General features: G+C 45.5%; 1 protein-coding gene across 1 annotated transcript; it reads left to right on the top strand.

Moving 5' to 3' along the window:
• The first annotated feature begins 11822 nt into the window (after positions 1 to 11822).
• Positions 11823 to 37773, top strand: LOC144114628 (cytochrome P450 4V2-like). Its single transcript, XM_077648489.1, has 11 exons — positions 11823 to 12202; positions 19653 to 19765; positions 22791 to 22876; positions 24322 to 24512; positions 30066 to 30135; positions 30454 to 30580; positions 30841 to 31056; positions 32497 to 32670; positions 32748 to 32814; positions 33634 to 33813; positions 35201 to 37773. The coding sequence occupies exons 1-11, from the start codon at positions 12004 to 12006 to the stop codon at positions 35368 to 35370; spliced, it is 1593 nt and encodes a 530-aa protein (XP_077504615.1). The 5' UTR covers positions 11823 to 12003; the 3' UTR covers positions 35371 to 37773.
• The last annotated feature ends 16570 nt before the right edge of the window (positions 37774 to 54343 follow it).

The following is a 54343-nucleotide window of genomic DNA, read 5'->3' as shown; positions in this document are numbered from 1 at the left end:
AGGATATTTCTATAGCTGCAAGAGAAAAAAATTAGGTAGCGATGGATCGGCGCTCAACGAGAGTGATCGCATCTTTGACGCCACTGCAGTGTGACGAGCATGCTCTTGTGCGCTAAGTGCTTGTGGCAAGAGCAACGACGACCGGCTACGAAGTACAGTTGATTACAGTTGCTTGGATCTAAAGCTTCTCAACAGCGCACATATGCTGCATGTGCTTTGAAGCCCCGACACATCAAGCCATTGTCGAATACTAGTTTGCTCTTCGTATAGCTCAGCAACCAAGCGTCACGGAGCGCCAGCTATGAATGCCGGCATGCAGCGCTCCTGACAGCAATTGAATGCCTTACCACTGAATTATCACTCCAATGCAGGAAACGAACCTTTCGGCGCAGTTCCTCAAGAGTTTTAACATAACGGTCTGATGCTCGATGAAATCGTATTCTGTGGTACCAGCGGCATAGCCAGAAATTTTGTTCGGGGGTTGGGGAGGGAGCTCATGTTGCAGGGCGGCATTCTGATAGAATTTGTGGAGTAATGAAACGCAAGAATTATAACTAGATTACCGTTGACAATGCCATTGTGTATTAGACAGTGCTATGCACTGTCTAGACGAGTGAAACATGTCTGCGCACTGCCTAGACGAGTGAAACATGTATCATTTAAATAAAAGAATGTATTCGTATGTCTTAAAAATCGTGGCAGATATAACTGATACCAAAGGTTCCATATTTGTGCGTATTTAATTTGTAAATAAAATATCACTCGAAATGTAAAACTATATCAGTCCGAAACCTGCAAAGCAGTTCATGGTGCTGATGTGAAAAACGCAAAGGACATCAAATGAGCAAGCAGGGGAAAAACATTCTAATAAACCTTCACCGTTCAAGAACCCTAAAATCTTTGTACATATCCAAATGCCAGGGAAAAATCTCAATGACGCTGTCCTTCGTTCCAGTGTACTGCGTAGCAGCAGCTGTCACCGGTCATGTATTACGAGTAATTTCACCGAAATTTTATTTGCAACAGCGAGCACGTGTATAAACGAGGAGTTCTGCAAAACATACATTAGAAGTGCGAAGATAAAATGGAGTATTAGAAATGCGAAGACACAACTTGATAAAGGACAAGAAAGTGTCTCTGGAAACAAAGTCACTGTAGGTATGCAGAAAACCTCGCAACAAGGTATTTAAAAACAAGTATGTCTCCATTAAATCTACGTATCTAAGCAAAAGTCACTGTATACAATGCGTCAAATAGAGCAAATGAACATTTTGCGCAATTGCAGATAGTAAACTTTTCACACGGAAAGACAGATGATCCAGGCAAGAACAAAACTATGATAGCAGAAGTCGCGATATATACTTGGGCCATGCTGAGGTCGCGACATCACCATATGGTTAGAATAATAGAGGATCAATGCAGAAATCAATACGAAAGTATGTATTTTGTAACTGCCTGCACGGCGGCAATTATTCTACACCCATCATTACAGAAGGTTATTCCTTTGATTCATAGAAAAAGTAAAAGCAGTTAGATAAAACGGAAAGAAAAGAACAAACGAAAGCCACGAATGATGTCGCAAGTTGAAATAAGCAATATCCGAGTGTGTAGGTTGGGAAACACCGCGTGGGCAGGGGTTTCAGTGTGCAAGGTCAATCAAAATCAGATACTGATGTCCTCAAAATCTTCGTATTCGCATAGTAATTTTTATCATGATGCTAACTGTTACAATGAACGGCACAAATTTCTGCGGTATGAACACTCATACATATTCGTAATTTCCAGTTCACGCCAGAATGTCTTTTCTAGTCTGAAAAAGGCATTGTAGGTGACAAAATCCAGAATGACTTCCGGCGCCGGTGGTTGTTTTGGTCAGCGTGGTGCGTGACAGTTAGAAAAAATTCCGGATCCCTTGGAATAAGTAGACACTTGCTCTCACCCAGACTTTAGCCCGTTATACCCAGTGGTACTGGCAGGGACCCTTTTTTCTTACTTTTTTCTGTCCCAAAGTAATTTTTGTCCCCCAGGCTTTTGGCAGGATGAGGAGGACGAAAAACTTTCATTATTAAACTATAGCGTGCTTGTCTTCTTGAATGGAACCCTCAGTATAGGGCTCCAGGTGCCACCGCGATCCTGCAGGCACGCCATAGCAGCTATCGCTGCCTTTTGCGGGTTCGTGCCGGTCAGAGCGGTCTCAAGAAGAAGGGCTATCGCTCCATGATCCCGTTTGCTACCGCTATCTTGGCTGGTCGGTCGGCTCCGTGCTTATCAGGGCATCTTGCCAAGAGGAAGGTGTGGGGAAGGTTATGAATGGGACGCCGCCATGTGTTGTTGTGCAGTTCCAAACTGAATGGCACAGTGTAGGTCGGCGTTCTTGGCAGCTCGGGCATTTGTCCGGGTACATGCACATCAGGAATGGTGTACATGAGGAATTCTAGAGAGCAGCGGGGGAAGGCCAGCCATCGGCACGTTGAACAACGTGGGCGACAGCAATGAGCGTTGTGGGGTGCCCCGACCTTTCAGGCGGGTTGGTTCGGAGCGCCAGTCTCCTATGCCCAGGGTAGCGGTTCGATCAGATAGGAAGGCCGTCACGTATTCGTAAGTGCGCTGGCCGCAGTGTGACCTTGCTAGGCCCGCCAAGGTAGCATTATGTGACACGTCGTCGAAGGCCTCCTTCAGGTCTAAGGCCAGCACAGCACAGGTCCGAGTAATATCAGGATGATCGATCACTTCCTCTTTCAGCTGAAGATGTATGTCTTGGGTCGAGAGATGAATCCGGAACCCGAACATGGCGTCAGGTAAGGAGACATTAGTTTCTAAGTGTGGGTGGTGCCGGTTGAGCACGATGTGTTCCATCAGTTTTCCAACGCACGACGTCAGGGATATGGGGCGAAAGTTCTGGACGGCCAGAGGCTTTCCTGGTTTAGAAATTAGGCTGATGTCAGCGTGGCGTCAATCTTCGGGGTGTATGCCGGTCCTTCACGTGTCATCATAATAATCTACCAAGGCGGTTATTGAGCCATCGCCTGAAGCCTGTGGGGACTCGTCTCCTTCGGTCTGCATCACCGCGATGGGTCCTTCCCAGTTTCTAATTACTTTAACTAACAAGGAAGGACACCGGCACCGCAGCGACACGGGCGCCGTGGACACCGTGATTGCGGCGCGCGCGCGCGTGGGATAGCACTCGCTCTTCGGCTGGGGAACTCGTCGCGCGCGGTTGTTTCGGCGTGGCGCGGCGCTCTAACTGGTAGTTGGCGAGAAGCCAACTGGCAGTTATTAGGCCCGAGCCCGGAGCAGTAGTTATTCTGAAGCTCTTAATACAGTGCGAGATTTCACATTCTGTGGAAGGAGCCGCCGCGGTGGCTGAGTGGTTATGGCGCTCGGCTGCCGGCCCGAAAGACGCGGGCTCGATCCCGGCCGTGGTGGTCGAATTTCGATGGAGGCGAAATTCTAGACGCCCTGTTCTGTGCGATGTCAGTGCACGTTAAAGAACCCCAGGTGGTCGAAATTTCCGGAGCCCTTCACTACGGCGTCTCTCATGGCCTGAGTTGCTTTGGGACGTTAAACCCCTATAAAACAAAACAAACAAATATTCTGTGAAAGCGATATCTCCTAACTGGTGCTCGTCTTCCGAGTCGGTAGAGTGACCGTTACTGTTTCCTGCTTATGTTTTCTCCGAAGGTTCTTCAATTTCATAAAAGCTTTTGTAAAGGTGGTGTACTGTCTCGCGTAAAGAAATGCTAGTTTATCCGTCTAGTTTCTGCGTTGTTTTGATAATGGTTCCTTGTTTAATTCTTTTGGCTGCTATCTTGTAAGGTAAGGTAAATAGATTTTTGTTCTGAAGACGGCTGCAAAAATTTCTTCTACGTCTCAACTTTTCTTTTGTTGATGTGCTCATTATAATGCTGAAGAGCATCTTCATATGCGTTCTTAAACTCCTCTCTTGCTGCATTCCAATCCCTCTGGTAGCGGCAGCGACGCGGAATTGCCTCCTATGGTCTCTTCTTCTATATTTAAAGCTCTGGGCACCATCAAAGCTTGGCAACTTTCTCTTTATTTTCCGGTTTCATGATCTTGGAGAATTTTTTGTTAACATGCTAAGTTTGTTGTAGAGAGTTCGTATGACTAAATCGAGCTGAGCTTCTGACCTGAATATTTGGCTCCCTACTTCAAGTAGCCATTATCCTCGTTAAGTGCTTTGAGTGCTTTAAACTCACCCATTATGGTTGGTCTTTTCACAGAAAGTGATTGTTCTTGAAATTATATTGTCTTGATATATTTGTAATCACTACTATTGGGAAAATCTAAGACTTCCCCTTTCTACTGCTGTTGCCGTGGAGCTTCGCGTGAGGTCAATCCACCTGGCCATTAACTGCCTCAAAAGTTGTTAGTGAATAAGACCAAGTAGGGTGAGAATATTTCTCGTAATGGACTCCAGAACCTCCAATCCTCTCTCGTTGCTAAATTTGCCATCTTAAAGTATTTGTTTACTATTAGAGTCCCCTGCTATTATTATATTATGACTCCCATGAAGAGGCGATGCCTATTCTGCGTGGTTGGCACCGCTGACTACCGTTGATGCGTCTCGTGCTCGGCAAGAGGACTTAACAATTCTTATTTATTTCCTCTATTTATCATTATTATTATTTATTTTGAAATCAAAACTCATATCTTTTCTGTTAATGAGGAAGAATCTACCGGTGCTGCGTTTCCGCATGCTTTTTTTATTAACTGAGTACAGGTGAATAGCCACCCGATTCTTGGCCAATCCCCCAGTGTGGGTATGTGTCATCTTTTGATAGGCTAACAACAACAACAACAACAACAACAACAACAACAACAACAACAACAACAACAACAACAACAACAACAACAACAACAACAACAACAACAACAACAACAACAACAACAACAACAACAACAACAACAACAACAACAACAACAACAACAACAACAACAACAACAACAACAACAACAACAACAACAACAACAACAACAACAACAACAACAACAACAACAACAACAACAACAACAACAACAACAACAACAACAAGTGGGCCCTGCTGGTTTCAGTCGCCCGTCCTGGTCTGAATAAATCTCTGCTCGTAACATCTTGGTGGAAGATGCGGGGTATACAGATTCCCCGAACTCGGTTCCCCCGCTTCACCTTCGCCTTTTGCCGCCTTCTGTGCCCATGATGTCCCTGGACGGCGACGCTCCGAGGTCTGTGCCCAGCAGTTCGTGGCAGCATTACCAGAAGCCACGGTCGTTCGCGGGCTCAACAAGCGACGACGCGGATAAATGGCTCAGCCACTACCTACGCGTGAGTCTCGACAATAAGTGGAACTCCTCCGCCCGACTTGCCAATGTCGTGTTTTCCCTAACCGACACGGCCCTAACGTGGCGTGACAACCACGAGGATTCTTTCACGAAATGGGACCGCTTTGTAGGGGAGCTCAAGAAGTGCTTCCTCGACTCAGTCACGAAGAAGAAGCGGGCTGAGAAAGCACTTGCCCAAAGGGCTCAGCTTCCCGGTGAGACGTGTACGAAGTACATAGACGAAATCGTCAAGTTATGCAAGGTCGTCTCTCCGGTCATGACAGAAGAGGACCAAACAAGACGCTTACTTAAAAGATTCGCCGAAGACATCTACAATTTTCTTACCGGCAAACCAAGTCTCGAGTCCGTGTCTGACGTCATCCAGCACTGCCACACGTTTCAGACATTCAAAATGCGTCGTATCAACCTCTGATTTTGTGTTATCTAAATATTTTTCAGGTGTGGTTAAAGTACCCTGAACATCACCAGTTGGGGGAATGTAACTATTTAATAGATTAATTACTCAGTTTCTAATTATAGTTTGCATCACTAGTAACTTGGCCATTACAATTATCGGAAAAATGCCTATATTAAGATTGTGAATGATTACGACTACGTTAGGTTTGTAGCTGTGATATACTTTTATGTCTTCTAATGGGAAACCAATGATTTTATTGTCTCTGGTATACGGTTCCTAAATTAGCGCGATATCTTTTTTGAGTTCTGTGATATTGTTGGGGAGGTCTTCAGTCAACCTGAAAGATCTTCGAAGGATTATGGCCACTTCTTCAGTCATACTTGTTTTCTAGACTTTGATGTGAAAATTTCTTTCGTTTACGGACTGTGGGTGGTCTGAAGTGTCTCCTTTTATGCGCTCTGTTCTTGAGCGCCAGTTCAAAGTTCCTTAGTCTTCGAGCCTACAGCTTGCTACAAGCTGCCTTGTTTCGAACAGTGGTGTTGTCCCGTAGGTTTTGGCTAAATAACGAGTGAGTCATTTTCTCGGCTGGCACTTTCTGCTTTACGTACGCCTTGCAGTGCTTCATAGCATTCCTGGACTGCCTGACGTGGTGTTTCTCTCCGCAGTCAGCACATCTCGCCTCATTGCTGCCAAACACCTCAACGCCGTTCCGCTATCTGCATTACTTGCCAAGTGCCATGAAGTAGGCGTCGATGTCGGGAAGTCATGCTCATTAGCAAACTCCGGAAGTTGCGAATTGAGCTGAACGGGTTCGTCTGTTGGTGGTAATGCTATGCACTAGCATGCTCGCGGGAACGTCTGTGTCATCATTGGAGGCCTCATCTCTGTCTTGCGAATAGGACAGTCGAGGGAACCAGTGAGAAAAAATAATCGTCGAAAGATGACGTGTAATATTTTTTAACATAGCACATGTTTGTTGTCCTCGCTATTTAGTTTCGCGTGAATTATATACCACTTTTTTTTTTGAAAGCGAAATTTATTGCCCCAGTGCATCAATGATGGGTGAATGTGTGATGAAGGATGTAGTATAGATTAAATGAATGGAAAAAGGTTAGCTGATTTAATGAGTCCAGTAGAGAACGATGGTACGGTTCCTGCGTCCAGGCAATGTATGAAGAAGGGTTGCTTGGTGAAAGACCTGCTACCATCAGGTGCCGGATCCTTGTAGGCTTGAGAGCTGGGCAATCCCACAGTAAGTGATGAATGTCGGCCTCAATGTCCTCGTGTTTGCATACAGGACACCCTGGCCAAGGAAACAATCTACCACTTTTCGAACCCTAAAATTTAAAGTTATCATCGTTATCATCACGACCGCTGTACAGAAGACTTTCTCCGAGCTGAACGGTTGTGATGACGTGAAATGTAGCCATAAACTCGCTTTCGCCTCTTAGAAAATGTGAATGTGATGCAGGTGGTTGAACAGCGGGCGATCCCAAAAACATGCCGCATGCCCTATATGATCATGTGGCTGGTCCAGCTGGGCTATGGCGGCGTCTGACTGACAAGGTGCGAAAAGTGGGCGGTGCTAGACACATTGTTCTGTATTCTCCATGCCGGAAAATTCGAAAAGTTTAAACGCTTTTCTTCCTCTGGGTGCAGATGCAGCCCAATGAAATATGTGCCCTGTTCATGTCCCCCGAATTCGTCTCTGTATGACGCGAGAAGGACTTCTGCACTGACTCGAGCGGTTAATTCTAACTAATAAACAGAATTAAGATTCTCGAAACTCGTTACAGCATTTGGCGACGTTCTTCCTTATTTTTGCATATGTACCATTAATAAAAGACGAAAAAAAAAAATTGCGCACGCGTTCGTTTTTTCGAAGAAGATAAAACAGAGCGACACTGTTGCTTCCTCAACACTACGTCTCTTCGCTTAATGCAGACCTCTGTAGGCGCTGCCAAATATTCTGTGGCTGTGGTAGAATCTGTGGCTGAATGCTGAGCGCTACACTAGGTTCCTTCTCAAGCAGAGAACCGCGCGTTCTCTGAGCAGAAGATTCTGGCAGCTTGGGATAAAGCTGAAAGTGCGCGACGTGGCACCACAGTGGCTGCTAACAATTTCTTGCGATAGTAGCCACATTTCCAGCTTTTATTACCGTCTTATTTGATGCGTACATTGTGTCGTGGATTGCGTATACGTGTCAGCGCCTCGTGAGAACGCGAGTGCGTTAAACGTTACTTACCGGAAGCACGCGTGCCGCGTCTTCTCTCTTTTGTGTGTATGTGTATCGCAGCCATCGGACACTATAAACTCTCGTTCACGTACGAAGCCCTCCAATGCCCACGCTCCCACGGTCAGTCTGCTGTACGAAGCCCCGCCAATAAACACGGTGTACTCGCACACGCTACTTTGCCCCTCCTTTACCTTTCGACGACATACGTCGAAACAAGCATAACACCCCTGGAAACTTTCCTGTTGTCCACGAAACTTAATGGGCAAGGCTCCTAATGATCACATGTAGATAAAACTGCTCACTGTAACATTTATTAGCAGGCTTTTTGATTTCCAAAGATTTCCTCGTCAGTGTAACTTCACCGGGCGCTAATGTCGAAAACCGGCGAGCCCGCCTAATTAATATTTCTTTTAAACTATTGCAGTCATGCCCGCCATTTCGTTTCGCTACTTGTAACTGGCCGTAAGCAATATAGACATGCCATTTTCTAGATTTTCAAAACGTCGAATTTCCTTGACGTTGTGCTGTTGGCAGCTCTGGTTTCCGGGCGCGCTAAATCTAAAGCGAGCCACCGAAAATCTCACGCCGCCAGGCAGGCTGTCGACCATTCGTCACTCGATGGCGTACGTACATGTGCCGTCTCGAGCGGCGAGACATGACCCAACGTCTGCAGCCACCACGCCGGCTACCAGGAAGGCGATAATGCTGCTTCAACTGGCGTCATCCGCCCGACGCTGCTTGTATCCTGCTTGATTGAGTGACAGGGCGGCAACTGACAGCGGGCCGCGTATCGCCGCTCGAGCCGGGATGCTACAGAAAAGGGGACCTGACACGTATAGTAGTTTCACACTTGTCTATTGTGCAATGTCACAAAAACACATCTGAGTGCGAGGTGCATGGGGTGGACTGTGACCGCACATGTGTGACACTGCTATTCGGGAATCATGGTTTTCAGGACCTAAAATTAACGTGCTGATGAGACAATTTTGTTAAATATATTCGACAATGGGACCGCCGGTGCGGCAGCCATGGAAGGAGGTTTAGTGCCGCAGAAAGATAATTCTCAGCTACTTTTAGCATCTGTGTTGCTGTCTAGTGAGTACGGTCAAAGTCGCATCATTTTCCTCCTCTTCGCGAGCTCTCAAAAAGGTGGAAGTCAGTGCCACATGATATAAGCCTGCAAAAAGAAAACGCAGTAATATAAATAATAAAAGAACCGACGATTCAGCAGCGGGGAAAAACCTGAAAGTTCACCAGGAGCTAATAAGGGAGTAATTACACATTGGCATCCATCCAAGCGCAGCCAATCGGCTACAAAGAAAAGCTAAACAGGTTTCTCTGAAACTTCGTAGTTAAAGAAAAATTCGCCCTGCTGCGGGGTTTGAACCCGGGACCATCACTTCATGGAGCAGTCGCTCTACCAACTGAGCTAACCGGGACGTTAGGCTTATGGTAGAGCGAGAGCGAATTGATCAATAACTCGAAGTGGGAACAGTGTTCGTCAAATGTTTAGGGGAAGCCCCCAAGATGAAGTAGATTTGTATTAAGGGAGTAATTACTTAATGAGAAATTACTCTCTTACTGCAAATTTACTCCACCTTGGGGGCTTGCCCCAAACATTTTACATTCAACAGGGGCTGACCGAAAGGGCAATGGCGACTGCAAGGTCCACTGGACTCCCGAATTAGGGGCACCGACCAGCTATATTAGCTCCTATTAAAATGTTTTCATCATCATCAGTGCAAGCGCTTTTAGGGCTGCGGGGAAAAAAAAAGTCACAGGGAAGTTACGAGTGCTGAACGCGAGATTCAGTGACAGCAGTTCAGATACTTTCATTTCGCGATATACTGAGGCAGATATTTTGAGAGCGACGTGGGTATATGTAGAGTAATGGAGCACTCCCTTTAGCTTTCCACACACAGTCATTCTTCGACTGCCGCTCCAGGCGCGCGACGCAACCGCCAGTTAGCCCCTCCTCGGTCTGCGGCGCGTTTCGCAGCAGCAGCCGCCACTCTCGGCAGACTCTGCACACTTCTACGGTAACCTCCCACCGAATTCTTCCTGTGGCTGCCGGTTGGGCATTCCTTCGCTCTCGCCACACCTTCCTCCTTATATGGTAACCACCCTCCACATGGTTCCCGTGGCAACCAACCTCCGGCTGCTACGACCAGTAGCACTACGGCGGTAAGCCCAGGTAACGGGCCTTCAACTGCTGTTCCTGCATTTTAATAAACACTAAAGCACTTTCAGGCACTTATAACTACTCCTAACTGCGCAACCAACGTGCAAAATCACCAATATGAGTGAAGTGGGGGCTATAATTTTCCTGTGCACTTCAAAAATGTCAAGTTCTGCTTTTTCAAGTCCATAATTCTTCGACATTAATTTTACTTGAGAGGCAACTCTGAAATACTCTCAGGTACTCTTGTGAAAATATTGAAGTAATGGGCCTTTCTTCCGATGTATAGCAAAATATTAGTTTTAAAATTTGTCCACCTCTCGTATCGTGTCCTTAAGACTGCCATAGAAAAATCAATGAGGAATGTTTTTGGCGAGATCAAACACGTTAATAGGAAAAACAAATGCAAGCCTGCTGAGGGGGCATGTGCGGATGTATCGATTGTTAGAGCAGAGTCTTAAGATACGCAAAAAAAAGCGTTCATAAACAACTTTTCGCTGAAAAATGCGTTTTGTCCAGAATATGTAGGTATGAGATTTCCCATTTCACAGCTTAGGTTTGAAACTACGGAAAAGTTACTTTGAGTCATGTCTTGGAACCCAAATTATCATAACCTACGCATCCTTTCGGCGAAACATCCAGGAAAAAAATCCCCGCTTTATCACGGTGCGTTTTTCTTAGTAATTCCCCTGCCCCTGCGTGAAAGGGAGATCGGAGACAGGCTATTTCAAGCGACTGTTGGATAAAGTTCAGAATTACGCCTTTTAACGCAACGTACTTTTTCAGTAATCGCAGAACCTTTCGGTATTATTTCCTTATCGCAATACCAGACGCGCCTCAATTTTGCTTGCTGTCTCTGTTTCTCAACAGCATCGTAATGGAGTTGAAAAATGTTTAACGAAGAAAAAAGTATCGCATACCAAACTGCGCCTAGAATGAGCCGTGATGTCGCGAAACCTTGCGCGGCGTGCCCCTTCGGTGATTACTCTAAGTGGGTTCTGGTCTCGTTTTGTTCGTGAAGAAGTAGCTATTTGCGTGGTTCTGCAATTACGGCCGCTTTCGGGGCCAATCGCATACCGCCTCCACATCCATCTCAGTCAGCGAACCTGCTGCACAAGTGTAAAGCTGACATTTCCAAGAAGATGCCCGGGCAGCCGCCCTGAAGCAAAGGGCGGCGGTCCTTAAATCGATCCTAATAACAGAACTGCCGGTGCAGATCCTCCTGTGACGTCATTCTCTCAAAAGGCGTGGATGCTCCGTCGACTCGAAGGGACGTAATTTTCCCAGCCTCCCACTTTGTTTACGTCCTTGGTGGTGATTTCTTGCTCGTGCTTTCCGGCTGGCTTTTAATCGTTCATAGATCAGACGGCCGCGGCAAGGAAGTCAACACTTACGTCAGTGGAAAACACAAGCTCCCCTAAAGGAGATAATCGAAAGCAAAATAATAGAAACAACTCCTTCAGCTTCTTTCTCATTCCATGCCCTTGTTGCTGGTAAAAGAGGTGCTTCGCTGTTTTCGTTTTACGAATAATTCCCGAGAGCGCTAAGCTGGTATTCCAAATTACCGATGCATGTGTCTGCCTGGTAGACGGGCGCAGCGGGAGAGCGGGAGGTAAATGAGCTCCACCGGCAGAACGAAAAATGAGATGCGCCTCGGCCGACTGCTTATGCGCACTCGCCGAGGACCTCTCCGGAGTGTTCAGTGGAGCGCTCTTAGCTTATGCTCGTGTCTGACCATCGCAAGATTGAACACTCGACGAGTGTACCTGGCTACCGCCGCACAGAAGCTGCAATAGTGGCCACTGCTGAAAGTCAGAAACCTTCAGCCGACCACGGCCTTACTTGCCGGCGATGTTGTTCGTTGTCTACGCGCTCGCCGGAGCTCTGTCGCTCGTAGTGGGCGCACTTCTGGCGGTGCACTTGGCCCGCCACAGGACTTGGAGATACGTGAAGCTCATGCCGGGGCCGAACGAGATGATCCCCATGCGGACAGTGCTCCAGATACAGATGAGGGCATCGGCTATGAAAGACCGGTTTCCTCCAAATGTTGGTGAGCATGTGCCACACGTCCTACCACTTTCTACTTTCTGTTCGCATGTGTTCGTGCTTTGTATATTACAAAAAAAAGGTCACGAAGTTTCGGCGAATTCTAGTCAACTGACCAAACGAGAATTTGCCGCTGTGACAAATATATAGAGACGAAATTACCTTGAAAACAAAGAAGGCTGTACTTTTTCGAACAATTTTTGTAGTAACGCCGGCTTCTCACCCAAGTTATTCCTTCTGCGACTGCCTTAAATTTGGTGGGTATTTTGGAAGGAATCTGCATCCCAGTGCTCCGAGTGGGATGCAACTGAATACACAGCCTAGAATTAAACGGCAGCGCGTTTGGTGCTACACAAGCACAACTAGGACTGCATCACCCCGTCCCACGCACAACTGACTAACGAATGACTTATGCAGAAAACGTATACTGAGATCGAGGTTATTGATGCGTACAATTTTGACATTTTCATTATTATGCTTTCAGAAGTTATAGCAGAAGAAATATTAATTAGCGGCATATATACCACGTGTTCACTAGTAAGGTTATTAACAGAATTATTTTAAAGAAGAAACTTAAGCAACCGACGTCTATGAAGTTATATTATACAGTCATGCGCACAATAACTGTAATCGTATTCTGATGTTGGGTGCATTTTAAAATCATTATAACATCCATATTTATTTTTTTATTTGGACCAGTTCATACGCTTCAATAGAATACTTAGGTCCAGTCTGTTATGGTCTTGAGAATTTTTAAAGTTTAAAATAATGCACGAGGTTCCAGATTCCGCCGGGAAATCCTCCTCAGATTCTGCCTCTTTGCGCACCCCAAGGCCTGGCCCCCGACACGCCATATTGGCCCGATTCTCTTTGACGTCGATTGGGCCGACGCTAACGACTGCGTTTCGTCGTGCTTCGGCGAGCAACAACAAAAGCTTAATTAAAGTAGATGCGGCTTTTACCATGCATTCTTGTCATTGTGAATATAAATGCGGTCATGGCACTGAGCAAGGTCACCATCAAGTGCTATAATATTTCACTGAGCATTCCAACTGCACTGACTAACCAGTTTTTTGTAATTGAAACATAACTTATCAACTTGTATCCAGGGAAGCAATTAGTGCAATTAATAAATAGCGAAGCAGTTAATAAATAGAGAACGCCAATGACAAGAACAACCATCATTGCTGCGCACTATAGAGAAGTGACTGGCTAATCATCCCAAGAATTATTCAATTCACCTTATTCCCGGAGTAATTTTCATGAAGTTGGCTGTTAATGCTTGCATTAACGGATACCGCAGCGTCACGGGTTACATCTTTTCGCACTCATGCTCAAGTGTTAGTGCTCAAGGACGTATACACATAGTCGTTTCGGAGCACCATGGCCCGGTCATAGGTCAATAGGAGCCCCACTTAGGAGCGCAATACGAAGCAGCCAGTTCTTATTTATACCTTTATGCGTAAGTAACGGATCGCCCAACTGACGAACTCACGTACTCATCCGTGACACCGCGTCAAGTCAGCGAACCATTCGCCTCCTGAAATAATTAACGCTGCGGATGGGAACCGCGCACGAAGGAGCGCTCCAACCCTCAGCAACAGGGCTGCAGGAAAAAGCGCCGTTAGCCATGGTACGCGCGTCTGACTTGTGGGGAGAATGCTAAATTGGTCCTAGAATTTGTGATATATTTATCTATGCCCATTAATATACGACTGTGCGAAAAAAATGTTTATAACATCATGGCTGCTAGGCGCTTACTCTTTCTCTTTCTGTTTGTTATCTCTGTTGTCTGTCGTTGGAAGGAATGCGCCATGCCTTCCGATCGGGACGCGAATCAGTTGCCACGGAACCGTCATGCGGCAGCGCATGATACGCCGCACTCGGGAAGAAAGAGTGGTTTCGGGGGTGAAATCTATTTAAGCGACGGCAGTGGATAGGTACGCAGCAGCATTCAAAAGAAACATAGAAAAGGCTCAAACATCTCTCCACTGCTTTATAAGTAGCTATTGGGCAGTGGTTTAGCGTCCGCAACGGATCGCACAACGGGATGGACAACGTAAGAGAAATTACATATTTTTAATTATTTATTTATTTGTTTGTTTACACATACCTATGAGTCTTCAATGAGGCATTGTGTAAAGTGGGTGGGATGGAGCCCCGTACAAATATACATGGAACACTGACTAGATGGACAAGGATATTAGTGTCATTTTGTTTACTTCCAGAGTTGTAGTGGCTCGCAACTATATCGCAGACTCTCCACTGAGCGTCAATTCAGTTTGCAAGTTGGGCAACACATCGACAAGAGTAGCATTGGCGCCTCGGTTATGGCCTGCACTCACTTCACAATTATGTAACAACGCCAGCTGTGAAAAAAAAGGCGGGGGCCTGTTTAACGACGCTTGTAGACGTCGGCAACCACATTAACTCGGGCTTTAATTAGTCACGGTGTGCGGGGCTCATGGCGTTCGGCGTGTGGTGCGTTGCTCGTTAGCGTGCTGTCATTCATCATCATCAACCTGACTGCGCCCATTGCAGGACAGAGGTCACTCCCATATCTGTCCAGTTAACCTCTCCTCTCAACCTCTCGTGAACTGGCAGAGAAGATGGCTCACCTGCGGCCTAACTAGGAAGAACTTCCCGAACGTGAAGATAGGAGTCGAGCAGCGACGAATCGGAACGAAAGCGTCAACAGCGAGAGGATCCTGGCGTACGCACTCGCCAGACCGAGACCATCAGACTACAGCCCCGTCCAGGCTCCTCCGCGTTCATGCAGTGCGACCGCCACGCCGCCGCTCCGTCTTCGTAGAACCAAAACAAGGATGATCCGCTCCAAGCTCTACACGGACGAAGAAAGTCGCCAGGGTGCGCCCCAGGAACGCCTTCATAAGTCACTACGATTCGGCATATGTACTAGTAAAACCTTTCGGTAGCCCATGTTAGCGCTAAATCTTCCTTTTTGATATGGGAGCAGCGCTTATCCACCTTTGTGAGCGAACGAGACGTCGAATCAATGAGGTGGTTCGCTTTGGAACCATCTCGTGGATTCAGCCCTCGTCGTCGTTGGCCGTTCTTCCGTATTTGGAAAGGAACTGCGCACAAGACGTATGAAGATGCGTCTGCCGAGAGAATCCCTTTTCGGTCGGGATCGCACATCGCTATTCGCTGCGCAGAGCACATGAGCTTCTTTAGTGTTTGGAAAGCATTTTGTAGATCAAGGCCTTAAAACCATTCATTTTCTTTATGCATGAAAGCGTGCGGTGGTGTGGCAGTCTGAGCCAAATTAGGAAAGAAGCGACCTTATAGTGGTTGGCCATGCCTAGCATACTTCGCATTCCAGCCACATTAGAAGGGGGCTTTAGACGCTGTATTGCTTCCGCCTTTGCCGTGTCTGGCTACATGCTTCTTCGCTGAGAATATTGCATAGAAACCGGATCTCTTTTACTCCAAGCATGCGTTTCTCATTGTTCAGGGTTACATTTGATTGTTAAAGGTTACATTTGCGTCCTGTAGATTTTAATTACCGCTGATTGTCTATTATTACGCTCCTTTTTGATGTCGCCGAAGATGAAGACATCATCCACAAGGTTGACGACGCCGGGAAGGCCGCAGGTAATTTCTGAAGCTCTCTGATGGATATTTTCCGGAGCGGAATCGATTCCGTGGAAGCCTGGTAAATTAAGCAGTATCGTTCAAAAGCCCTCATAAATATCGTCAGCTCTTCGGAGGCCATACTTAGTCGAGCATGGTGAAACCCAGAGTTAGGATTGAGCTTGAGCACAACTTTGCCCTGGAACGTTACCCAAGAGCCTGATCAACTCATGGTAACGTGAAACGCTCCCAAAAGATGCTGTTATTCAATTTCGCAAGACCCACGCGTACTCTCACTTGTCCTGGCGGTCTAACGACTGGGACGACTCCTGCAATACCAGTCGGTAGGGCTGTCTACTCTTCTAATGACACCCATCCGCTTCATTACTTCTATTTCGCACTTCAGGGGCTCTCTCAGCGGTATAGGGACTCTACGTTGAAGAGTTTTAGCGTGAACAACGGCATCTGTCCGCAGACAATATGTTTCTATTCTCCTGGCAGTTGTTCCTAAGCCGGTAATTTCTTTCTGATAAAATACTTTATAGTGCTCTCTATCAGAGCTAACCGACTTCACAAACAATTTTTGGTCAATATGTGGTCGACACTGTTGTGTCGCGAAATCTTTGTGATGTTTTGTCGCAAAAGTATTTATTGCTAGAAGTGGAAAGTGTCGTCGCATGTATGTTGAGAAACGGGGATGTGCTGGGAACCCATTCATGCGCGCCGCGCATCGAAAGACAAAAGCCGATCGGCGGCCGCGGAAGTCTCGGGATCTCGTGTTGTGCGAGTGTGTGTGTGTGTGTTACGCGAGCAGGTGTTTAGTCTCGTCTCTTCACCGAGCGCGGGATGCACGGTGTCGGTTGGCGTCAGGGGAACGGCACCTCAGCGGCGCCGCGACCACGGCAGAGTGGAAGGCAGCGCCATCAAGAACGCAACTGCCAGCAAAGAAGAGACTCCGACGAGCCCATCCACTTCCTGCGACGCCTTTATCGGCCTTGTGTTCAGAAAAAAAGTAGCCACTGCAAAACGTTTACCACATATCCGCTCATTCCTTTGAGCATAAAGCGATAAAATTCAACGTGAAATAAACGTACATTACCTGCATGAGCAGTCATGTGTTGGGTTTTTTTGCATGTACAGTCGTCAGTCATGGACAGTAGTTTGCGGGATGTAGATTAGAGGATAACAGCTTATTTCTACTTTCTCTCTATAGCCATCCAGCTGCTGTTTGTCCCAGCGAATGGAGCATGCATATCCCCTCATGCTGCAGTGCTTTGGAATGACCGGCTTAGCGCGACGAGTAGAAATCAATTATTCTCCGCAATCCTGTATCCCGCAAAATTTTGGTCATTACTGTACGGGGAGGGGGGGTTGGGTGCGCCTCTACGCGCCGAAGACGACTCACAGTATATCATTCTTATCATAAGCTGAGCGAGGATTACGTATATCACTAGAGCCAATATGCAGCATCTTCGATGGTCGTCGGCTAATTTCTGCATTAACCAATGTGCTGTCATGCCAGCGATTGATGTAATGCATACTACTTAACAGCGTATACCGCGCACCATATTTGCTTTCCGAACAGCAATGCTTCATAATACAAGACACAGTTCCACATATAAAGCCTAATGACTTAATTTTCCCCGCTTTCTCGACGCGCTGGTACAATTTAGAAGGACTACTGCGAACTCAGAAAGAAACTGGTTGTGGCGAGCTGCTGTCTCAAGCAAAGATTTTTACTCCAAAAGCAGTGGAGATGACGTTCAGTTGTTCTCCTGGGTTTCAGCGATGATGTCCAATTCTTGTATGCTTTCTTGAACCGCTAAAAAAAAAAATCTTGACCGACGATTACAGTACTCCCTAATGCAAAATTTGAGCGCAGCTCGGTTTTGCGATATATGAAACAGAGAACTTGGACAACGCTTAAGCTACATTTAAGAGTAAAATGCGAAGCATTGCCGCTTTGTCGCACGGGACATCTAAACTACCTCACTGAACGAACGCACCTCAGTGCTGTTAAGCGGTACGGTGTACGCCCTGCCCTGTTGCGGCGTCCTCTCCCGAGTTTGCTTCTCGGTGCGAGAGCGCGTTGCAACGTTCTAGTCTCACTGCTTCAAGCAGGAACGCTGAAGCCACTATGGAGGCGTCTTCGTTTTGAGCGGGCCACGAAGCGCGTGGCCCGCACATTCAGCCTAGTTCGCGCTCGTTCCCTTGGCAAACGGCGTGGATTCCACAAATGACCCCTAAAGACGCCCATGACGGATCGACTGCCGATTCATGGCTGACTCAAGTTGAGGCTACCACTTCGGTGGTAAATCTTACGTTGATTCGGACATAATCAGTCACGTACCTATGCGATAATTACGGGCAACAATCTTTGCTCAAGGAGTCATCTGACTTGGGCAAGGTAGTTAGTCGTGTTTCAAAAATCGTCCAACGTGTCCCACCCGAAAGGGAGAGTTTGCTGAGTTATCTGCCTGCTGCCGCATTTGCCACAGTCGCTTTTGCGTAGGTGGTTGCGGTGCACGTTCTAATAACGTGACCACTTTGGGAAGTTATTACGCAACAGCCGGCGCCATCTGAGTGCGATCCCTCTCATCTGTCCCCGCCTAGCCTCCGCCTCCACTTTCTAAATTACACTTCCGCCTTTCTCGCTTCCACCGCTGCCCCCTCCCTTCGAATTTCCATTCTCGTCCTCCCTTCCTTATCGCCCTGCTTTCATCCTTCGCCGTGCTCTTCGCTTTGCTGTAGTTCTACCGGTTGCGCCGACGACAAAGACGACGACACGCAAGCCGGAAGGACCGCCTAAGAGCTGCGCTTTATAAAGTGTGGCAGCGTTTCAACGTAGTCAAACCAAGCAGACGTGCGAAAGCATGCGTCTAACCTGGTTGGGTCATTGATTTGCTTTGCTGGTTCGTCGGCACGTCTGGCGAAGATATTATTTCGATAGTAGTATCAGTTGATGAAGAAGACTGTGCAATGCACAGCGCGCGAGAATGTGTTGCAGTTTTAACACCAGGCGTGATTGCCGCCGCGATAGCATGTGCTCTAGTGCACTAGCCAGTAAAGCTGATTTTTTCGCGCCGCCGCGGGTTCGAATCTCAGTCGAGCCTCAATCAGAAGTATTACTATTGCGCAGACTCTACTTTCTACATTACAATGGTCTTCGGCTTATTAAAAGTGCCACAGAGAATACATTATGACAGAAAAAAAAACAGTGAATCCCTCTACCTTTCAAAATCAACTGTACTAACCCCCGCATAAGCTGCATTGCGCTCATGAGAGCGTAATACTGCTTACTAATCTAATACAGATCTAATACAACTTAAACAATACACTATATAAGCATTCGCTTGAGTAAAGGCGCACAATATTAGCTGATAATAGCGCATTATAATCGCTCGATTATCCATTTTTTTGCCATGACCAGCTGTCCTCATGTTTACCTGAACCAACATGAATGAGCATATAGTTGATAACATTTATCGCATTGAAACAAAAACAATGACGCCGTGCGTTGCGTCGACGGCGCGCATAAAAACGTTTGCTGTAGTGTACCGGCTCAAAACTAAAGTTTACATAATGCGAAATTCTCCAATGCGCACGAAATCCTCCCAAGTCTGTAGCGGGCTCAGCACCTAGTAATCTTGGAAGCCAGCTCCGTAGCATGTCGATTTCGTTGAAAGATGAAGGTAACTTTGTATTGCATAGTAGAGGCTTTGCTAGAGACAGTCCCCCTCCCAAGAAAAAAACACCTTTGCATAAGGTCGCATTGTTCGCTGACGAGATGAAACATTCCGTTTGTTGCATAAATTGAAGCTTAGTGCCTATTCACGCACTTTCTTATTTTATAATTACAGTGTTCATGCAGTCACGATTCGCCCTAACTTTGGAGTATCAAAAGGAAGGATTCTTCGCCTTTTACATTGGGACGAGACCTTGTATTACAGTCTACAAGGCCGAACACGTGGAGGTGAGTTCTGGGAAAACTATTTTTTTTTCACGCATTCGTGTTTCCAATGTGACTTCTCCCCTCGCACACTCAACTCCTTCCACCCATCTTTTTTTTTTTTCGGGTACTATGTGAAACCTGCACAGGAAGGTATGGCAAATGTTTACTTTATTCCTACGATCTTGCCTGAGCATTGCGGCAATAGGTTATGATTGTTCAGTTGGTAGAAGGTACGTATAAGCGTGACGGCATGCGTCATGTCCTGGTTACATTTTCGGAGTTATACGCGGTATATAATGAGCGCTCATTTTGCGAAAGTTGGGTACATTTATCAGCGACCACTGAAAATTTGAGGAACCGTTTCACAGGGAGGTTTGCGGTCCGCTTTGCTCTATGATACGGAGTTTGGGTCGCACGAAGCATTTTTTCATGCCGCAGCTCAACAGTCAGAGGGAAGTCGCACTGCAGAGGAAGCTGTTGCCGCGTACTGGACTAAGTGTCATGCGCTCTTTTCAGAAGAGACCGGAACAAAGCTGACTTTTCAGATCCCGAATGACCGTCAGTGTACCGGCTCAAAACTAAAGTTTAGATAACGCGAAATTCTCTAATGCGCGCGAAATCCTCCCAAGTCTGTAGCGGCCTTGCCATGCGTTGCCTGCATTTGTTCTTCCGATCCACAAGTTTTGGAGAGCTACTTACTAAAGAACGACTCTGCCCTTTTACTGACCTGCCTAGTCCGGAATGTCATCGTTTCGCTTTTAACGGCGATTATATTGAAGCGTTTCTCGAAAAAGCAGACACGACGCGATCCGTAAATACACTTACCTAGACATACATAAACTTACACATACTTGCATACTGATAGATACTTACACATAGATCTATGAGGATTTTAAAGCGCACACGGGAAGTAGGGTCCATGGCAGAGAGAGCTTGGTCAGCTGTTTCTTCATAATCACAAAGTGAACATGGGAGGGAAAACCTTAGGGTGCTTGCCAGGTCGGAGTATTCGTATGGGCCAGCCCAGACGAAGGCAAGTCCACTTGTCGAAACGTCGGCAATTGCTATTAGCGTGCCGAATACTTCTGCGTCTTCACGCACTGAAATGAATGATTTCTGACAGATCAGAATCTACAGAATCAGAATTAATTTTTCAGTGCCTCATATGAACAGTTTCATTTCTGCCCCGTCATAAACATTATTCAATTTGACTGGTTTTTGACGATGTTTACGTTTATAACTAATAAAATATTTTGGCGTTGAAACGCTTGAGATATATGTAATGTGTTCGTTTCTGCTAAGTCTTTTTTTTCTAAGGGCAACTCCGACGCTTTTTGTACCCCGACCAATTTTACTGAAACTTTCAGGGTAAGTTCTCCACGGTTTCCTGGTCATATGTGAGAAATTTTGCACCCGGCTGACGTCTTGAGGCAGCCCAAATAAATTTTATAGCTTTCAAACTCGTGGCTTCAATCGGGGCGATTTCTGCGGACAACCTTGCATGTGAGACGTCACAGATTGGCACGCTCGTTGATATTCGCTTGCATTTGTTAAAGGACAAAATGTCGCCGTTGATTTTGGTCATTTAAGAAAAGTAATGATCCAAGCCGTCGCTCACAGTTGCCAAATTAGCCAATTAACGCGCGCACAAAAAGGTTTTTGGATACTATCCGTGACATCATAGGTTGGTATGTAGTAACGTCATAGTTTGGCCGAATCCCAGTTTCGCTTTCAGTTTCCTAGTTTGTGCTGTTGTAAAATAATTATACTCGCTATTTTTAAAGCGGAGTGTCCACCGAAGAGAGGGGACTCTAAAAGAATGCGATGTGATTATCAATGAACGTGTTCAAAAACCCGCGGAGGTGCCATTTAACAAGATGATTTTTATCCACGCAGTCCACGCACTGAGAGTTGCGTTGCACAGTCCGTAGAACAATGAACACGCTTCATCACACGGTCTTTAAGCAAAGCCAGAATCAAAAACTTTTGACAAACGAAAAATGGTGGCATGGGTTATGGAAGTCGCGCAAGGCTCTCCAATAAATTTCATTTGCCATATAGGCGCTTCTGAGAGTTCTTAGGGACCGAGGACTCCATCAGGTCTTATGCATTCATTGTGGTGGTCTAAATGGTGCACATTTTGGTGTGTCTTTCTCCCGCCACATTAAACAGAATTCTTTTTACGAATTTTGTCGAACTAATATTAATGCCTGCGAGTTTATTTCGTGAGTCTGACAATGCCTGATGGTCATGTGATATCAGACAGATATGAAATTAGTCGGCCAGCATGACGTAGGGCTCACAGCTTGCCCAAACCTTTTTACATTGTTGACTCTTTCGCTGCCATCCTTGTTGTCTAAAGCAATGCCTCCCTGCCGTTTACAAATGAAGTGCTAAAAGGCCGTTTACCTGAAGATTAGTGCATATCAGAGGCAGGCGAATGTTCGGGCTTGAGGCATGTGACATGTCCAGTATCACGTGGAAGGGTTCACGATGTTGCCTTGAGGAAGGCCGGAGTGATCGCGTAGGCCGCCATGGGGACTTGGCGGAAAGGCTTTAGGGTACAAATCAATTTCTTTGTTTATATGATGGGTTTTGATGTTTCCGACCCAGAGCCATGTGTATCGATCTCCTTGTGCAAGCAGGAAATACATCCAGCGAAACTAATAACATTTAACGTTTGTTTTCTACATATCAGTCTTGGGAGTATAGCACCATAGCTGCGTACCTAAAGAGCAATATTATGTACCCAAAGAGCACCGGATTACAGCTAAATGCTGTAACCCGCCACGGTGGCATAGTCACTTTGGTGCTCGGCTGTTTATCCCAAGGGCGCGGGTTCGATCCCTGCCGCGCTGGCCGTATTTCGACGGAGGCTAAATAAAAAAAAAACAACGTCCGTGCGGTGTGCGATGCCAGTGCACGTTAAAGAATCCCAGGTGGTCTAAATTAATCCGGGGCCCTTAGCTACGGCGTCTCCAGGACATTGAACCCCCAAGTTGCAAGTTACTGATGCTGTCTTCAGTGCGATTCTTTTCACTTCCAGACGTTCATGACTAATCGCAGCACCCAGTCGAAATCTTTTCACTATCGGCTACTTCATTCCTGGCTGGGAACAGGACTTCTGACGAGGTATGGAACTTACAGGAGCTGTGATTGAGAACCGTGTTCTTGGCGTTTACCTATGGCCTCAAATCGACGCCAGGATTTAAACTCTCACAAAATGCGAAATAGAGACCTTTCTATGTATTTTCCTTCTGAAGTCATAACACAAGAGAAGAATTTTTCCGGCTGGTAGCGTTGCCTTCAAGGTGATATGAATAGTTGATATGAATAGTCAGTAGCCTTCCGGAAACAGTGTTTTTGTGCGAGTATGAACAATATAGCTTGGGGTTGAACTATTCGGTTTTTATTTTTCGAAAATTCGGGGGACTGTTTTGGTCTTAATATCAGGATGCCACCATCGTTTCGTTTCTTTTCGTCGGCTATTATTTCCTACGTATAAATTTTCGGCTTCTATCGGTGCAACATGTGGTGCGTGCGGTCAAAAGTGACGTACATTTTGTATTAGCCTTCTTTTTTTTTAAACTAGCCGCTCATGTCTAGCCGCGTCTTAAGACGAGCTGTCTTTGCAGAAGAAAGTCGTACACTCGTGTCAAAAAGCAAAAATGCCGAAGATTGACTGAGCAGTGAGACTGAGCAGTGAGACAAGAACGTAAGGGAAAGTTTAGTTACAGAGACTTGATTTCCACTTCCTTGTTGCACTCTGCGCTAATCTAGATGAGCGCGCACCCTATGCTCCGCGTGCTGAGGCAGCGATATGGACTGCTGTTCAACCGTAGTGGAAGCCAAAATACAACACCTTCGTGCCGTTTATGCATGATTTCGCATTGCTGGTTGCTTCTCGTGGTTTCAAATATTTTCAATGTCCATACATGCAGTCCAAAAGCCTGCTTAACGAAGCGACGGCCGCAAGTCAGTGATAAGTCTGAGCAGACGGTACTATGGTAGCCAGTAGCGCCTAACTAAGGGGTCGAGCCTTCCTATCTGCAACGGCGTGTGTGAGTTTAGTACTGTGCCTAATAACTTAGTCATTGTACTAAATTCCTAAGATAGCCCTCTCTCACCGCGTTCCTGGTTCCAGCACGTTCTTGATTATCTGCTGTGACCTACTGTAACTGTCACTGAATAGCCTGTTAGATACCGTATAAATGCCAGAACCTTTTTCGGTTAAACCGAGTTTCAAAAAGTGAATTCGGCGTACTTTTATCGGTGTTTTTTATTCTCACTGAAAAGACCAACCCTTAAGTATAGGTTACAAAACAGATGCCTCAGAGACAGCACCTAAGAGCAATATTATAGTTTTTTTTTTCACTGGTTCTGTGCATTTAGGAGTACACTGTGGTAAGGTCGCCTCAATTTTTCTCTTCGAATAGTTACCATTTGTATTCATGATTTTATGCGAAATGGGGCAGACAAGTACAGCCAAATATATGAAAACTGCACACTAGCTCTTTTTCGTTAATTTTACTCAATACCCCTTTTATGACCTTCACGCTAACTGTGCTTTTTTGCAGTGCGGGACCCAAGTGGAAAACTCGGAGGCGTATGTTGACACCGGCTTTCCATTTCAAGATCCTCGAAGATTTTGTCGCACCAATGAACAGAATGGCGAGACAAACGGTTGAGAAGGTCAAAAAGCAACTCAATGAGCCCTGGATAGACGCTGTGCCCTTGGCAGCCTCGTGTGCCTTGGACGTCTTGCTTGGTATGGACATGCCCGGCAGCAACTTAACCAAAATGTTGAATTTAATCACGCACCGCAATTGCCAGCGATCTACTCCTGAGACAAGTCAACGTGAACACACATACTAACGGCCCTACGTGATACTCCAACGCATGCGCATTGCGTGCGTTGCGAGGGCACATCTTATTGCGCTCTTGGCATCAGCGCGGTGAGCTCCAGCGCATTTTTCTGCGCCCGTCGAGTGCTTCACGCGGCACTTAGACACTGTCCACGATGCACCACAGGATGGAAGAAGCCACAAGATTATTAGCAGGCCTGAAAGCTTGTTAACGGCGTCCCGCATAAGCTAAACAACTGTTTCATACACTTGAAGCACTGCTAAAAATAAAATGTAAAAAATTTTGCGACTCCCGTAAGCTTTTTTAAATTGTTAGTACCGTAAAGGAGGGCGCAGATATCGTCTCACCTGTTGGCATTTTTCTAGCGGCCTCCATTCGGAGAAGCTTTCGCTGAGAGTTCGTGCCGTCTTTGCCAAAAGTAACCGGTCTGCCGCGATGGTGGCTCACGGTCGAGCAGCGGCGCTGCGGTTCCATGCGGTGGCCGGTGCTTTCCGGCTGCGAGTGTAACCTGGGTGATGTAAGCCTGCGCCCTCGCCCTCCGTCTTGGGATCGTAAAATATCGCCCGGTAGCATGCACAGCGTACTCTATCACGCATTCGGAGCAGATTGCTGCTAAGCGCGGGCACTGCGCACTAGAGTACTACATGAACCGCATTCTGAGGCTCGAGCCCGGACCCAGCCCGAGACTCAAAGCCCGAGCCCGACCCAGGCCCCCGGCTTCTAGTCGGGGCACAGCCCGAGACCGCTCCACTATAATTTTACTGAGCCCGGGCCCGGCCCGCAAAGCTCGACGTGAGGCCCTGCCCGGCCCGGTCCCAGGCCCGTTCCCGTATCCGCTCAAGAAGTAAATTGTTCACTGAGTGCAAGTATTCGCCTGCCACGCATGTAAAGAAGCGTCCGGAAAAGACGCTCAAATCGCAATCACACTGGAAAAAATTGGCTTGATAATTTCAAAAACAAGAGGCAATAAGACTGGCTCTCTCGCTCGGCTTTCTGATCAGTGATGTTGTCTGTGAATATGCCCGCGAACTTCCGAGAGTCAAATGAAATGGGTTCCACAAACCTGCAAAAAACTTTGCTTTGCGTCTAGATTTCTAATCAGTCCTTTTTTTAACGGCCGTGTTGTCTAAATATTCAAACGTCCCCAAGAGCGTAGCAGTAAGATTTCTTTTTCTTATTGAGCACAATTTTGAGGATTGGATCATGGCCGCACTGGGAGCGTTTCTAAGGAGACGAAAAGTAATAAAAGCGCTTGTTTATTGCGTAGTATGCGTTTGAAGACCCGAAGTGCCCTACACCAATATGCTCTTCTCCAATGGCGTTCCTCGCAGTGTAGAGATCCCTTTTTAGGAGTTGTAGGCGGACAGTAAAAGGCCCTCTTGGAACGGACGGCTGTCCGTCGAGCTATCGAATGAAGGCCCTTCTCCAGAGGCTCTGACGAGGCTAGGAAACCGAGCGCAAAACCGAGCTGATGCGGAGCGCCTTCTGGCAGATCTGACGGCGTGCACTGCTGATAGCGGAAACAGCCAAGTCACCTATGCTGTCTGCTTTGGTATAGGCGAGCGCACTCGTGCAAGTAGCCGTGAGTCAGGTGTTGCAAAGCTCCATTAAGAATGCCGCTTTAGTGCAGCCGACTGCTGGCTTTTGCACATCTACTTTCTCTTGAATCGTTCAAAGCGGCGAGACGTGTGCGTCCGAAATTAATTGAACATAGGACAGTGAGTGACGCTAATGAAAGCTGGTCTACAAATGAGCTTTCTCTCTTTCCGTGTCAGCAAGAAAGTGGTAGCGATTTATTAATAAACCACTTTAAAGTTTTTAGCTCCTGGATTCTTTCACATTCGAGGTGTTTCGGGCAACAGTTAAAAAAAAATCAGCATTACTTGTAATTTTTCTTGCTCGTGTGAGGAACATGCAACTCTGCCAGACGCCAAAAATAAGTAAATAAGCACTGAGTAATTTTTTTCTCAACAAACACCAGTACCTTATTTAATACATGACGCTTCTAGGGCACACTAAGTGTACTTAGCCCTGCAAAAGCATTACGCAGCCCCTCCATGTACGAGCCCCAGCCCGACAGAGCCCGCGACTTAAAGCTCCGGCCCGGCATGGGCCCGACACAGGCCCGGCGAAACAGTAAAAAAAAAAGTGCTTTCCTGCACGCTTGGAGTGTCGCCAAAATTAATTGGGATACAGCTGTCGCAAAGAGAATGCACTTTTTTCCTCCTGGCCTTCAGTGTCGTCCTGAAAATGAAGCCATCTTTTTAACTTTTCCAAGCACACTTCTCCACATCTTTGAAATTGCGATAACGTTTTATTAATGAATCAGCAACGTGGACCCAGAATTCTTTCGGCATTGTGACCTGGTTAGGTGCCGAAAGGATTCAGAGACGAATAGCTACAACTACAATGCGGCTCTATGTCCTATCACCCGTGTTGCTACAGATAAAGGATTACTGTCGAGCCCATTGGTTATACTAAATGTTTTCAATGTGGAGTAACGAGTCCATTGATCCCTCCAGAATTCGGCAATATATAAAGCGCAATGCAAATGCTTCCTGACATACAATCCCTTACAGGAAGCTTCACTATTTGCCTGTTTTCTAACGTTAAGGTGTAAAACTATTTCAGGGCATCGGTAAAAAGTTATTTCTTTTGTTGTCTTGGAACTTCAGAAGACGAATCAATATTTTATAGGCACCATTCAAGAAGTGTGTGAAAATAGGGTATGTCACCCACTCGCAGCTTGCTATTCATGTAGAGCCCGACCTGCGTATATCTTTAAGGTTTTTTTTTTCACAGGCATTGAGCTCTAAATCAGGTGGTCAACTAAAAACAGATAACGCAAACATGGTTCGCAGCTTCTGACATTGCGCCTGCTTTTTGTTTCCCGGACATCGCGCTGCTCGGAAATTAAGGGTCTCGTTCACTGAGCAAGTGGGTCAAGTGTTTTCAGTGACACAGAGAAAGCCCTTCTCGAGTTTGCTTCTGAAACAACACGTTCACCCGCAAGCCAATCTAATATAATAACAAACTCTGAAACATTCTACAGCTGCACGCAGTGTGATACCAAGTGGCGGAAAGACGAAGCCGTAAACAGAAACCGAAATGAGAAGCGTCCTTGAAAATATTCAAAAGCTTTATTCCTCTGCTGGACTAAATAGAAAACCTCACAGAAAACTAGGGCTTGAATTTTCTAGCGCCGTTCCCCTTTTCTATTGGGGCCACCGCGATGACTCAGTGGTTATGGCGCTCGGCTGCTGACGCGAAAGACGCAGGGTTCGACCCCGTCCGCGGCGGTCGCGTTTCGATGGAGGCGAAAATCTAGAGGCCTGTGTTCTGTGCGATGTCAGTGAACGTTAAAGAACCCCAGGTGGTCGCAATTTCCAGAGCCCTACACTACGGCGTCCTTCATAGCCTTTTTCACAAATTTGGGCTAGTTGGTGCCAGCTCCAAGCTTTCCAGAAAAATGACGCTGTCTGAGTGTGCCTCATAGCCGAAGTCGCTTTGGGGTGCTGAAACCCCCTAAACCAAATGAAACCTTTTTAATCTGTCTACTTTCCAAACATGCAGAGAAGCACTACACTGCCAAATCAGCTAACTGACAGGAGCGTTGTGCTAAAACTTCACTCGCAAGATTTCCCCGTGGAGAACGCAACGCATAGTACCTTGCCAGAGAGCAGAGCTTGCAGTGCACGTTTCTGTGCGCATCGCCCTCGCTCAGAAGCATAGCGATCAGAGGGCGTGAAAGTGTACGTCGCACATGCCAACCTGTGACATTTTATCATTCAGAGCAGCAGAGCGAGTACGCATGCTTACGTCGCCCGCACTACACTCGAAGCTGGAGAGCACCGGCCAGCCCCCCACCGCAGCGCCGACGCTCTACCCCGAACACGCCGCTGTCTCGGCAGCCTATGGGTGCTTTTGGCAAATACAGCATGTTGCGCTTATGACGTGGTACATAGTTACGCCAATGACATCGTACTACTATGAGGATGCATTGGGCATGTACTGTGGCATCAGCAGAAATTTAAAGTTGCTCGAAGAGAAGAGGCAGTCATTCCATTATTCGGCGTAATAAGCCTATTTGTTCGCTTATAGAGACAAAGGCTCTTGCCTGATTTTCTTTTTTTCATTCGGAGGCCTATGATGCATCTACTACCTTCTGCCGCTGAGCATTAGAGCCGTAATTGTAAGCCTTTAATTAAAGAAGCGATGCTAAAGTTTGACCTTTTTAGGAAGGACTACTTGAGAACAAGTAATGCTGCAACTCAACCGCGGAGAAGCTTAATGATGTCCCTGTGCAAAATCCCGGTTTTATATAAAGGACACTACAAAGGAGCAAAATCTATACAGATTAAAAGTGCAATATTTTCTTTCTTCTTTGCGTGGTAGTGTCTACGCTGCCATACGCTTGAGCATAAGGCGTAACGTCGTAGCGTTCATAAAATAAGCACTGAAAAAAACAACTGAAAATCTCTAACCTATCGTGGTTCAACCGTTATTGACAGCGCAAAAGAAATAGCAAGTCTACTTTAAAAATTAAATACAAAGAATCTCTTGTGGTGATTATGATAGCGCTCTTCGTTCGCAAGATGTTAAAATAATTTTGGTGAATCGCTGTCGTACATCAGGTTCCTTAGTTGACGAATCGTAAATAGTAGAGGTGCCACTTTTCGCGGTATTTGAAACAATGAAGATGAAACAATGAATATATATATATATATATATATATATATATATATATTCATTGTTTCAAATACCATATATATATATATATATATATATATATATATATTCATTGTTTCAAATACCATATATATATATATATATATATATATATATATATATATATATATATATATATATATATATATATATATATATATATATATAGAGAGAGAGAGAGAGAGAGAGAGAGAGAGAGAGAAAGAGAGAGAGAGAGAGATGAAAGGAAAGGCAGGGAGGTTAACTAGGCGACGCCCAGTATGCTACCCTACACGTGGGAAGGGGAACGGAGGGGGAGACAGAATGGCCTATGAACACATGAAAAAGTGATCTCCCTTTACTCTCTCACTTTTATATATCTACCTGAAGCTATAAGATAAAGAAACACTATAAACCTGGATGACGCACTGTTTTCCACAAGAGATCGTTGTGAAGCTTTAATTAGAACACTCCACTGGAAAAAGCAACGCACCATAAATGAGCAATGCAGTTTTCTATTTTCCTTACTTTTTAACCGCATTGAAAAAGAGGCAATGAAGTTCTATTTCAATGCTTCTTGATTTAATGTCAGTGTAGTTCCGCTTTTTTATTAGTACTTTACTGATTAAGCTTCAAGCGCTTCATGTAATGCTTGCCTTTTAAGGCTGTCATTTGCATTGTATTTTTTCCCCGCAAAAATGCTTTGTGTCGTCTTCTACAACATTGTTTTGTCTCTGAAACTTTCCAGAAACCATAATGGGCGTGTCGAATTCTAAGAAGGACTGCGAATGCCATGACTATGTGAAAAATGTGAAGTTGTAAGTTTTCATTTTCTCTTCCCTTAATTCTAACGTTTAAATGGAACATTGTAGCCCTCGTAGCGACAGTGTGAACAGTGTATTGAGTTTTACTTGTTCTGTTTATTACTTTAGTGCAGTTGGAGCGCATGACTCTACATCAGGGACGTGAAGGGTGCAATAAAACTAACACTGAGAAAAAAAAGAGGAGGATACTTTCGCGGCTGAGGCCTAATTATGAATCCTCTGCGATCGCACAATTACACCTACTTAGATATTTATCTATGCTTGGCTTGTCACCATAATGAAATTTTGACCGCTGTATTTCTCTTCTTCCAGTGTAGCGGAGAGAATAGTGCAACGATCGCAGACCCCGTGGCTTTCATTTGACTGGGTTTACTGCAGAACCGAAGACGGACGACAACACAGGAAGCATGAGTCACTAATTCACGCATTCACTAAAAAGGTAAAAGCACACCAAGCAACAACCTACGAACGAGGCGCGCTTTCATAAACGAGACTGCTTATCGCACGGGTTGAGCCTATTTTTTTGCCACTGAATGCTTTCCAACTTGGAAATTTTCACTCTCGTGAAAACCCATTCTAACTATAAATAGGAACTAAGGAGCATTGGAACTGTTTCTTAGAACTGGACGCTAAGGAATTTGAGCATGAAATATTTCCTTACAAAAATTGTGATGGTCGATTTCTTTTTTTTTTTGGCAGGTTATTGCCAAGAGACGAGAAGAGCTAATGGAAGAAATCAACTCAGACAACATAGCAAAGGAGGCAACCCCAAAGATAGAAGAGAACCTTGAGCTATGCACGGGGAAGCGAAAGCGGCTGACCTTTATTGATATTCTTCTTCGTTATAGCATACAGGTCGATTCTTCTTTGACAGACGACGACATCCGAGAAGAAGTGGATACTTTCATGTTTGAGGTAATCGCGGAAAATCTCAGAATACAGCTGAAATAAACCATGAACGCCCTTTAGGCTCCCACCCTTCCCGAAGGGGGGGGGGGGGGGGGGGCGGGGAAGCATGCGCCATATTAATTTAACCATATGTTTCGGTCTGCTCACGCTACAAGCTAAGAAAAAATTAGTCCACGCTCTCCCTTCGTTATTTCCTCCTTGCGTTTTCTGACACAGCAGGAAGCCTGAGTCAAGTGAGGGTTTTCAAGCAATTGGGGTTAGTGAAAATTACCTGCATTGGAGCACAAGAATACGGGACTAATGCTAGACAGTTTCGGCATAAAAATTGGCTGAAAGGAAACATTTACGAAGAAAACGTTAGTTTGAATTCAAATATAAACACACGGCACATCAAAGTTTTGTAACCACCAAAGCGCTTATAAGGGGAAAATAAACAGAGTAACTCACTTGTTATGTCTGACGAGCACTTGAAAGCTTGGAATTACCATGGTTTAACGAACTCAACACTGCAGCCTTTATTTCAATTAGAGTCACCCGGATTTCGGATTTCTTTATTACAAACAATGCGGGAAAGCTTAGTCAGCAGAACACTATCGGGTTTGTCTTTTTGGTTGTATCGTGTTGGTACCTAGAAGCTTCTTTGCAGTGTTGAGAATACCCTGTCTTGCTGAGCAATTTCAAGTTATAGTTGGAACAGCCTTCTCCCCTACTTCTCTCCCGCAACAAGGGCGTGCTTATTAGCCGCATCGCCCACATCGCGATGTCGTTACTATGCACCTCGTTCGTGATTCAAACAACGAAACTCTTGATAAGAAGGGCGGAGTGCAGTTTAGGGGTCTGAGTTTTAAGGAGTATTTGTTGTTTTTGGAAGACGATTCCAAAGCTAAACTGGCAACCAGTGGCAACATATCAAGCGTACGGTCCCTTTCTTTCATTTGCCGTGTTTACTTTGTTAATTTTTGTCGTGCTTTTGCGATGAAATAGCACTAGAGCCTACGAGACGAAACTTATTTCTATGTTGAGATATGTTATCGCTCCGTTCTCTCATATGCAACTCTGTCCGGCTTCGCCTATCGCCCTGAACGTCACCGCATCATAGTCATAAAAACTGTCGGCGCTGCTGGTATCTTTCTTTCTTTTTGCCCCTTTCCCTTGCTTGTATGAACTTTTTTTAGGTGAAAGTAACCTGTTCCTCATTAGAAAGTGGCAGCTCATTAACCTATGCCAACTTCAATGAGTCCTGAGTGTTTCGTTAGCGGCATGGTCATCCAATGAAAGAAGGAAACGAGGCTGCAAGTGGCTTTGTGCATGCGTTCCAGTTAACGCATATTCGTCCCCAGATTTAGTAAATATAAGATGACAGTTTAATACAGTATCAAATATATGTTTCCAAACCATACATCTGGAAAGGTTTCACTGACTGCTTTGTGTCGCATATATTTTTAGGGACACGACACAACTGCCATGAGCATTGCTTGGTCCCTTTACTTGATTGCACTGCACCCAGACATTCAAAACAAAGTCCAAGAGGAACTAGATGGTATGCTTGACGACGACCTAGAAGTTGACATACGACTGGAGCAACTGAAAGAACTCAAGTACTTCGACCGCGTCCTCAAGGTGCGTATAAATTGATTTTTGGCACGTCGGGAGGAAAGGTAACCACACAGTGCACCACGATTCTTTTAATTTTTCAGGAGTGCCAGCGCCTGTTTCCGCCGGTGCCGATGATAGGGAGAAGCGTGGAGAATGATGTTCAAATAGGTACGTTTATTTCTAACCAATGCAATGGACTCCTCCAGGCCACCTCCAAGGGCAATCTTCTGTCATTTCACATCTTTTAAATCAAAATTCGGTTGCACCCCCCCCCCCCCCCCCCCCCCTCCGTTAAAAGCCTTCAGGCTACAGGGTTTTCTGTTGCCTCTTTAGTGGAGTATTCAAGGCACTCATCAAACTCTAAATTTATGCGAGGCAAGAATAATCCTTATCCCAGCCTGTCAAGGCCCTTTAGTTTTCACTGGTGCCCTGAGTGCTCCCCTATGTGGCTCAAAAGAAACCATGTGGCCTGAGCAGTTTTGACGAAGACTGTAGATTTTGCGGATTTCATATGCCGGTAAAAGTCTGAAAATAACGTGAGAAACGCTCAGGATTCGGGAGCACCTATGATAGCTACGTTCTTTTATATTTAGTATGGTAATGTTGTCATTTGCACTGCAATACCAAAGCGTACTGAAATGCAACACTACTAATCTGCATCGTTGCAATGCCTGTACTTCGATTGGCAAACTGGTTAGTGATCCCTGCGAAGGCACAGCCGTAGACCCCGCGTAGTGGTGAATTGCAGAGGAATATGGCCTAGTTGTGGCGCAGCGTTATAAAAAAAAACATACAGTATAAAGTTTTACGCAGATGAAAGGCTCTGGCTCGCACTTCACTGAGTTCCTTTAGTGACTTGTTTTATGTATTACTGGTTTCCCTAATCACCTGCAACATCACGCGGTAGAACACGATGAAAATAGGTTTTTATTTCGCTCAAAGAAACCGCACATGATCATTGAATTGTGACTGACTTTCTCTTTTCAGGCAAATACACGGTTCCCAAGGGCAGTGACGTCGACGTTTTCCTATACGCTTTGCACAGAGATCCCAGCGTATTCCCAGAGCCGGAGGTGTTCGACCCGGACAGATTTCTGCCAGAGAATGTGGTGCGCAGGCACCCTTTTGCATACGTTCCGTTTTCTGCCGGTCCAAGGAATTGCATAGGTAAGAAAACGCCAACACTGTCAAGTTTGTGTACCAAGTGAGCTAAAATAATAAGTCGATAATAGTGGTCTGTAATGGTGGTCAAAGGATAGCTTCCACAATGCATATCACGGCAGGTAGCAATACATGGCTTAGCAAATAAAAAAAAAACGCACAATTTTTATCGTGCTCTTGGTAGTTTGGCGGCTACCATGACGCCAGTGCAGCCTAGCATAGTCCTGATGTTTGCGCAGAACGCTTTTGCTTGCTTTCTTTAAATAAAATAGACCGCTAACATAATTAAAAGATTCCTTCGTTTCCTGTAAAATTATTTAGTTCCTTGCGACTGCCGTTGCGTCATCTCATTGCTTTCTATTTATGGTACCTTCTTCGCGTACACTTCGTGCTCGTAATTGGAACTGCAAGCTGAAAGTGCACAAGAACAACTTGAGCAGGTGGAAAAGAAAGAAAACTTTAAGATATTAGGTGTCAGCGAATAAAAATAAAAGAAAAGACGCTCATATACGAAGTTCGTTGGAAAGGTCACTTTATTTGTGGCCAACACCTGGGACCGGCACGGAGCCTGTTTAAACCATAGTGTTATTGAGAACGGATGAGATATAGTAATCAGAATTATGATCGGTGGAGTTTTTTCTTTTATTCCTTGTGATCTTACCACCTGTTGCGAGTGTCTTTTTTGTTATTATGAAGTAATGTCGTCCAGACGGGCATTCGTTACTACTTTTGCAGTGCAATAATGCGTACATTTCTAAAACGAAACAATGTACAAGGAACTGCGAAATCTGTCTGGTAAAATATTTTTTCACATTGCATTCTATGCATTGTATTGACAGGGCTGGCAGTTAGCCTTTTCCTGATAGATATATGGTAAGACTTGTATAAAGTTGATATATTGGACATAAAATATAACGATGCATTCGTGTGGGCCGAGACCATTATGGGTGTCATTGTTAAAGCACAATATACATTGAATGATTTTTTATGGGTTTATGTGCAAGGGAATGCTGGTATGTAGCCTAATAACAGCTGATGTATGATTAGCTGCACAGCACAGTGAAACCGAAGCAACATTTAGAACTTAAGCATACGACCTGAACAGTGAGGTGGCGTTTAGTCGCATTCACATAAGTTCCGAAAAACGAGTGGCTTGTGGTGAATCCGACGCATTTGCGGTGCAGTCTCGGCGCTCGGCAAGGGAAAGCAGGTATAGGCTAACGGACTTCGTTTGCGCCCCCTGACGCCCGTACTGCAGTCACGCAGTAATGTCTGTCCGTTTGAAATGCCCAAAGAAACTTCGTTCGAATTTCAGACTGCTCTCATACGAAGGCCGCAATGCTATACTAAGCAAAGCAGCAAGCCTGATTTCTTTCCTGCTTGTGTGTTTCAGGACAAAAATATGCTTCGATGGAAGTTAAGATCGTCATCGCCACCATTCTTCGGCACTTTCTTCTGAAAGCTGTGGATCAGCGTGACCAGCTGATCCTGACATGCGAACTGGTGCTAAGGCCGGTGAACGGTCTCAGAGTTGCTTTTGCGCCTCGGTCAAGGTGCACCTGATAGAGTGCTACCAGCTGCACATTTTTTTGTCCCATTACCTCATTACCCATGACGTTTTTTTTTATCCTGCTAGGATTTTTCCTTATAGCGGGTTCGACAACGGGAAGTTTATTTTCACGTGAAATTTTTTTTCGTTTGGTAATAACTTTAGTGACAGCGCGCTCAGTAACATCGACTGCACATGGTTTCAACCAGATTTCATCTTCCTAAAATTAAGGGCTTACCTTCTGTTCTTCTTTAATCTATTGGGCAATTAAAATTTTTAACGTATGCACAACACATGAAGAAAAGTTTCCTCTACGAAAAATTTGCTATGCGCAGATCCAGCGAACAAACTTAATATCATGGTAGCGGCTATGAATGTTTGGATATATCGTGAATTACGACTGCATCAACATAATTTCAGATAGTTCCACGCTCTTCGCGTTATTCTTTCGTATTCTGATTTGAGCAGCTAGTTAGACACGTTGCTCTATACAATACAAAGAACGGGTCTAAAACGCAGTCTCCACAAGGAATCATTCTTATGAAGCCACGAGTGTATTATGTTTGATCTAGTCCTCTGCCTGTATCGTTTGTGAATTTTTACAGCGTCTCACAGATCCAGTGCAGCACTGCGGCAGGCAAAGCTGTCGACAGCAAACCCGGGGCAGAATTCATTAAGCTGACCTCACATAGGCGGGTTTTCCATTGGGCGCAGCCACTTGTTAACTGTTCGATTACGACTGGGGATTGTGTTGTCAAATAATCAAAAACCGTTTGTGAGAGCATTAATTTTTGTCCAATAGGTAAGTGATTAGTTGAAACCAGCTCTCGCTTCCAAAACGGTGACAGTGAATTGAAGGGTAGTTGTATAACCGTTTGTTGTTTTCTTTTGACTATAATTAAAGACACCCGAAATTGAAGCTCTTGTGGAGAGCTTCATGAAGAAAACATTTGCCAGGCAAGGACATTGGTCGTTTCACTTTAGATCGGGCATTGCTGAACATATTGGTGATCAAAATTTGAAGTTTTTTTTTCAAACCCTCTTTCCTGTTTTCTTTATAATCTCATCGCCCAGCGTTTGCGAACTGATGCGCCTATTGCAAAAACGGATCCCAGGTACGGGTCCTGTGCGAACGAAAATTTTCAAAACCCATTCATCTATTCATTTGGTAAATTTTAGGTATATTTTGAACCATATTGAAGAGGCTTTCCTCTCATTATCAGTTGCAGCACATGTTGCAGTACTTTTTGGACGCTTTTTATGTTACGCTTGTGTCATAATGCAAAGATCCTTAAATAATCGGTGGACAAGAAGCCCTAAGCTGATAGCGTTTTTTTTTTCATTCATGAAATCAGTCGAGAAGGGGGAACGTCTCCCGTGAGTACCCCACTGAACTTCAATGATTTTTGATGGCAGTCTACGGTTTGAAGCTTACTCTGTTTGCATGCGTTCTAGGCTGCCCTTATTTTATATTTATGACCGTTTCCGAGTGTCTCTCAAGTCGCAGGGCACTTTTATTTTCCTTTCTTTTATAAGCCCTTTCTAATATATGTCTCTGAAGTGAGAAGTAAGCCCGTTGTACTCTACGTGGTGCAGCCTGGGCAATTTTATTTTAACTTTTTTTCGGCCCACACTAATTTCTGTTTCTTAAAGGGCAACTAAAGAGGTTTATAGAATTTTATGAGTTTAAAAGGGCCGCATGTGTGAAACATGCAGGTAAAGCCTGCGAAATCGTTTTGCCCTAGCATTTGGAATGGCTATGTAATCGCCGAATAAAGCGGCGTCGGCGTTCAGGCTTCTCTGCAGTGCACAGCGACGAGCAAAGGCCCCATTAACGACGTCCTATATGACACCACTACGTTTCCAGCGATAAACAATCGTTTCAAGGAATAAAACCAACGCCTTTAAAGGTGAATCTCACAAGGCATTGTTTCGCGCTATCGGACGACGCACAGCACACAGCAGCATGCAGGCCAAGGCAGCGGACATTTGAAGTTTCGGCAGTAATGACGTCACAACTAGTTTCCTCGCACTTCCATAGTGCAGTGAGGAGAAGCCTGAACATCGTTCCGCTTTTAATCGATGGTTACGTCACCATCTTAAATGCGAGTGCAAAAATACTTTGCATGCTTTACCGCGAAGCTCCGTAGATTCGAATTCTTGAATAACCTTGAATTCCCAGAAAACCATTTCAACTTCCTTTTTAGTACCGTCAACGCGGGCTAGACAATTTTATTTTTCTTTCTTTATCTTGCTCATTCTAATATATGTCTCTCAAGTAACGCGATTAATGTACGGTTTGTTCCTGATACCAATAGCACAGCACGAGAACAATTTAGTGGAAACGCTGAAATATATCTCTTTTCTTTTGCAAACTACTTTGTGTATCTCAGATTTTTTACCGTCCTCTCACCAACTACGATTTTCTGTACTGTGTGTATTAAATTTTGATTGATTCTTGCCTATAAGCTATGAATATTAAACTGGCACGGGCTGTAATTTTTCATGACTCAAGGAACGTTTCAGTGTTTGTTGTGTGGCTAGTATCTTAGCGTGTGCCTTTTTCTAACACTGGACCCTGAAGGCCGGGTGCCGTTTTAAGAAATATGGACCCAAACCTGGCACTTAGTGTCACCAAACGTTTATTTACTAAGACTGCATAGTAATCCTTTCATCACTGTCACACACGGCCGTTTAAAAAAAAATGGACAGAGACTCACAGCTGCTCGAAAAATGACCCGCTAAGAGAACACCAAAGAGAGTTTGTCTACGGCTGCTCCCTGCAAGCATACGTACAAAGAGTTACCCGGACTCTTCATGAAACTGAAGAGGCCGGCATATTATGCGCAACAACCGGCACGCTCAATATTGTAGTGGACTTGCACCTTTTCATTGTGAGCAGTCGCGGTCGGGTGCTCCGGACCAACTGGGACAACCAGCTGGTTTTAAATGCACACCAATGGGACAGTGTCCCTTGTGTTTGTTTTCCGCTCTGTCTAATTCTGGCTTATTTGCGAGGGGGCACACTAAGCGAGCTATCACTTACGCGAACAACCGCAGACAGCCGAGCAGAATAGTCAAAGTAAAGGTGTAAAGGCGGAACCGCATGGCGCGATTTCAGGCGCGATTGACGCGCGGATGGTGGGACGCGCGCGTCATTTTGACGCGTGCCCAGTATGATCCGTCACGAAATCGCGCCGCCGCGTGCTCCTACTCGGAGGAGAAAAAAACGCCTCGCGCGGCGCGTCCGGGGCGCGTCCGCCAATCAGATTTCAAGTAAGTCACGTGGTATTTGGTCACGTGGCATTTTTGGTTTTTGGTTTTGCCACTAGATGGCCCTACTCTCTGCGCATCTCGACGGAACCTCTTCGGCGCATTTTTTTTTCGCTCTGCAGAACCGGTGCGCACGTGAAAAACACGCGCTACTGTTTCGTGCGCGCATCGTGTTCATCGAAAATGGAGAAAGCAGTCTTCAACGAGGCCCTTATCACGGAAGTGGAGAGGCGTCGCGTCCTGTGGGATATACGCGACCGCCTCTTCTGCTCTGTAGTAAGCGCCCGACACTCCATTTTCTATGTCGAGTTGTAAACAAGCAGCGGCCTCTTGGCATGCAGAAAGTACATAGTCGCAGTTTCGCACACACTCTTCCTGCTTGAAATTAAGCTTGATAAATATACTTCGGAAAAAAAATGTCGTTGTGTAATTACACTAAGATTATTTCTATTGCAGTGTTGTGTAAGTTTAAGGGCATATTACATATGCGGTAGCAGGGACAATTCATGTCGTTGGGAGTTACGTTGTCTGGCAACCCGGAAAACGCGCCGCGAAGGCGCCGCTCCCCTTTTTACGTGCGGGTGCTCGCGCGTTGACGGCAACGCGGGCGTCCACCGCGCGTCGCGTTTTTCGCTCGCGGAAAACGCGCCATGCGGTTCCGCCTTAACTCGGATAGGGTATCAGCGGTTCGATTTCCGCTATGAACCGTGATTATGGGTAAATAACAAAAGTTGAATGGCTTACCCTATGTAGCCGTGTGGGGACGCTGGTCAAGCGTTTCACGAGGGTGGTATCATCCTCATCATCCGCATGACTACGCCCACTGCAGCGCAAAGGCCTCTCCCATATCTGTCCATTTAACCCTGTCCTGTTCCAGCAGCGCCGCTCTATCCCCGCAAACTTCTTAATCTCAGCCCTTCAAATAACTTTCTGCTGCCTCCTGCTACGTTTCTCTTCCCTTGGAATCCAGTCTGCTACCCTTAAGGACTTAATGACCATCGGTTATCTTGTCTTCGCATTACATGCCCTACCCAAGCCTATTTCCTCTTCTTGATTTCAACTATAATGTCATTAACCCGTGTTTGATTCCTGACCCACTCTACCCTCTTCCTATCATTTTTCTTTCCACAGCTCGCTGCGCTGTCTTTAAATTAAGTTGAACCCTTTTCGTTAGCCTCCACGTTTCAGCCCCGTAGGTGAGTGCCGATAAGATACAGCTGTTGTATGCTTTTCTCTTGAGGAATATTGGTCAACTGCCATTCATGATCTTAGAGGACCTGCCAAATGCGCTCCACCCCGTTCTTAATTGTCTAGTTATTTCACTCTCGTGATACGGATCTGCGGTCAGTACCAGCGCTAAGTAGACATATTCCCTTACCACTTGCAGCACCTCTCTACCAATTATAAACTGCTGTTACCTACAGAGGCTGTTGAATATTACTTTTGTTTTCTGGATGACAATTTTAGACCCACCATTCTGCTCTGCCTGTCTAACTAATAGATCATGTTTTGCAGTTGAGGCCCTGAGTGACTTAGCAAGGCAATGTTATCAGAAAATCGCAGATTACTAAGGTATTCTCCATTAACTCATATATCCAACTGTTCTCAATCCAGGCCTCTGCATACCTCCTCTAAACAAGCGGGGAACAGCATTGGCGAGATCGCGCCTCCCTGCCTGACCTTTCTGATTAAAATTTTATTGCTGACTTTATGGAGGACTATAGTAACTGTGCACCCGCTATAGATATTTTCCAGTATTTTTACATAAGTCTCTTCAACACTCTAATTCCGCAATGCCTACATGACTGCTGAATTTTCGGGTTTCGGGTTAGTCAAATGACTTCTCGTAATCTATAAAGGCCATACATAGGGGTTGGTTATAATCTGTGCATTTCTGTACCACCTGATTGATAGTGTGAATATGGTCTCTTGTTGACAACCCTTTACGAAAGCCTACCTGATCATTTGGTTGATTAAAGTCTAAGGTTGTCCTTGCTCTATTAGCGACTACCTTAGTAAACATCTTGTAGGCAACGGACAGTAAGCTGATCGGTCTGTAATTTTTCAAGTCCTTGGCGTCTCCTTTCTTATGAATTAACATTATATTTGAGTTCTTCCAAGCTTCTGGTACGGTCGAGGTCATTAGGCATTGCTTATACAGGGTAGCTACTTTTAATAGCAGAATATCCCCTCCGTCCTTCAACAGATCTGCTGTTACAAGATTCTCAGCAGCTGCTTTCCCCGTTTTCTTTGGTCCTAACGCTTTCTTTACTCCTTCTTTCGTTACTGGCTGGAAGCCACAGTGCTATGCGCTACTGGCTCTCTCATTAACCACCCTATTGTAATGGCTACTGTAGAAATTGTTGTAGAACTCTTCTGCTAATTTAACTACCTTATTTATATTGCAACTGACATTGACCTTTTTGTATTTTAACGAATAGACCTGGGTTTTGCCTATACCTAATTTCCCCGTCACCGCTTTTAGACTACCGTCGTTCTACCGAGCATGCTCGATTTTCTCCATATTAAACTTTCTTATGTCGGCTACCCCCCCCCCCCCCCTTCTTATTGCGCTTATTTATTGACTTCGATAGCTCTACCAGTTCTATTCTGTGGGGTCAGGCGCCTTCATGCTTTGTCGTTCCTTAATCAGATATTTCGTCTCCTGCGATAGCTTGCCGGTATCCCGCCGAACCGCCTTACCGCCTGCTTCTACTGCGCATTCCGTAATGATAGCTTCGAGATAATCGTCCATTGGTTGAACAGTAAGGTTGTCGTCCTCAGTTAAAGCCGAACATCTGTTCTCCAACGATGTCCTGAATTTCTCTATTTTCCCCCTAATCGCCAACTCCTTAATGGGCTTCCGCTTCACTAGTTTCTTCCGTTCCCTCTTCAGGTCCAGGCTAATTCGAGACCTCGCCTTCCTACGGTCGCTACAACGCACCTCCGGCGCTGTTCACGCTAATATTTGCACTTGTATTTCAGTCCGGCCATCTGCAGATTTTCTCAGAATTAACATACCGGCTTGGTACTACGAATGACTTATTTTTGATGGACGACTGCTTTTACACTTTCATAATGCGAAATAGAACTCGCCTAAAACGAACTATTCGCAAAAACGCGCAACAGAAAATTCAGAGTTGAATAAAGCACACGTCGCCAAAGTTAAAATGTTTTCATAAACTTAGGAACAAAAGCTTCATGTAGACGAGATTATATTTTCGACCCATAAGATGAACTCTATGGTACCTTAGGACATTTCAGCAGGGCTGTGCCTAAACAAAGGGACTGCGCGGCTGCCGCCTTTAAAAAACGTACGGCACGAACGTAATAAATTTCCAGGTTAGTCTGCTAACACGAATAGGGGAAACAGAAGGCGTCACGCTGAGAGCACGCTACTCACAACAGTATGCAGTGGAAACAATGGCTAGCTCTCAGCGTGCAAGCCGCGAAAGTCCTTAACTCAAGCATTTCGTGGCGCCTGCGTAATAAATATACAAACGCTGCAACCTCTTTTCAATGCGGATACGCAGAAACGTAAACATTTAGGCTCAGACACAAAAATATTGCAGGAAACGGCCAGGTAGAGAAAGGATACAAACATATCCGTTTTTGTATTCTGTTAGTTAACTCTTTTTTCTTTCTGAGTTAGAATAAGAACCAAGAAGCTTAACTGTTCCCTCCACAGCAATATGACTTGAAAGAAGACTTTGCTCATTTTTTACCAGTGATTAATTTCCTGCGTTCTAGCTTCACCCTCGCGAATCAAAACACCAAGTGAGGCAGCACATTGCTCTGACAGCGTGCACAAAACTCAGGATCCAGTTAAAAATTTTCTAGCGTAATGATATCCGCTGTCTTGATTCGAAAAATCATTGTACCTTTAGCAGCACATTCAGAACACTTACAATGAAGACGCAGCCATGGTAAAGAGCCCATCACGACGCAACCACAACAGAGCATTTCATCCCCTTGCACACTGGAGGAAATAAATTGGAAAGATTACTCGTTCACAATGAACCTCTTCCGACAAGAACTTCGTCGGAAATCTCTAGGAATTTCTGAAAGAAAGCTCAGTCCTTTCTCTGAAACCAGGGGAACTCCAAAACGAACTTGCCAATTTCAGAGCTGCCTCAGTGGCATCCTGAGTATGCGAAGTAACCGAAAAGATGACGCTCACAAGCGTGAAATGGCACTTGAAAAAATGCACAACTGTTCCCTGTGCATAGAGTTCCCTGTGCACGTAACAACGGAGAAAGCCGCGAAGCGCACCTCTGTGGAGGTGCTGCATTATACGTCCAGATACAATAGGGCCGACAGCGGAAGCAGGATCAGATTCATTCAAAAGGTCTGACAGTTTTACTTACAACACTAATATTCACCGCCATCCACGAAATAAAACCTTGCTTTAAGTGAATTTGTTATATACATTTTTTTTTTACAAAGAACAATCCGCGTCACCAAATCTAGAAGGCGATCATCACATCCTCTTCACGACACAAAAGCTATACGTTACCAGGCTGTCTCCTTTTATGGACTTTTCTCAGGTTCCTTAAAATATGCCCCCAAAATTATTACGAACACCAAACCTAAGTGAAAGGAATTGCAAGGGCGACATCACGCTCTGGTGCACAAAAGACAAAGGCACGCGAAAAGAGACTTTGCACGGAGGGCTGGACATCGTTCGCATCAGCACGTCCTAACGGAGAAACATGGCTTCGGAGCCTTCTTAGAGCGCAACCGCAACAACAAAAAGAATCAGCCCTGGAAAGGAGAGGAACAACGATAGCTTGCATGCCATTGGTTCTGATGACGCTGCTTTACTGGAAAACATCGGGAGACCATACCGCCTCAGGCTCACCGAGACCGTTTCGCCGACTCCCACAAAGGTCAGTTTAGTTATTCCTATCAGTATTAACTTCCTGCCTCACGAGCGTAGCCTTATTTCGCCGCGGGCACGATGCAAGCATGGAATTTCAAAACTCCTACGAGGTTAAAGGAACCGATAACCGACCAAAATGCGCCATGAGATGATGCGAAAGGTCCAAACATCGCTCATAGGGTTATGCTTTGGCAGTTTAGCACCGATTAGACATAGAATTCTAACTTTAGTTTTGCATTGAAGATTACAAAAACAAGTTTAAACGGCGTTCTCGGTGAAACATTAGTATTGTTGATGTATCCCATCACGGGACCACATGTCGATAAAATATGATTGGTGTGTTGTTAAACCGTGTAATGTTATATTGCTCATTTAAAAGTGCATTTAAAGTTATTACGGTTTACGCACCCTTTAGTATGCCTTTTGGTTTGGTGCTAAAATAGAACTAGAGGTTGAAAATTGGCTCTTCTTTTGGATTAATCAGGTGGCGTAGTTTCAGTTGTCACTAGGTGGCGACACACCTTTCTGCGTCTGTCGGTTACGGCAACCCATTAGGAAAGAAATAACTTAGCAGAGGCCCTTACGTCACCTTTTTTGAAGCCAGAACTGAAGGCTCCGTCATGCTAGTTGGCGACCAATCCTTACAATCATGGAGCCGAGAACGACTAGCGAGTCCGTTGTTACAGCAACGCCTGAGCATGCGGCAAGCATTTAGCGGCAGCAGCTACTGCGAAAAACCGCTGGGCCGAGATTCCTGCAGGCTACCTTGCAATGAATACGGGATGGAGAATCCGAGTGCTACTTGCGAGAGAAGTACATGGCGTCCGGTACAATTTCTACAACGAAGCTTGGATAGCTGAGGCCTCTCCTGTGTTTTCTTTCGTCCATGAGACAAGTCTGCCTTTGTTAACGTTTGGTTGAGATCCGTTACAGCAGTCGTCGACCAGACGTAAGCCAGTGTGTCATATTACGATCAACCATACTGGAGCTCGCCACTGTTCGACGGCTGGGGCTATGTTAATTTTTGTCTGTAGCGCTTGCTGTCCTGCAATCACTATCGAGCTAATGAACCATGATTTTCAATATTTATATACATACAAACGAGCGCATCCACTAGTAAAAAAAATTGAAAGGAACATATTCTACACCACCTCTAAGGGCTAAGATTTCCGTGGCACCAAATAAATTTTGGTCCTGAAAATACAGTTGTCAGTGCGTACAATGTAGCTTGCGGAGAAAGAAATGAAGGCATGTGTAGCATTAGTCTCCCTTATGCTTAGATGAACACAGCCCTTTCGTCCAGGACACTAGCCGGAAACCAGAAACCGTAGACTTTTTCTGAAGTTAAGCGCAACAGGCCAATGCCTTATCTTTGTTCTATTTACTGCACAGCCAGACATCTGTTAACGCTCTATGGGACGCGCGGAGCCGACCACCGTACCCAGCACCCAGAAAGATAATACAAGTGTCTAGAAGCGAGTGAGTGCGGCAGACCAGCGTTAAAACTGCCGTTCAGCCTGCAAGCATCCGCCGTGGTTTAGGGATCCTACGATTTTCAAATTTGGCGGTGCCTGATGAATGGTCCACTGGTGGTCACGTAGCGTCGATGGCGTCACAACCCTGTTGACCAATCTGGGAATTCCATGACAGAGAAGCCGGAATTTTTTTGTGAGACCATAACATAAATGTCATCGCATTGAAAGAAAGAATACTTCGCAGCACGACAATGCGTTGAACAACAGCAGCTTTCCGTATAATACAGAATTCTGTTGCTACAGCGCAATTGAGGAGACACAGTAGGGAGGACACAACATAGCACCGCGTTGTACCCTGCCTGCTGTATTTCGTCAGTTGCGCTGAACAGCACTGTGTTGTACTTGTGTCCTCCCTGTTGTGCATTTAGTCAATCGCGCTGTAGCTATGGCACACAAAAACCAACTCGTCAAACAAGTTGTCTTGTCTATTATACAAGAATAGTGTTTGGAGGCTTAATCGACGCAGGTAGCCAGAGCTTGTGGTTAGATGACACTAGTAACTTAGAAACGCAAAAATGAAAGTTCAGTCTGTGATAGCTGGGACGAAACGAAACTTCTTAGGGGTTGTATGAATGCAAGTTTGATACACCTGATGGTTCACACAACTCAGATGGCGGCGCAAAGCTTCTGTCGGCAGCCAACGAGTGTTAAGCCCTTAACGCTCTGCAAATAATGAACAGAGGGGGTTGATATGATTACTCGATGAAGATCTTATTTCAGCTTTTTATCTGAGCCCTTCGCCGCTCAAATAAGACATGCCACTCAGACAGCATCCTCCTCCCTTTGCCGCTCTAGTGAGACCTTCGGCAATGAAATAAAAGCACCATTATCGTGTTTAGTTCTCTTCGACGGGGAGGATAAGAAAAAATAGGGGTGTCTTATGATACCTACTCATGATATTACAAAGCCCCTGCGGCTACACGTAGATTTATGCCACGCCATTGCCTATGATACTAGGCTGTCATGATTACTGAGCAGATAACAACGCCAGTGAGCGGTAGAGTCGCGAGTAAAAAAGATTAGCTCAATGACGTCACCGGAGCGACGAAAATCGCAACGTGCAGCTGGCGGTGCGCCGTGCTTTGCGAACACAACCCGCGCTTTTGTTATCGGCGCGTTCGCAACCGCAGCGGCGAGCGTTGGTATCTGCCGCTCCTGCGGCACGTCACTAGTGCTAATCTTTTTCACTCGCCATTGTACTTTGGCAGCACTTGGCCACTCAGGCGTGCACACGAGACGTCTCCAAGCATGTGAAGAAGCTATACATCACGGCACTGAACAGCAGCTGTTAAGGAAAGAAAGGTATAATGGTTCCCACTCACACCTGCCACCACGCCGTACATGTCTTGGTCGGGTCGGCATCTCGGTTGTCTACTGGCGAGAGCTTTCCTGTCTAATTGGAGAAGCGAAAGAGTGCTGCTTCGCAAATCGCGCACGCTAGATATTCTTGGATGCACGCTCCTCATCGCATTAAGCAGCTGTTATGAAGGCAGGTGATCAAGTCGTCGTCGAACAGATTATTTATAATAATAATAATAATAATAATAATAATAATAATAATAATAATAATAATAATAATAATAATAATAATAATAATAATAATAATAATAATAATAATAATAATAATAATAATAATAATAATAATAATAATATAATAATAATAATGTTTATTTCAAGCAGTTCATACAAATGCGGGCCTGTCAAAGCCACGGAATGGTTGAGTGGCAGCGCCCGGCAGCAGCTAACACACCTGGTATACGTACACTGTCGAAAAGATAGACACAACAGAACCCAGGAAACATTCTCAGTTCGAAAAAAAGGGAAAAAGAAAAGAGGGGGGAAGGACAACATTAAGCACAGAACGAGTTAGTAGTAATTAACAACCAAATTTAACCAGGAACGGTTTCATTCCATCACGAGTGTTAAGCGAAAATATTTCTTTAGTTATTTGGTTAAGAACATGCAGCCCATAATACTTCCGAAGGCGTGTGTCATATCTGGTCCGTGCTAGGTAGTACAAAGCGATCCCGATTACGAAGATCGCGAACAGAAACATAAGGTATACAAAGGTCTTTTGTCCAGATATAATTAGGCACAACAGTTCCAATGAACAGATGGTTCAAGTCAGGCATGAGTAAAAATTGAAAAACACTGCAACCTTGATCTCGTGCCATACCACACATTACAGATTTAAGGGCGGATCTTAGTATGCAGTTGACCTTTTATCTCCAAAAGGCTCAGCAAAATTGGAAGCAACATATGCCGCAATGCCACACGCTGTAGGCCAAGGCGAATATAGACCGGACAAAGGGTTTTAATAGGATACAACAAGCAAGCAATTTTCCGGAGTTAAGAACACACAAAAGCCGAGTGGCTGTTCCAGGACATGTCTGAGTCAAAAAATGCACCTAGGTATTTGATCGTTGAAAAAGGCATAATCGGAGGACATTTACATTGTACACAGTTCGGTCGGTGAAGACAAATTGGTAATTCGTGATTAAGTTATTGCTGAACCACTCCATGACTTGCTCGCAGTCGCGTTGAACGTATGATAATGCAATCGGATAGTCCTTCTGTCTAGCAACTAGAAGTTTGTCGTCGGCATACTGGAATGCGCAGCAATGTTTACAGACATTGCTCAAGTCGTTGACATATATATTAACAATATAGGTGGTAATATAGATTCTTGCGAACGCCAGATCTTATTGTCGTGAATCACTTTTATGCACACCTAGTGCAACGATTTGTGAGTGGTCTGCAAGACAGTCACCAAGAAGAGACACTAAAGGTGCTCTAAAGCCGTACTTATTAAGTTTATCAGACAACATGTCAATGAACGGAGTCGCAAGCCTTCGAAGCATCCAAAAAAATTTCACAGGCAAATTCATTCTCGTCAATGGTAAATTTAAAAGATCAGAGAGTTCAACAAGCGCTTTCTGTGTGCCGCGACCCTTGATAAAACCGAACTGGTTACATGGGAGCACATGATGAGCCTCAAGAAAACTAATCATCACCAAGCAAATATGTTTTTTCTAAAACCAGCGCCAGCGACGGCAGGATTGAGATGCCACGATAATTTTCAACTTTGTTTTTCGCTCCACTATTATACATGGGCATAACCAGAGTTTTCTTCAAGCCTTCTGGTACTCTTTGAGTGGAAATAATGCCGTTTATAATCGCGAGCAAAACATGCTTTAATCACTCAAAACGCCTGCTTAGTATATCAACTGAGATACCATCACAAACTTCATATTTTCGCCTGCTAAAACCAGAAAGAATACAGCGAAGATCAGCGACCGTGCTAGGCGGTAAAAATGTGGAGTCGAGAACATGTGCCAAACTGTGAAAAGGTTGACTGGGCACTGGTGAAAGCGTAGCCTCACGAGCAGCCGCAAAAATAAATAAAAATAAAATATTGAATCGGTCTGCAAGTGTAAGAGATAAGGCACCAAAGCTGTGGGGAATTGTTTCAGAAGCCTTCCCGCAAATGCCTCCTCGTAATCTATTAGCTTCCCACGCCTTCACTGGATACCTTTTGGACGCCAAAAAACTTGCCTGAAAGTGTCTACGCCTTTCTGATCTTAGGAATGCATTTGCTCTGTAGCGGGCTGACCTGTAAATTTCCCTGAAATGAAAATTTTTTGGAAAACGCCTACATCGAGCCTACGCTAGTTCCCTCTCTGCAACAGCCGAAAGAACAGCGTTAGTAGTCCATGGACAACCAACCTTTCTTTGTTTTATGGTAATTACTTTCTTACCGGAAGCGCACAGCTGAGTAAAGAGTTCAGCAAAAGATCCATAGAGCGAAAATTCAGAAATATTAGAGAAGAAAAGTCCCAATCGTCGTTTTCAATAGCAGCGTCGTGCTATTGAATCATCGTCATAGTCGAGATAGCTCAAATTGTTCGGCGCAAAGCCGCCAGATGTCAGTGCTTCTTCAAGATGGAAAATAAAGTTCAAGACAGCTACTTCTTTATACGCTGAAATCGAAACCTACAGCGTGATCAGGTCTTTTACTCGCAAGACCTGCGTTCATTCGTTTTTCTCATTGCAACCGCGACCACGTCCCCGACTTTTGTGTGTGTGTGTGTGTGTGTGTGTGTGCGTGTGTGCGTGCGTGCGTGCGTGCGTGCGTGCGTGTGTGTGTGTGTGTGTGTGTGTGTGTGTGTGTGTGTGTGTGTGTGTGTGTGTGTGTGTGTGTGTGTGTGTGTGTGTGTGTGTGTGTGTGTGTGTGTGTGTGTGTGTGTGTGTGTGTGTGTGTGTGTGAAGGAAATTGCGCAGTATCTGTACACCGGGCACCTGAACCGCGCCGTAGGGGAAGCGATAAAGGAGGGACTAAAAGAATAAAGGAAGAAAGATATGTGCCATAGTGGAGGGCTCGGGAATAATTTCGACCACCTGGATATCTGAAACAGTAACTGCGTCATTTACTTGCCTCAAAAATCGCAAATTGTGCACGGCATCAGTAAGTGGCACGTGTGTGTTTCAATGGAGGCTTCGGGTTCATGAAATTGTTTTCCTTGGCAATGAATGCTGCCGTCACCCTGCCGACTAATTAACTTAAAGAAGGCACATATATGTTCATGGTGGGTTATGGTCCCCTAAAATGTCCTCATTTCATTTCTTAAAGCGACACTACAGTTGATTTTTCAATACGGCATATGACCAAGAATAAGGCCGAGAAGTAAAACTTAAGGGAGTGTTCTAGTGTTCCAGTTTGTTGAGAAAATGAAAAAAAAAAAACGGAAAACACCTGAAGAATACATCGGCGCACGCGTGATTTTTCGACGCGACGTATTAATATGCTGACCATCATTCGGTGATGTTAGCATGAATACGCTGCACGCTGATTAAATCTGGTTTATCATGGCGCGATTTCTGACGAAAACAAATCCGCGATTTGCGATTAAACTGGTCGCCACCCACTCGGCAGTTCTTCCTAACCTTCCCCCTTTCTGCGGCCGCAGCCACAGTTCCACAATACGGTCGCCCCTTCCAGCAGTCATTTGAGTGTTCTCACATCCACCTTCGCTTTCTCTCAAAGCAATAGCAGGCATGTGTCGATTTGTCACATGACAAGCGTAGGTGGAGAGAGAAGTGCTGTAGCAATGTCGGCGGTGAGAGTGTCCATTTTTCTTGTCTTGTTTTGAGAGGGGATATCATCAAATCCAGTTTGTTCCCTGCTCCGCGCTATACTGTCAGTGTCAACGTTACACTATCATTTTGTGCTCATAGCTCACTGCACTGTCCTTAGCGTTTTCAAAAAGTTCACAACCAAGTTCCGTCCCCATAGGTGATAGGTGAGTATTGACTGGATACATTCTTTTATATAGCCGCGTTATCTTTTAAGAGGCGTCACTAAACAGCTGTCCGTATGACGGGAGAGCAGCAAAGGGTACACCAGCCCACCTTTATTTTTATTTCCAACCCACATTTCTTTTCATTCTCCATGCACGGAGAAATAAGGAAATTGAGGGCTGGGGGATTTCGGGAAAGGGGGAGTATCTGGCCTGGTTCTGTCGGCCTACTCTTTTTACGATGTGGTCTAGTGAAACGTTCAGTGCTTGAAGATATCGTTAAACTCTAATTTTGAAAAATCTATTCCGAGGGGCAGTACCGACAGTAGTAGCGAATAACGCCTCCTGAGCATCGAAAATAAATATATATGCTAAGCATGGAGCTAGGAAGCGAACGCTGCCTTTTGACGTCAGTTTCATGCTCCCTCGCGTTCTTACTTCAGCGCTGTGCGTCTTCTGTTAACATTGCCGCATTGCCGTTACTGCCATTTCTGCAAAGGATGCGCGCCCTAAGCATAATATGTTATGAAGTTTTGTCATTACACCAATCAGCAGAGAGGTTTAGCGAGTTCATGATGCCGGAGCAAAGAATGTTCACGATAGATGTGGCCGCCATCACATGTAAGTAGCAGCGGAATTAATCTTGTCCTTGCCAGACAGCTGCAAGCAGTTTAACAAGCCCTAATGAAGAATGGTTGCACTGTAAATTGCATCATTTCAGATTACACACCAAATTTTGCACCTACTCAGCCAGGCGACTTCGCAGAATGCGAGCGTTCAATGGCAGCCGTTATCTTTGAAAGCGACGGACAGGCGTCCGGAATCCGGCAGGTTTCGTGCGTGTAGGCATCACGGTGGAAGAATATTCCACCGTGGTAGGCATCCGCCTAATTGTAGGCAGCGTGCGCGTGCTTTCGTGCCCACCTGTCGGCCACGAGAGAAATCGACGCAACCACCCAGCTTCCCTTTACGTTGAGCAGGTGGCGACACTTACCTGCCGACTAAGCAGAAGCGAACCGGTGTTACCAACAGAGAAGCTAGCGCTAAGGAAGTGCAATGAAAGAGAATGTCTTATCGCGCGCTACTCAGAGTCACGTCGCGACTAATTCCCCCCCCCCCCCCCCCCCACCCCACCCCCACCCGCGTGTTTAAAATATAAATATATAAACATAGCAGAAGATATTTATAACAGCGGGCATATGTAGTTGGTAAAAATCAGGAAGCGGATGTAGAGCCAAATTAAACTTACGCTATCTTAAACTGCTTGCAAACAAAAGAAGCCTTTTGCACATTATACTTCGTGAAACAGTTTATATCTTTCTAACAAGCTGTGTTGCCAGAAAATATCTGTAATGTTGTGTTTTCTGTTTCGAGCTTTTCTGGTTTTTAACATACGTTTTCGGTTTTGACTTACAGAAAATGTGAAAAGTCTATTTTCTGTTCTTTTTTCGCACTTTGTTTTTTGCTTATTTATATTTCCTGTTTGACTGTTTTTTGCGCGTTAAACGTTCATTCAGGCAGCTTGTACAAAATCATGTTTATTTGAAAAAAAAACAGCCAGGGAACTTTGAAAAAATGAAGCTTTGAAGTGGGATTATTAGCTCAAGAGCTCCTGGTGCCAGGCCGTGCTGGTCCTTGCGGGCTTCTCCGTTGTTCCGCCGCAGAAAATCCGCACCTTTGGGGGCTCTGCTGGAAAGAAAGGACGGCTTAATATTAGCATACTAAATCTATGTTGACCATTTTGGTCCGATAATAAATCCATAACAAATATAAATCTACAATGACAGAATGTGCTCCGAAGGCGAAAAGTCAGAGTGAAATCGTAGGCGGTTCATTTAATAATGCATGCATCCAACAGTGTAGTCATTTGTAACCGCGTCTGTGGTACCAGGATTAGGTATCAAATAGCGACGTTTACGAATTTACATGCAACAACAAGCTATTACGGCCCATCTCGCTAAGTGGAGCATCCAAGATTCAGTGTAAGTGTTATTGTTGTGCACGCCTCAGCAGGCGTCAACTGTAGGGAATATGAATGTCTACTCGCGAAAGAGCGGCAGTTCGGGTCGGCCGCGCGCTGGTCGTAAACACGACGGGGTTCGCTCAAATTTCAAAAACCGGTTCGCATTCCACAAACAACAGTGGGCTTCGAACGAGGCCTTTGTCGTGTGCTGCCGCCCTGCATTGTCGAGTAGACAAAACACGCCTGCGGCGGCTTTGTCCAAAGAGCGGCCGAAGGCGCGCGGACGGCCAGCAGCGCCAGACACTTTTATGTTACCTTTCATACTGCACGCATCTCATACTCCCATTACAATAGAGCGTACATAGTTTGATCGGCCTTAGTGCAGCCTCTCGCAGGCTGTGGCTTTTCTAAATAGCGTCGTCAACGAGGGTATGCATGCACACCACAAGGAATATCTGACAAAGATAACGACCACAATGACTAGCCTGTATTCGTGTACTGAGTACATACTGTCCAGTGTCCTGCGACGACAAATTTCGCAGGGCAGGATCGCGCGTTGTTTACACAATAACAGTACCACCTGGCTACAGGTCATTCACAAAAATAAGCATAGCAGATCACCCATACCAAACAGAAAGAATTGGCACCACTTACCTTCTTTCGCAAACAGTCCGGTCGGTAAAACCACTGGGAAAACGCACGTTCTCTGCGTCTATACGACCGCAACCATCTTGAAGAGACCAAGAACTACGCAAAACAAAGGACCGCACAATTCACAATGCACATTATTCCATGCGGAAAATTTCCTATGCTCGCTGTTTTAGTGTGCAGGTACAAACTGAATTATAATGACTCGCATGCATTTTAAAGCAATTTTTTGTAAAGCTGAAGACTACGTGACTGGTACTTCGGGTGCAGCCGCTGCAAGAACAGAAAGTGTCTGTTTTATTCGTGGAGAGGTTTCTGTCTCGGGTCGAGACGTTTTCTGCGTGGCAACCGAGATTTTCTGTAAGAAGTCTGTAGTTTTACATGCATTTTTACAGTGCACTTCCAAACTTCCACAGTATTACTCAAACTCTCCCTTACAAAATAAAAAGATAAACACATGAAAATACATCAAAAACACTCCCACGTGTCGCCGGCTTCCTGAAAACTCATGATCCTGGTGGCTCCCAGTACTAGGGAAAATACAGGTGTCAACGGAGCCCCTACCGTCGCGAGTAACAAAGGGAAGCGCTGAACCGAACCGTTTCGAACTACTCGTCCTGATGACGACTGTTGACAGGCGTCCCCCGAAATCCGGGAAGTGACACAAGCCCTGCCGTTACTGCCATTGAAGCTACAGTGGCATTTCTTTTGTCCAGCTGCGTCTCGTTATGACAGCCCGCTTCCCCAGAGCTGATGACATACAACGTCCTCGGGCGTTGGTACCATCACAGAGCCTGCTAGACGCGTTCGCGTTGACGTACGTTACACTTAATTGCTCCCAGCCAAGCCTGAGCGTCCGAACACCTCTCATCCGGCGGTGTTGACCCTTCAATGGCTCTGTCAACCTTCCAACTTAGACGGTCTTTGGTAGGACGAGGGGGCGGTCGGGGGTATGGCGGCTTCGACGTGGCGACTGCTGCCACCGCTCTTGGCGTCCCTGACGCGAAGCAACTCAGTGGAAGGCAATTAGCAAATCATGCGACCTTTTCCACACCTCCGTGCGCAACCGCATCGCTCTCGCAAAACGGGGACCTCGGGAAGTTCCAGGGAAACGTTCCCCCTCCTTCCCTCTGTCGTGGCTTTGGCTGGTCAACGTCCGCCTGCCTCACCTTGCACTCTTCTTGCCGACACACACGATGGGGGTCAGCGAGAAAATCGCCGCTTCAAGGCCCCGCGACAGCCACAAAAGGACGGATGGTCCTAACAAAGCCGCGCACATCAACCGATCCCTTACAATTTCATACACTGTTTAGGGCTGCCGCATGGTGACGCCACCATGCGGCAGCCCACTAATGATCATTCCCTGGAGATTTGCTTACGTTGGCATTT

Source organism: Amblyomma americanum, chromosome 1, assembly GCF_052857255.1.
Source record: "Amblyomma americanum isolate KBUSLIRL-KWMA chromosome 1, ASM5285725v1, whole genome shotgun sequence".
Taxonomy (NCBI): domain Eukaryota; kingdom Metazoa; phylum Arthropoda; class Arachnida; order Ixodida; family Ixodidae; genus Amblyomma; species Amblyomma americanum.
This window is presented reverse-complemented; position numbering and strand designations above follow the sequence as displayed.

Excerpts from the sequence above, each read along its gene's own strand:
- LOC144114628 (XM_077648489.1), top strand. The coding sequence starts at position 12,004 with ATGTTGTTCGTTGTCTACGCGCTCGCCGGAGCTCTGTCGCTCGTAGTG. Across the intron at positions 24,513-30,065 it reads TGCCTTGGACGTCTTGCTTG|AAACCATAATGGGCGTGTCG; the intron begins GTATGGACATGC and ends GAAACTTTCCAG. Across the intron at positions 30,581-30,840 it reads TTCACGCATTCACTAAAAAG|GTTATTGCCAAGAGACGAGA; the intron begins GTAAAAGCACAC and ends TTTTTTTGGCAG.